At 39.2% G+C, this 72,089-nt stretch overlaps 1 long non-coding RNA gene across 1 annotated transcript; it reads left to right on the top strand.

Annotated features, from left to right (window-relative positions):
• Positions 1-33,567: 33,567 nt before the first annotated feature.
• Positions 33,568-60,413, top strand: LOC121645959. Its single transcript, XR_006011541.1, has 4 exons — positions 33,568-33,634; positions 46,968-46,970; positions 49,150-49,164; positions 60,403-60,413. It is a non-coding gene; the product is annotated as an uncharacterized LOC121645959 (long non-coding RNA).
• Positions 60,414-72,089: the final 11,676 nt, after the last annotated feature.

Genomic DNA, 72,089 nt, shown 5'->3' with positions numbered 1-72,089 from the left:
CTTTTATGACAGCCAATCGGCAGCCATGTTGTAAAACAGACGGTAACGCCCAATGAAGCTCATGCCAGACCACATACTTCAGCGTGAAAACAAATCATAACATTCACCAATCAACATTCAGGAAAGTGGTGTTTGAAATGACTGACTTCCTGGAAAGTGTCAATTGTAGGCTAACTAGCAGAAGTAAGCCCTTAAAATGCTGTCCTCCAGGGCGAGCTTCATTGTGCATTCCTGTGTCATCTACACTGTGGCTACTGATTGGCTGTATTGTAAAAATGGTGCCGGAAGTCAGTCTCATGTTTAACTCTCTACCTGACTGGTCAGCACAGTTGTCTATCATGGAGATTGGGGTTCAAAAGCCAGTCCTGGGACACTGTTTTGCTAATGCAATACATTTACCTAGTCTATGACAAGACATGAAATTTCAGACTTTGTTAGAATCAGCAAAATGAATTGATGAGAGCATTCCAGACACATACATTAAAAATACTTGTTAAAACATGAATATTTGAGGGTGATGATTTTCCAACATCCATACTTTCACTAGGCCTTGAAGAACTTTTTCTCCCAAAAAAGAATTCTCTGCATTAAAGGGGTTTCTATAAGAACCCTCATTCTTACAGAGAACCATTGAAAAACCCTTGATAGACCCTTTCAATGAAAAAGGGATTTTCAGATCAAATGGTTCTGGGTAGAACCTCTGGCCTTCATGGAGAATCCTTTTGGAACCTTTATTTCTAAGAGTGTATTTCTCACCTCTGCAATACGATGTTTAGCTAAAGAGCTGTTCGCCTTCAGCTGGATATAGACCAAAGTGAAGAACAGCTGGGGAAATTCCCTTGGCAAGTAAAAGGCATGAAGCGAGAGCGACAACAACTCCAGGTCTGGGGTGTAGAGATTTCCTCCCGACTTACAAGTGTTACAGTACCTCTCATTTACATAAAAACCCCTCCACTGGTGGTTTTACTTCGTAATGAAAGGTGAACGATTCGTACGGATAGAAGTACAGTACAGAAGTTGTTTAGGGTTAAGTAATAAGTCACATCTAGTTTTTGTTCATAATCATAAACTAGCCTCATGAATCTGGAGTATCCTCTTCCAGTCAGGAATGAAATCTTGGCCCAAGTGGAGAAGTTTAAGTATCTCCGGGTCTTGTTTATGAGTAAGGGAAGAATGGAGCAGTACATCTACAAGTGGATCAGTGCATCATCAACAATGACGTGCGCTCTGCATCGGTCAGTTGAAGAAGGAGCTTCTCCTTTCAGCTCAGCTCTTGATTTACAGGTAGATTTCCCTTCCTACCCTCACCTATGGTCACCAGTTGTGGGTAGTGACTGAAAGAACAATACTGTGAATATTAGCAGTTGAAACGAGTTTCCTCCTCACTGCTGCTCCTCTAAATCCAGAAAGCCAGATGAGGTGGCTCAGGCATCTGGTTGGGGTGCCTCTTGGACACCTTTCTGGTCTGGATTTCCAGACATGTCCCACCAGGAAGAGACCCTTGACATGCTGGAGGGACTACATCTCTTGGCTGGCCTGGGAATGACTTGGGATTCCCTCGGACGAGCTGGAAGAAGTGGCCGGGGAGAGGGAAGTCTGGGCTTAGAATGCTGCCCCACAACCCAAAAAGTGGTAGATAATGGATGGAAGGATGATCGTGGTTTGAGATAAAATACATTGTGATTTTTGGACACAATTTTAGAGGTTCCAAAGCTTGTATGAAAACCCAACATGTCCTGAGGAAGATTTTTCATTTCCTGGTTGGTTTTAGGCTGTTTTAGATGGTTGGGTTAACAAAACAAACAAAAAAAACCTTCTTGGTTAGGTTTAGAAGGGCGGACAGTAAAATCAATGAGCTCAGCTGTAATTATTTTTCCCTTTTCAACTGGTCACCCTTCACAGGCAGTTTCTTTCACAACCACTAGAGGTTGCATATTCTTATACCATTAATTAACGTTAATAATAATGTGAGTCCATCTGCATGCACATTGGCCACATGGGCAGGTTGTGCCAGTGGAGGACAGACTTGATTTCTTTGTCAGTCAGGAGTACCATCTTCACTAACCCTAACCAAGAAGTAAAATGCTCAGTGCAAAATATTTCAAATTGTATTAATGTTGTAATTAACATAAATGAATATTGAATTTCAAAATGAGAAATTTGGGCAGTATTAAACTGCTTTTATCAGTAACTAAACTGGTGACAGTATCATGTTATTTGTAATTTATCAAATAAGAAAATACACTAATTTCTGATATTTTCACATTATGTTAAAATATTGGAAGCTAGGCCTCTTGATTAAATAATCTTTTAACTTACAACCTAAACGCAGCAACATACATTCATTCCTTTGTGTGTTTGTGGGCCAGGCAGGACTGATTTTTATTCCTGAGCAGGAGTCTTGATCAAGGTCTTTTCCCAGGGTGCTCTTGGGGAGCCAGCAGGTCAGCAGGTGACTGATTCTACCAGCTTACAATCTGAGGTGCAAATCTCTTTTTTGTACCACAGTTAGCATTAGCCCCTCCAGTCTTTTCATTATAGCAGCACTAATTACAAATTCTTAAACCAGTGCCAGACATTACAATATGACAGTGCAGTGAGCATATGGCATAATATCCTATTAATGAACACTCTAAATTCAAACTCAGGTCAGGGCTATCACGCCCGAGAACGTGTCACTGATCCAATGGAAGCAAGAGGTGGGAAGGAGGGGGGGTGTTGGGTGGAAGAGGAGGAAGTGACCTTCCTCTAAAATGCACAGACTAATTTGGAGGGGGAAGGCAGTGCCCGGGGCCATCTCATTGTTTTACTTGTTTAATTTTTCGCTAGCAATTATTGATATAATATTTTGATGACAGAGCTGAGGAGAAGTCATTAAAAGAACCAAAGGAAGGAGGGACTTTTTTTTAAAACACATTTTGCTTTGGGACTAGCTTTTTCTACCCTTCCCATTTGTTTGATGTTCATCCTTTTTCTTTCTTTGCATTTTTCTCGCCTGCCACTCTCCATCTCTCGGAGGGGAAAGTCAGGCTATTTGCATTTGCTGTCACAACAGTGTGAGAAACAAGTTGTGGTCGTTTTGCTGGCTCAGTCTTTTAATGGGGACTGTCAAAGCCAGCAGAGACGGACACCACCCTTTCTCCTCCTCTAAAGTCTCTTAGTTTTGGAGAAAAAAATGAGGTGATAGAAATGATTTGTGTGTGAAAGATATATCCTGTGACTTATTTTGTTTGAGTTAATCTGCAGAGAAGACCTCTTTCTGAAGTCATTAAGGGTCGAAAGCAGAAACAAGCAGACTACAAAAGGTGTAGGAGGAAGATACTTCACCTTAGGAAAATGAAACTTAAATAGGGCCATGAAAAGTTCTTACCTTGTCAAATGCTGAGAGGTTATTACGGTTTAAAATGACTCATTCCGGGTTTGCATTTGGCACTGATAGAACGGATTGAACTGTCCCCTTCTTGTACAATCCACACATTTTTTTTTCTCTCTCTGATCTTTTGAGAAGCTTCAGTGGCTCATCAGATTACACAGGGACCCCTTTCTCTATCGCTACCCCAGGGACAGCTCACTCTCAGCAGGCCCAGGGACCGGACCCCTGCCCCCGGCCCCTGCTGAGCGCTGCGGAGCTGTGTGTTTGTTTAAAAACCAGACTTAATCCTCTGCAGCAGCTGTCTCAGATCAGGTCTCAGTTCAGCGGTGGGGGCGTTGGGGGTGTAGAGGGCTACAGCAGGTGCAGACTGCAGAACAGATGTAATGATGAGTGAAATTATGATGATACTCTAAATTCAGGTGTTGAGTGTCCAAGAAGATAAGAATATCTAATAGTAACAGATTTCTTTTAATTCACAATAAAACACTGAAATGTTTGTGTCACAGGTTCACACTGACATACTTCAGCTGACTGCTTGTTTCCATAGATACTGTTTTGATATTAGCAGGACTAAGGTTGGCATCATCACCAAAAAGGTGAATTTGATCAGAATATGAAGAAACTGTCATTAAGAATGAGGTGTAAAATTCCATAAAAAATCCTTTTAGTGGTTCTCAGCTGCTGTTCTGTGGACCTAAAGCTACCACACACACACAAACAATTTTAGCCAATGACTAAATAATAATTAGTTTGTAAAACATGGTGAAAATTACAGTGCAATGAAGCAGCCATCCAGCAGTTCTAGCTACTTGATCAGCTGTGATCAATATGTTTTTTTTCTAGAAACTGAAGTTTCTGATGCTGCAGATTCAAACGGTGAATCTGCTATTTTTTTTTCCAGTCTATTTATTTAATGATGATGGGTAGATAAAAGTATCTCACTGTATATTTGAAAACTTTATATAGACAAACTTAAAACTTTAAAGTACTAAAAAGGAAGAATACATATACTGTTGTCCACCAGTTTAAAAGTTGTCCATGATTTGAAAATGAATGAGAATCTGGATGAAGTTCAGCAGAGGATTAGAAGCCAACAGAAATACTAAAGAAATCCAACGCTATGCAGGTAGAGAGTAAACAAAGAAGATGCATGTGCTTGTGGTGAAACTTCAGGCTGAGAATATACTGGCTGATAAAAGCTGAAAAAAAAAGACGTTAAAACGAAATGATAAACATTTTCCTAAAACTCATTCTGGTTGAAAATAATTTAAATAACCATCAATGTATATGGGAAATGATCCTAAGAAAGTCCTGAAAATGTGATAAAAGGTGATGCTGAGAGAAATGCAGGGAAATTTTTGATGCACCTAAAATTCTTTTATGCATCTTAATTAAAACATTAGATGCACCAGTTCAACCATTGTAGTTAGTCTGGAGTCCTGCCTGAATTATAAGAAGTTCTTAAGTTTTAACTAAATATATGTTTTACTGCTGAGCAACAATTAAAATTTTCATCGCCATTAATCACATGCAATGTTGCAATTAAATGTCATTAATTGCATTGTTATGCATAAATTGTCCTTCTCCTTTAAAAGAAGGCCTAAAATGCAGTAAATATTGGTTTGCAAACACTAAATCAGGTGTGTTGAACCTGCAGCTCCGGAGCAGCAAGTGGCTCTCTGGACCTTCCATGATGGCTCTTAATACATAGCTAAGAATGCTAAAGAGCTAATTCATGTTTTTTAAACTTAAATATAATAAAAAATGCAGGTTTTAAAAAATGTTTCTGTTTAAAGGAGTATTATTTAGCTGGCTGAGGGAAAAATGGCTCTTTGGATTGGAAAGGCTGCAGACCCCTGCACTAAACACATAAACAGGTTTAGCAGCAGTTTTCTCTTTAAACAGCAACAGTTAAAATATTTCTTCATATATATATATATAAAATCACATATTTATGAGAAAGAAGGATGAAATGTTCAGGATTTACTAACTGAAGGTAAAAAGTCAGCAGGATGAGTTTAAAGCTGTGAAGCTGCTTCCTTCTAAACACAGAAGGAACAATATGTGATGAATATCAGCATCAGGTGAACAGACAGAAAGCAGGATGAGAATCTCACAGCTTCGAGATCAGGGTTATTCAATTCGGTCCTACGACGTCGGCAATCCAGCAGTTTTTCCATGTATCTCTGCTTCAACACACCCGAATCAAATTAAATAGCCAATCACAGCCAGTCAAGTTCTGCACAATGACTAATTTATTTCAGTCAGGTGAGTCAGGGATACATGGAAAACCTGCTGGATTGCAGACCTCGTAGGACCGAATTGAGTAACCCTGTTCTAGATGGAGAGAGAAATATCCACAATATGCACAATAACTTCCATCCATGCACCTTCACTGCTTCATTATTCACATTTCTTGCCTATAAATTCTCTAACTTTGCATTCTTAGCTTGACTGTTTAGCTTCACCTCTTGCGCCCACACCCTCCGCTACCAGGAGTTAAGGGGTTAACATCTGGTTTTACTGGTGTGACATCAGGTCTGTAGATGTAACTATAAACATGTGTGGTATCCACAGAAAGTCCTGAATCTCAGCTAACAGCTCAGTAAAATCATGTCCATGACTAACAAACACAGTTAAGACAATAAACAATTAAAACATCAGGTACACAAAGTCCGAAAAAAATATATAAACACAACTTATGTCACCCTGTGTCCACCTCATGGCATGAACATGGACAAACGACTCCTCTACTGAAAGCTCACATCTCACAGATTCCACAGCTGGAAGTTTCATCTCACTATGACCAAAATTCACCGAACCTTGCTTTATTTTTGTAATACATGGTCATAAAACATCTCACCTTTGCTGTCTTGCCTCAAAACATCTATCCACCAGGATAAAACCACATTTAGTTAAAAAAAAGAAAAGAAATCTATGTTTCTCATTGCTTTTGGGAGCAGTTTTTCTTTCTTTTTCTGCCCATTTTCATGGGGTTTGACAGACAAAGAGAAATGTTGGTTCTTTCTCTTCTTTCTTAAGTTCCAGACAGAAAACGTCTCTTCATGTTAATAACGCAGCTCTCTCCTGATTACACCAGACGCACCGCTGCAGCAGGACCGGACATGGAGGAAGAGGCCTGGATGCAGCCTCTGCAGGAGCTTTCTCTGTGTAATAACGCGTTAACGTGCCCAGCCCTAATATGTTTCCTTCTCAGCTTAAACTAAACACCATACCTCATCTGCTCTGAGCTTTCTGACTGGATGTTCCTCATCCACCGTAAGATGTGGAGTTAATTTGTTGTTTGGGAAGTTCATTTCACAAACTTTTAATAATGACTTTACATAAATAAAAATAATAATTTGGACTAATGACAGTCAGACTGATGTTTATCAAAGCTGTCGCAGTTTCCCAGTGAGTTTTTTCAGCATTGCCAGACCAGTTGCTGCAGGCTTTAAACCACTGTAAGACAGGGATGGTAATAATGTTTAGGTGCTCAGAAATACTGGTACACTTCTCAAAATGTTCACAAAAATACTTATCAACAGCATGTGTACAGGTAGAGCTTCTTACAATCTACCTGTAGCCATAAAAAACAGTGATACACCAGCTCACTATGATCAGTGCTTCATCCTTCGTCCAAATAAACAGAGTTGGATTCTTTTCTGAGTGTGGACTCAACCTGGAACAGCTTGATTAAGGAGAGAAAGAAGGTCATCCTTGTCCAGAGGTAAACTGGATTTATTGTTGTAATGTCTGAAATTCAGTGGTGATAAAAATGACCTCAATAAAACAATACATATATAAATAAAAAAGAGACACAGCATAGTTTATGTCATATGCAAATGATTCTCTAAAGGCAAAATGAAGTGTGAGGGTGAGGGTGATCAGCAAGGTGGGAGGGGGGTCAGACAGAGCAAATGAAGGCCAAATTACAGATACAACGAGCTGACCCATCACTCTTTGTGCCAACAGTCTTTTATGTAGCTGTCCAGCAGCCCCTGCACATGCCCCCTCCTCTCCTTCTCTGGCTCACTGATAACACAAAGGTCAGTGCAGTATGAGTTGGATGTCTGTATTACTGCACATTTATTCTCTCAGTGTGTCTGGGAGCTCATCTCTTTTAGCTGTTTTAGGTCAGTTCTTTCATTGTGGACGCATGGAACAATACGACAGCAGTTTAAGTTTGGTAAGCAAGCTAAGTTTAAATTGAATGAACTTGCTTAAGTTTAAAAAAATGTTTAGCATTTCATTAAATAAGGATGAATAAAACCACACATGTTTTCAGCAGCTTTTCATGTCATGTTTGCTGCCATGACACAAAGGCTTCAATTAGAAAACACTTGGTTTGGTCAGAAAAGTTTATCAGGAGGAAGAAGAGGTGATGAAGGTATTCGTCTAATGACTGAACACACGTGCACTTCATCCTCTGTTTTGGATAATGAATGGTGATTTAATGGGAACAAATATGGATGTTTATCACTATGCAATATTTTACACTGTGTGTTACTTCACTTCCAAATAGTTAGGGTCAGGATTAGAATAGACACAGTTGAGTTAAAAACTGCTATTAAACTGTAAAGGTTCAAATTTTTCCAATATGTAAAACTATTTCAACCATTTAAAAAAATACAAAACAAAACAAAAATAATAACTTTTTTTTTCATAAGATGCATGTTTGGACTTGGGGGGGTTCTTCTTCTTCTTCTTCCTCTTCTTCTTCTTCTTTTTATTATTATTATTATTATTATTATTATTATTATTATTATTGTTGGTATTATCATTATCATCAGTCTCGTCCCAGTCTCATTTTAGGCTGGGAAATAGGATTGTTTTTACCACTATGGCGGGGTTCTTCGCCAACCAATAAAACAGGCAAGTCGCTTGTCAGTTTGTGGTGGATTTATTGTGCCCGTGGCTCCCAAACGGTGCTCAGCAGTGCAAGAAATGTCCAAAAACTCCAGTGCCAATTATATTTACATATTTACAAAAAGAAAAAATAAGAAATATAACAAACATACAACTTTTGTCTCTCTCTAGACCAGCCAAAAATAATCCAACCTTTTGTCTCCACTCAATCCTTCCAGTTGCCAGCAATGCAACTCATTGAATGACTCAATGACTCTGACTGCCCCCTTCTTCTCAGGCTGCCCTTTAAATATGCTAAGCCCCTCCCCTTATGCTCAATAATCCTTAATTTCGACAAATAAATCACTTTAGTTAAGTTCTTGTTATGTTTCCACATAAATAAAATAATTAAAAAAATAACACAAATTCTACACATTCGTTTCGAATATTCATATTAATCACAGTAGCAGAAACAGCAAAGTAATAAATGGTTTTTAAAAATAAAAATGTTTGGCGCGAACCGGGGTGCTCACGTGGTCGTGACGTCACTTCCGGATGTCGGCCAGGTCGGCTACTTAACAGTGGGTTGGATATGGCCTTGGGTTTGACCAAAGCCACAGCAGTGACAGGAAGAGGACGGTAAGTAACCAGCAAACGCCATATAATCAATAAGCCTAGCAAAATATTAAGTGTGCACCCTTAATAAGTCGCTACGTGAGGCAGACTGTATTCCTGTGTGGTTTACTGTTTTAATATGACTGTCGGACTTTGGCGGGAGTTTGTCCCCGGGGAACTGACTAGGCGAGTATGTGTGTGTGTGTGTGTGTGTGTGTGTGTCTGTGTCGGTGTGCGCGTTTATGGACTCAGTGGGGACAGCTGTCAGTGACGAGACGGCTTCGTCACAACCACACTTGCTCTGCACTTAAAAATTGTTGAATGACAAAGATTCTGTAAGCAGCAATGGTATAATGGAAAGAGACACAACCAAGAAAAATTCTACTGTGTAATTCACAATGGGGGTGGGGGGGTTGGCACACCAGGATTAGAGAAACACCTTTTACACTTCAAACGATCTGTACTGATGAAGCAGAGTTTTTTTTAACCAAGCAATCCTTGAACTGCTTATTGAACAACTTTTTCATAATGTCTAACAGTTAAGTTAAATTTCTTCTTCTCCTATAGTGACACATCTCTGGCCTTCCTATGCCCTTTTTCAGCAGTTTTTCAGGAACGGTAGTGTGTAAGTCTGTGGGGTAAATTGTGATGGATAGTTTACCCCTTAGGTGATCTACGGATGTTTTCCAGGCATTTCTAGACCATTCTCTGCTTTCGTCACTGATCATGTGACTTGGAAGTTGGCGACACTGGTGGGTGGCAAAAAGATAGAGCAGGCATACTGCATGTCATATATATATAGATATATATATATATATATATATATATATATATATATATATATATATATATAAAACAAAGTAAAGACAATGTGTTACTAAAATGCATCAAACTGCAGTGGTTAACCCCGGGACCAGACACATCACGTTAGTCTGTTGTTAACGGACATGTAATTGAGGCTAAAGTGTGACAGCCCATTGTCCCCAGCCTATAATCCTCCTTCTTTGTATCTGCATTTCTGAGAACAGAAGGCAAAAAAAATGATCTGGAAACGTCTGAAAGATGACAGCAAGCAAAAAAGAGAAGAGAACAAATTACATTAAAGTTTTTAAAAAGGGTCTTGTTTATGTGTTGAATTCTTGAACAAACATTCTTGTTGATACAACAAGAAATGGAAACAAATTGTTTTTCATGTGTAACCAGGAGGACGATCAGATAATAAGTTTATACATAAGTCACATTTTATATCTGACAGCTGCAAAATAATGTCTGGATGATGATTGGTAATGAAAGAGTTCAGCTTCTACATGAATGAATGAATGAATGAATGAATGAATGAATGAATGAATGAATGAAAATAGTTAAAAATAGCTTGGGGTTTAAAGGATTGAACTGCTTCAACCAAAGTGGTATCACTTATATTCTTCATAAGTTTAACTGTTGACATGTGACATTAAAATAAGTGTCAATTTATTCATCTGGTTATTTTTGGGTTGTTTGCTTTCTGTAGGTGGAGGACAGCCGTTCACGAACGATTGCTGAAAGCAGCAGACTGCCTCCAAGTGGAAAAAAGCCTGGAAATGAAATGGAAAATACGTGTGATTAGGGGAATACAATCTCCTTAGTGTCTGTGTGTGCATATGGCTGAGGATGTGTTTATATGAACAAGCAACAGATAGAAATAGAGAGAATGATGCACTCTAAATACATGATTACATCTGCATTTCCACATCCAACATTTGTTTTCATTAAATTGCCATTCCAGCATATTTATCATTGCATTCCTTCATTTCACTGAATTTGCCTCGAATTATGTGGTAAATGAGGCAAAAATGTTTTACTAGACTTAAATGGAAAGGCAGCATGTTCTCTACATACCACAGTTTTACATTTCTAGTTCTTGCTTCTTATATCTAATCACAAGGAAAAAATCTATTTTGTTAACTTCACATTTAAACAGTTTTTCTTTTGGCTTATAGAGTTTATCTTCTCATTTTATAGAACTTGGGGAAATTGTTTTATGTTTCATTTTATTATAGTCATGTAATATTCCAACTTGTACCACAGAAAGCACATTCAGATGCATCTTCACTTTCCTTTCTACTTTCTTCTCTAAAAAAAAACAAAAAACAAAAAAAAACAACTTAGAATCTCTGTTATTTTGATGAAAAATGTTAACAATATATTTGGACTCACAAAAGATGATAGTACTCATCCAACAAATAAACAAAAATTCTCATTCCAAAGGCAATTTTGCACACAGGTAATTTTCTGTGCTTGCAGGCAACCTGCACACATCTGTTTGTCTATTATGGTGGAGAATGGAGGAGGTGGGGTGGAGGCGGAGGGGCTGGCCCTGGTATTTTTTTTGATCATATCAACAATAACGGAGACACGGGGCATCCATCATGACCTGACCACCTCTACCGCCTGCATGTACTTGAACGGGTCCAACAAGTGGTAGCAATTTTCCGTTTTCATTTGTTGACCACTTGACCATGTGCTTTCCTCGGCTCCAGCAGATGAGCTCTCATTCAACTTCTGGTTTTTACACACCTGTGAGCTCTGCACCGATGCTCTGGATGCTGCATAGCCCACAGTATCACAGAGAGAGATCCTGCAGCAATGCTATGACCTAAAGAGATGAGGAATAATGATTTTAAATCATACAAACATTTGGTTATACTCTAAACTTTCAGTTTATCACATTCTTCTAGAAAAAAAAAAAAAACAAAAACATGTAAAGTAAAAGGGAAAATTTGATGAGACGCATACTATTTGCAACACAACATAATACAGTGCAGCTCAGTCATGGATCTTAACACATCTCCATCTACATCACAACATCCTGAGACATCCTCTGCCTCCACCTCTAGCCTGTCTGTCTACTGCAGTCAGGTGAAGACACAACTGGTGAAACTAAACCAGAACAAGGCTGCAGGTCCAGGTGGTTTCAGCTCAGAATAATCAGGTTCTTCAGCACCTTTTCAACATCAGCCTGAATCAGAAAAGAGTCGCTGTGCTGAAGAAAACATCCTTGTTCCAGTACAGTACTACAGACTGGTGGCCCTAACATCTCACATCATGAAAGTCCTGCAGAGACTGTTATTGGCTGACCTCAGTAAGCAAGTCAGCACCTTTTAGGACCCCTTACAGATTGCTTATCATAATGGGAATGGGGTTGAAGATGCCATCATCTACCTGCCTGAGCCTAAGAGAGCCAACCCTCATCTGGAACAATTTGCATAGTGTTTTGTGCTGTGGAGCACACCAGAGATTTTAAAGATCACCAACGAAAGAAGACATTTTTATTTCCCCATGGGAATAATTTGTGTGCAGCAAACAGTAAAAACAAACAGTCAGTGCACAGTCACACAAACTCTAAATCCAAAAAGACAATAATAAATAAAATAGAGAATAGAGAGAAATACAGAAAATAGAGTTACTTGTTCAGCTTGTTCAAGTTGAACAAAGTTAAGTCAGCTATAGATTTAAGTGTTTTGTTATGAAAGATTGAATGTTTTGCATTGATTAAACTTGTTAATTTACTCAAAATGTGACTTTCCGGCTGATGTTTTCTGGAGCATGTTCAGTTTGCCACACTCCTACATCACTCTGAATACCATTTTTCTGACTTTTTTCCCCCAGTAAGGTTAAAAACCACAGCATGATACCAGTATTATCTTAACCAACTACAACACAATGAGGAAACTACAGTGTGTTCAGTCAGAGGCTTCTTCATGGTCTCTATAAGACAGAAACATAGCAGAGATCATTCCTGCCAGCAGCATCCCCCTCTAAAACAAATTATTATTTTTTAAATTAATTATCATTATTACAATTTCCTGTGAAGATAAAAATAAATAAAAACAGACTCTACCACTACGGTGTGCAATTTGCAAGTGTTTTTCATTTAATTTTCATTTCAATTCAGTTTGCAAAATATGAAGTGTTACACCCAGCTGGGTGAGCAATGTTTGGTATTTGTATTTAGTCTTTTATTCGCTGATTTCGGCTCTGCTGATAAAAGTGTGAACTTGTTCTTACTGCTGTGATTTTCTATCTGTCTGATTCATACTTTTCTCAGGTTTACAGTATGTACATTTTCCTAGTGACGATGGCAGGAAATCATTCTTCAGAGGGACAAATGAGTCGTGTTCTAGAACTGACTTCATGTTAATAAATTGCAAGACAGAATGTAACATGAGAAGAGATATGAGTCCATTTTACTTTTTGTAAGTTGTAAGAGGTGACTATCATTATTAAGTTTTCAATTGGGTTCTGCTGGGGCAGTCTCAGCAGCCCTAGCACCTTCCAGTCTGGTGACTACAGTGGAGAAGGTAGGGCCTCAGTTATCCCATTAAAGTTTGTTTCAGACCAGTCATATTTAAAAAAGTTCCAAAAATACTGCAAACAAGCAAAACAAGCAATGCAATAACTGCAAAATAAAGAAAACCCTTGTCGTTATTAAATAATGGTCATAAAGTAGGAAACTGCTGCTGATGTGCCACCACTGCAGCTAAAATTAGCAAGAAAGAGGTGAAGCCTATTCACCTCCCTCTCTTTCCCACAGGGTGTTTCAGTGTAAGCAGAGGTGCCTCTTGTCCACAGGCAAACCAGGTGAGCCAGGAAGGGGCCTCGTTTACATGAGAGTTTTAATTCCACTTTAATTGAGAAAAAAATTAAATCCTCTATAAAATGACCTTGTAAACATCTTATTTCGAAGGAAAATGGCCATTCCAAATTAAAACTAAGTCCGAAGTAAGTAGCTGGTTTATTCTGATTTTGAATCTGAATTGAATAATTCCTCAATCTTGTATACGTTTATTCCACTTTAAATTAATTCCAGTCGTTCTGCGCACGCTCGTTACCTTGTCCTGTCGCAGTGATGGTTCGGTACTCTATCTCCCTTCTCCTCCTCAGCTGACCAAAGTGAAGCAGTCTGCTGGTGTTGAGTTGCTGCTTCAAAACTAGAATCACACTCAAAGCAAAATAGTTCTTATGGCAAATGGTAAATGGACTTGTGCTTATAAAGCACTTTTCCAGTCAGCATGACCACTCAAAGCGCTTTGCTCTGCATGTGGTCTTCCATGTTGTAACCGAAACAAAAAGGAGGAGGAACTGGAGTTTGGTTACTTCAGGTAGACATAAACACATCACGTCCAATCAGAACCCTTCCCAACCCGCAGATCTTAAGCGGAATGGAACAAAGGCGATTAAACATGTTTTCCATGTAAACCTCAATTTGGAATTACTATTTCCATGTAAACGCAAAGGGGGAATACTTTAATTCCAAATTATTTAATTCTGAATAATGCCAGTAGTGGTTCATCTTATGTAAACAAACAGGAGGGAGCAGGTTTATAAAAATTTGAAGTTTTCTATCTGGCACTGACAAAAGAAAGATAAAAAACAGGAGGAGTAAAGAAGAGACCAAGACATTGGTGAGTAGTAGCTTCTGTAAATTATGTATGCACTGTAAATGTATTCCTGAAACGTCATAATGCAAGTATCATGAGATAGTTTAATTTTCTGTATTGGAGCTAGATTAAATCATATTGCCCATGTTTATTTAAATGAAAATAGTAAATAATGAAGTAGAAGTCAGTAGGAGAAGTGAAAGCAATGAACGTTGCAATTGAAGAATTTAATGCTGTAACAGCAGCAAAGATAATGATAATATTATTAACACTTAATACATTTATATACAATATCATAACAAAAGGGTGATGAACATTGATTGGAGGGGCCCCCTGTGTAATTTTACTTGGCCCAAGAATCACCTCTGAGTGTAGGCCCAGCCTCACCTACGGCCTGTGCACCTGTTCCCACAGCAATCGCCTCTCCTTAGCAGCCTCGCTTTGCACCATCAATCGCTCCCTCTGAAACGTGCCGTGGTTTTTAGCTCCGATCACCTCGAGGTTGCTCCCATATTCCCCCCACATGAGCGCTCTTCTCTTTCCTGCCTCCCCCCGAGCTAAAAAAAAAAGGAGAAAATGAAACCTGCCAGCCTTCTCTCCAACTGGTACCAACCCACTCCAGGTGTGATCAATTGTCTTTGTCAGCCCTCAGTACACACGCACCACCCAGTGACATTTTGGTCAAACTTATATGAATTATTGCTCATAAACTTTTTGATAGCTGCGCACGTTGTTGTCAACTCAGTTGAGAGACTTTTCCTGTTTCTTTTTTTTTATTATTATTATTCTCTCTCTTTCATTTTATACACTCCCACTCAGTGATGCTGCAATTCCAACTTTAAAAATAACATCCCTGCAGAAGCCGAAGGGTGGTGCTGGTCAGAGTTATCAAAAATGGATGTCTTCATTCTTCTGGCCTAAAACTCTGACCAGTATAGTGCAGAAACATGCATAGCAAGAACAAACAATATGGGTCCAGACACAGAGTCTGATGGAGAAGAAGAGATATAAATAATATAATATCTCCACTCAATCATCATGGACATTGTGAAATCACTGGATGATGAATGAGGTAATGTTTGCAGTTATGTCTACAGGAATGTGGCTACAGGAATTACCACAGATGCCATTGTTACCATCAGCAGCTGTCAGAAGATGTACGCAAACAGGAATAAATCAGTGGCTAGTAACAACCAAACAATGGTAACCTGGTTACATTTCCACAAAGGGAAGTTGCTGCAGGCCTGATATTCAACTGTTAACCAGGGGGTTACATTGCTACCACATACAGGGAGGTTCATTATTGAATTAAAGGACTACAGACCAGTAGTCCTAACACCTCACATCATGAATGTCCTGCAGAGACTGTTATTGGTTCACCTCAATAAGCAAGTCAACACTTTTCAGTACCCATTACAGTTTGCCTGTCATAATGTTCTTCTACCTGCTCCACCAAGGACAGAGTCCAAGGTGTGTGAGGGCATGCCACAATTAAAATCACCCATACTGGACCATCACAGACAAAAAATCCACATGTTGAACCGAGGCATTGCAAACATAACTGGCATAGAGACAAAAACATAAACAATTAATTAAGGAGACACTAGAAATCAGAAAGAGATCCAAGGACACCATCAGCCAGGATGAGGGAGCGTTCATGCTCTTGGACGCCTGGGACTTCTTACTCCAGAGACCAATCGGACAGTGGTGGGCGTGGCCAACCTGATGGATCTGTCAGGTCCTTCAGTGGACGGATTATTCTTCTGATGACTGCAGACACCGGTCCAAACATGCTAAGGTAAAAACAAATGTGCATGATCTAAACTTTTAATTTGTGTTCATTAACTGAACTAAATCCACTTCCAGTTTAATAGCTAAAATTTTGTCAGATATGATACAATAAGACATTTATTTTTCATGAGTATGTGAACCTGCACAGACAAGAAGAAACAAAGAAGAAATAAGTTTATTAAAAAAAACTTCTCAGAGGTTCCACACATGACAGACATCTGTAGGGTCTGGAGTTCATTTTCTTTTCTTATCACTAGGCAGCGTTTGAGGTCCTAGCATTTGTCGTTGCCTTATGATTAAGAACCACTGCTCTACACGACACTGTGAGGAAACAGCAGTTCAGGCAGCTCTGGGATTGTTGTTTAACTTTAGACAACTGAACAGTGAACAACTGCTAAAATACAATTTCTCTGTGGGGATTTTTAAAGTTGTCCTAAAGTTAAAAGTCTACGTTGCTGAGTTGGTGGATTCCTTCTGGGTCTTCACAGTAGAGCAGCACTCAGAGAGACATGGCTGGCTTCCTCCTCTTCTGTCTCTACATGTTGGCCCTACTCCCTGGAACCACTTGCTGCGCTCCCTCTGGCCTTCTCTGCTTCCTTCTCCTCCCTGTATTGCTCTTGTTTTCCAGCATTCATCCAGCGTTCCCCCTCTCCAGGAGCTCAGACAATGGAACCCTGGCTGCAGCCAGCCATGGGGCCCCTCAAGCCGACTGAGTCTTTTCACAGCAAAGCCCAAGAGCTTCAGGGTAAATCCTACAACTTGGCATGTTGGTGTGCCAGCTGAAGGATGCCAATGTCCGCCAGCATTGCTGCACTCTTCATTTGCAGCCTCCTCTCTGTTGTAGTGTTTGTCTCTGTGACAGCATGTTTCTGTCTATCCTCTTTGTCTCTCTGATTTGCAGAATTTTTCATAGTTTCTTTGTCTGTCTTGGCAAACAGTGGCATGCTGAATGTCTTTACCACATGTCCCACAATGCCTTATATTCACAACTTTCTAGTCAAAAAAGCTTGTTCCAAAACAAAATATGAGTGACGCTGTCTACCTCTTGTATTAAAGTAGACAGTGTCATTAAAAGTTACATAACTTTTCTGATGCTCAGTGCTTCCTCAGGTAACTGACACGTAGCTTAAATATGTTGCTGAAGGGCCAGACTGCAGCAGGATGCACTGAGCGCATCCTCTATTCTCTATGCAGTTGTTATTGCATGCCATTAAATCTTTGTGTTTAATTTAATTGTCTTCATAGTTGTTTTTCCAATTTGTCATCCAACATTCTGTAGAAAACTTGTGGCTATTTCCAGCATTGCAAAAATGTATAATTCTATAAACTGAACTAACTTGAACTGAAGTGGACTTTCTGCCATGTGTCGGAAGAATAAATGTTATTAGAGTATGTATACCTGTGGCGACACAGAGGTTCTGGTTTGTCTAAAAGTTTGCAACGCCACCCTGGAAATTTGACCCAGCGAATTATTATATTAATAACTGATTAAATGAAGGCACTCAGATCCATTAACTAAATGCAGGAGACGTGTTACATAAAAAGTTTATTTTTACATTTAAAATTACTGTTCAATAAAAAGGCTAAAATGGAGTGGGAATGAAATATAAGTTTTATAACTGCGCAGTAGGAAGAGCATGTTAAGGCAAGGGAGGCATCCACATCACAGATGCAACTCACCCTACACTCGCACACAGACACGTAGTGCCGTCCCAACTACCAGGTAAAAGACAGCACAAAACACACAAAAAGGGAGAGGCTGTCACCTGGAGCACCCAACCACCACCACTCTCAGCTCTGTCTTTTGAAAGAAAAGAAAATAAAAAGATCATCAGCTACTATAAAAAAAAGGCTCCTTCAGCGGTGAACTAAAAGGAAATTATAAACAAATTTAAAAAAAGATATCAAAATAAGAACAAAGCAAAAAAATACAGCAGGTTAGCTTCGATTAAAACACTGGCAATGCAGGAGATCGCCAGCAAAATCGTCCTTCCAACTGGACAACAGGGTGGTGCAGGTGGTGCACCGGTGAAATACTTTTTCCCCAAGCAGGATCTGCGGATCCCTTTTTCCAAAAAGAAAAGGAGGGCAAGGCAACAGCAGCATTCCAACGGCCCCCCGCAGACCAGCTGCAGCACAGTTAGCAGTTTGGCAAGCTATGATCAGCAAGCATCCAGACTTCAGTCCCTGTGATGCACGGAGCAGCACGTCAGCAACACAAGATGATTACATAATTAAATGAGCAAATGAGCAATCTAGCAAGCATCTACTGATCAGACTTTTCCCTGGCACCCACGCCAAGCTTGATGCTCTTCTGACGGTTGCGTTAAACCTACTGACACCCACTTAATATCATTCTGACATGATCGATAACCAATGGGAAATTCAGACCTATAATGACCTGATCGGGAAGTGCTGAAGGAGACCCACAATGGGATTTATCTACAACAGCAGCATTTCTAAATCAGTGTGTGTTAGGGGCATTAATAATAATAGAAATGCGAAGACGAATTATACCTACAGGAGCACCGGACATCAGGTAGGGTGGCGCACACTCAGGCGCTTTCAACATGACACTGCTGTGTGTAGCCACTGGCATTATACAAAATTGATCAGCATGGGATGTGTTGGCACTAATTGCTTTCACCTGGAGAGGACATGTCTCACCACACACTTATCAAATATTAATCCTTAATATTTGTGTAAATACTTGTAAAAGAAAGATTACGGTGCATGTAGACACAGCGACCTAGCGCTCTTTTTCAATTAGCAGCGATTTATTGAGAAGAACTTACATTCGAACCAAACTTGTCAGCCTGAAACACAATTGGACTGGCTGGACCCCAGAAGGGTTTGATTCGTTCCCAGAGGCAATACGCAGGAGAGAACAGAGAGAAAACGACAACGGCGCTGCAAAAGTTGGAAGAAAGGTGGCAAGCAAGCCAGCATCAGTGCTAGGCTAACTGCATCCCACATAAACCAATGGTTCTTAGTGTTTTCCTCTCTAATGCCTGCTTCCTCGTAAACAAAATGGATGAGATAAAGCTACCGATTTATAACAAACACATGGATAGCTGTATCATGGTAATAACAGACCTAAGGCCTGTACTACGAAGCTGGATTTTCTTTTATCGGGGTAACTTCAGGGTTAACTCTGGGTTTTCTGTACTACAACGCTGGTTCTTATCAAGCTGTATCACCGCAGCAACAGACGCTGGTGGAAAAATTGATATTCCAACATATAACGCGCTCACATGGGAGCTGATCCTTTAAGAACTGGGAAATATGATGTAAATAAAGCATTCCCAGAAATGTTTGTGCTGTAATACAGTGATCTAAATGATGTCAGTTTATATTGTCCCAATAATTAATATTGGATAATCTGACGAACTTACGCATTAACAGAGTCGAAATTTTCTGCCAGCATTCCTTCCTGGCTTTTGCTGTAGCAACAGTGTTGCTTTTAGCCTGAACTATATTTTTAAATTCTTCGTATTTTTGAAGAATGATAGTCTTCTCCTCCTTGGCAAAATACACTGCTCTGCAGGGTTTGTCCATGTTTTCGATTGGTCAGAACCTCCAAACACCACCCTTTTATGTGAACACGCACTAATCTTAATTGGAAAACCCTGAGTTGAGTTACCAAGTTGATAACCAGCTTCATAGTACAACTTATCCAGATCCTGAATGTCTGGGTAAGTCAACCCAGGTAACAGAGAGAAATCCGGGCTATGTTAATCACGCTTCGTAGTGCAGGCCTGTGGCTGCACTAAAACATCCCAGACCAAGCTGTTCATCTAGAGGGCTGCACAATCTTCCAGTCAGATCCTACTTTGGACTCTGGTAAGACAAGAGGAGGTGTGTGTGTGTGTGTATGTCTATCAATAATAGCTGGTGCACAGACACTGTCGTTATTGAGAGACACTGTTGTGTAGACCTGAGTGTTTACTGTTAAAGTGTAAACCTTTCAATCTGCCCAGGGAAATCACAGATGTGTTTGTAGCTACTGTTTACAGATGTGGTCATCTGTTCCACAGATGATCACATCTCCATTGCCCTCAACACAGCCTTCAGCCATCTGCAAAGCTCCAACACATATGTCAGGAGACAGACACTAGAACTTTTACCCCCCTCTATCTGTGGATCAAATACTTTCTAACAAACTAACCCAACATGTTAGAATGGGTACTTCCACATCCTCAACCATTATCCTCAACACTGGTGTTCCTGAGGCCAATCCTCTTCACGCTGTACACCCACGACTGTGTCGTCACCAACAGTTCCACCACCCTTACCAAATTTGCTAATGATGTAATTGTTGTAGGACTGATCAGTAACAAGGAGGTCCAGATGATGGTGGCCTGGTACAAAGACAACCATCTCAATCTTAATACCAGGAAATCATCATTGATTTCAGGAAGGCGAGGACCACACAGCACTCAGGCTTGAACATCAGTGGGGAGGAGGTGGAGGGTGTCACAGCCGTCAAGGTCCCTAGGCTATACATCTCAGAGGACCTGAGCTGGACCCTGAACACCACCAACATCTTCAAAAAAGCTCAGCAGCATCTTTTCTTGAGAAAGCTGAAGAGAAACAAATTCACCATGACTGGAGAACTTCTACTGCCGCACAATAGAGAGTTCTAACTTACAGCTGCAGTGTGTGGTACTCCAGCTACACCACAGCAGAGAGGAAGCAGCTGCAGCAGGTCATCAAGATGGCTCAGAGGATTGTTGGCACCCTACTCCACACTTGGACAAGATCTTCTTGAGCCATCTCCTCCAGTGGGCCACAAAGATCCGGACTGACCCAGGACACTGTCTGTTCACCACCCTCCTCCCCTCTGGAAGGCTCAGAGTCATAAAATCCAGACCAAACACAGCTTTTTCCCCATGTTTGTGAAGAGACAAACACGGAAAACCTAACCCCCCTCCACAATCACCCAACCACCCTGTGCAATAATAAAGACTGCTGTCTTGGCTACTTTTCACACTTTCAATAATCTTAAGGCCCATTTATGCTCGACACAGAAGACGGAAGTCCGTCAGTCTGCATCGGTTACGTGCTGAATTTGGTCTGTTTCCAGGGAGCTTAGCTACCCGTCACTTGACACAGAAGACGGAGCAACACAATCGGAAATTACAGGGGCAGCTTTGAGCTGACATGCAACCAGCAAAAGGAACAAACCAGAGAAGAAGAAGAGGAACAGGAAGAAAATTATGTGGAACTTCCAAATTAAAAGCACCCACAGAAAAACAAGATACAGACAAAGAAGAAGTTGAGAGAAAATGATGTGGTTCTTTGTGGTTTTCTTCTTCTTCTTTTGGTGTTTTTGGAGAACTTTATGGTGGTGCATTACTGCCACCAACTGGGGTCAAAACGCGGAAATGAACTTGGAACTCGCCACTGCCCACTTGTGGGTGAACTGACTTATTACCCATGAAAACGTAAAAGATGCATGCTAAGAGACCTTTATTTAGACCTGGAAATGATGATGAAGCCACTTCCTGTCAAACTTTCCACCAATCAGAGAGCTTAGATTGATGGTAATGTCCAATCAGGAGCAGCCAAAGATCAACCAGTGAGCAGAAAGTTGTGTGTGTGTGTGTGAAAAGAAGAAAAATAATGGTCCTATATGGCTGGAATAAAGCCAAGAAGACGTTTCTGATGCACGGTGGCGCCACAAAGCAGCTGAGCTGGAGTTGGTTTAGTGAGGATAGCAGGTAAATAGTAGCAGGAATAACTGGAAATGAGGAAAAAGTGGAAACATGGAAATAGTTTCTGTTGCGTGTTTGTTTCAGTTCTAATACATTTTCTCCTGAAAGCTAAGACTTGAGAGAATGATGTGTAGATGAGAAAAGACTTGGTCACTGTTGATCTGTGTGTTATTTCTACAAAGTTCTGTTAGTAATAAATTCTGCTTTCTTCCTCTGGTCGGCCTTAAGGCTGCTATATCTATTCATACATTCATTTTACATCATTTTAACCCGATAATCTGAAAACTGACTGACATTACAAGGCTTTAGCTTCTACAGGCAGTTTCTACAAAAAAAAAAAAAAAAAAAAAAAACCTTTTAAAAAATATAGCAATAAAATTATTTTTGAGGAATAACAGAAACGTTTTTCATTTTACACAAACAGCTATTAAACCTATTATCGAAAGTAGAATTAACATTAGGTATTAATCTGTTTCTCATCTGAGCTTTTGGATCATTATAGAACAGGGGTGGCCAACGTCGATCCTCGAGAGCCACAATCCTGCAGGTTTTCCAAATTTCCCTGCGAGGACCGATGTTTGCCATCCCCGTTATAGAGGAACATTTCTGAAGTAAAACTCTTTACACTTTAAACTTTACATATTAAATCCACAGAAAGTTGCTACTAGTTAAAACATCACATTCTGCATTTTCCCTTCCTCATAATAACCTTGACAAACTCGTCTCAAAGCTGGCTGACATTGTAAAAGTGTAATGTTCAAAACACTTTGAGGACAGGTGAAAAAACACCTTCTAGGACCCATCAAACTGTGGTGTTGCTGCCAATCACACGCCGCATCGTCAGCAGGTTATCACAGCAGGACGATGACTTTCGCCCTCCTGTCATCCCACCAACAGCTTTCAGCATCTCTTTTATTAGAACCTCACTCTCTCTGACAGTCTAATGGTTGGTGTTTTTATTTATTTTATCTCATAGTTCATTTTATATGATCACACACAGCAATGAATGTGTTTGCACCTTCATCCTGTCTTATCCAAGGTTGTTTATTCCAAATAAGCCACAGCAGAAAGAGTCACGCTGAGCTTCTTTCTGCTGATTACATATAACAAGTTGGACACCTTATATAACCCGAACATCCAATTTACATGGACCCACTCCTGCTTGCTTTTACTCAGATGTAATGGACATGTTTTATATTGACACATAAAAGGATTAACAAATAGTCCTGCATCTCTCTGGCAGGATGTCTCTGCATCATGTGTTACTGCTCTTGTTCCTGCAGGATGAAAAGAAGAGGTTAAATTTGACATTACAAGAACACTGAGTTGAATAAATATTACAGTAGGATCCTAAAATCACATTTTTGGTCACAAATTCTTTTTAAAAATTAAAGTGTTTAAGGTAGAGAAGTGTGGTGATGTGCACACTGTCTAAGAAGAAGGTTGACCCGCAGCCATGGTAATCACTGCAGATTTCATCTCCATTTCCCTTTCCACTTCCAACCTCCCAACAGGAATGTCACCATTATAGACTTTTATTACAATCTTTTTCAGGGAAATAATCAGGATTCTTCTGTTAGTTTATTTCCCAACAATATAAATGTACAAATCAAATAAACACTTAGTTTTTGAGTTTTTTATTTTATTTAAGTTTTATTCTTTCTGCAATTGAATTTAATTGAATTGAATTAAATGACATCGACCTCATACCACGTTGGTTAGGGTTGAACAGTAAAAGTATCCGTCATGAAAAATTTGAGTTTTTAATGTAACGTTCAGTAAATCAGTTCATCGTGTTGCTTTAAGTCCGACCATGAGTCGTACATAATTCTAAAAATGACAGGATAACATTTAATGTCAGCGTTACATTAGTTAAACATTAGCATCATTTAACCCATCACTGAATATATAACAAGCGGCTTTGTGATACAAAGCCACTTGTTATCCTGCAGGAGGTGAAACATATTGGATGGATTTTCTTTTTTATGTCCTGCTTTACAGGCCGGTGAGACATTCTTCACATTTACACTTTTTCTAGAAGGAAGAAAATCCCACCAGGATGATTTAATCTGTTAGTTTGCAGGCAATAACTCTTCCTCTGCCATACTTTTCCATGAAAAAACATGGAAAATGATGCAACACAAGCGCAAACACACGGATATTGTTTACCTTTCTTTTTCTTCCTGGTCTGATGACATGGTTCAGACATGATCCCACATGGAAAGTTATGATATTGATTAATAGTGAAATCAAGTAAAATTGGCATCCATACAACATTTTTTCAACTGCTCCACCAGAAAAAAACTAAAATATAGAAATGCTGGCTTTAATTTGTACTTATGTAGAATAACCATAAATATCCTTTGCCCATCCCCAATCAGAAATATGAGACCATTGCCTGATCCTCCTCACCTGCATCTAAAGGCCCACCTGTCATTAAAATGCTTCCAGGATATGGGCTCAGGAAGCAGAAGGAACAAGGAGGGGGTGCTGAGGGAACCCGGTACAATATGCTTTTCAGTCATCTGTAAGCGTAGCATCATCAGAGCTGGTGACTGGTAAAGGATGCTGGCTCTTTGGAGTGGAGATCCTGGAGATGTTTCAGAAAAGACAAATCTTGCAAAAGATTCTCAGCATACTGAACAAAGCTGCAACCCTGAGAGGCTTCTGCAACTCCTCTTCAACAACAAAAGCTGCAGGAAGCCATCCCTATACACATACTGACTTCTATATGACCACAATGTCTAATGAAAAAAAAAAAAATATTTTTGCTGCAAAATTAATTAATTTTAATAGTGTTATTCTATCTCGTTCTACTCTAAATCCCAACTGACTATCAAAACCCCCAACAAAATGTAGCTGCAATTCCTGTTTAAATGCTTTAGTGTGACTATAAATGTGTGATGAAACAAATTCAATTTAGTTCAGTTACATTCAGCTTTATTCATACAACATCATCCCATGCCACTTTTACAAAAACAGTCCAATTCAATACAATTAAAACAAATCTATATTATCCACATTAGTCCAAAATACACTATATCTGTGTTAATTTAAACCAATTCATTAAAATAATTACCTAAGGAAAGGTTTAGAAAAAGCACCCAAGCTGAGATTTAGGCCTGGTCCAGCTGTGTTAAGTATCTATGGTCCCTGCAGCTAGTCTCCACCCTGTGGAATGATTTCTAGATGGTCATAAAACCTTAGCTGGTCTCATTGGTCTCCATGACTCTAGGCTCCAACCTAATATGCCAGTGCAGCATCAGAAAACTGATGCTAGAGACATAACGTTAGCAATAACAGAGAGAGAAGTTAGGTTCTGAACTAGCACTGGAACCACAAGGGCATAAAGCTCCCACTGCGTTTCACTTAGATTGTGTTTCACTTTTTGGCACCAGGGGGGTCAAAGGAGAAGGATTCTAGGGACCCATGAGTGCAACTGTAATACTGACAAAATTATCTGATACTCAGTGATAAACTTAAAACAACACAAATATTTTAGTTACAATGCAATGGAATCACTAAGTTTCTTTGTTTTGGAAACATTATGAACACCTACCCCCCCCTTTCTATTTCCCTTAAATGGTTCAGTCCACCTGCTCCATCAGCTGCAGAGCTCAGCGCTACAGACAGACAGACCCGATGCCTCAAAAATCAGGAAGTTTAAAAAGAAAAGAATAAAAGCTGAGACTGGAGAGAGAACAGAGGGGGCCAGTTCTTTCAGAGGCGAGGTGGTCCGTTAGTTTGTCTGATGGAAAGTTGTGGAACATCAGCTTGTTGTCTCTTCTAAACTTTGTTCATGTAAGCTAGCTCACTTTACTCCCCATGTTAGCTCATATTTCTGAAGAAAACTGTGGATTTTATTCATTTCACTGTTGTTTTAGTCAAAAAACGATTAACAAGCTGCTCTGTTAAAAAAAATCACACATGTTCCGAACAGACACAAGAGCAGCCAAAGCAGACCCCCCACCCCTCCCCACCTGAACATGTCCAGGTGGCCTCTGAGGAAGGAGGTGAGCCGCTGAGTGTTGAATTAATTGATTATTGTGGAGAAAAAAAAAAAAACATTATATAAAAGAAAAAAGTCATTCTGAATTAATATTAATAAATAAAAAATAGTTTGTATTTATTTTAGACGGATGGTTTTTAGCTATCACTGTAAAGTTAGGTTAGGTCAGTAGTTTGGGACTCATCCTTCTGCTTTGCTGTAGGAACAGAGCTGTCAGGATTGTATTTTATTATTATTTTGTCATGTTCTGTTTTTGTTACCTATGGTTCAGAGATCCTACTGGGCATGGTGGTGCTAATTGGAGATTCTCCTCACCTGGTGGTAATTGGGAGATGCCACTCACCTGCTGCAGTTTGACTTTCCCAGCCTACATAAGAGCCAGTTTGCAGTCCACTCGTCGCCAGATCGTTGCCTTACCCTAGTGGTACAACACCGGCCATGAAGAGATTCGTTTGAGTTTTTTGTGTACAGTCTTACACGTAACTTTTGTCCTGTCTACCTACCTTTGCAGAAGAGTGCCACCTTCCCAGTCTGAAGATCCCACCACAAGCTGTCATTCTAGCCTGTTGCCCTGCCACCACCCCTGCCTCAGTTGCTTCCCAAGGACTCTGGACTTACTTTAAATAAACCTGTTACCGCTTTACAGAATCTGCTGTCTGCTCCTTCCTGGTTCCTGCCTGTCTTCCCACAAACCTTAACAAGAGCACATTTCTAGTGCAGCAGACTGGGCGACTGCTTTCAATCCAGTCAGAGAAATGTTTACATTTTCCAGATATCAGAGGATTAACTAGCAACAACCATGTAGCACTCCTTGATATCTTATTACACAAAGTTCTACCTTTTAAAATGTGATTATTTCATTTAAAGACGCTCCCAGCCGTTGTTTGGCTGTAAATCTCCACAGTGGTTTGCTTGTGACTGTACTACATTCAGTTCAAATAAAACAATAAACCATGTTCTACTGTTCTACAGTCATTTAGCAGACGCTTTTATCCAAAGCATCTTACATTTGAGAGTAAGAACAACACCAGCATGAATTCAAAAAAGATGGGACGTCATAATTAAGTGTCAGACCGCTTTAAGTCCAGTTGGACCAGGTGCTGTCATGTAGTGCTAGAGGCAGTGCATCTAATTTTTTTTAAAGTTTTTGTAGTTTTTGTAAGTCATTTTGTTTACAAACATGACGATTTCATCACACAATATTATCTTGGACATAAGTGCAGCAGCTTCTTCAGTACTTGGTTGAGCCAAAGAGCTGAACAAATCTTTCTAACTCATTCTGAGTAGAAGAGTTAAGCTAAGTGTGGAAATGCTCCTTAAACAACTGAGTCTTTAGCTTGCTCTTAAAAGTGGATAAGGACTCTGCGGATCGGATGGAGTTTGGTAGATGGTTCCACCACCGGGGGACAACAGAGGAGAAGAGTCTAGCTACTGATTTTGCATGTGAGGTCCTGCTAGTTTTTGTTTCTGAGCCTGTTTTACCATTTTATTTATTTATTTGTTTTTATTCATTAATTTTTTTTGTTGCTTCCGTTCAGTGATAATTTTCAATGATAACGCTCACAATACAATAAAAAAAAATAAATAAATGAGCAGCCATTTTGTTTTTGATGGCGTTTTAGCTTAGCTTAGATTTGTTTCTCCACAGATTATAAATGTATTTCATTTTCATGGAAGAGGTTATTTTGTATTTAGTTTTGTATTTTAAGTAGTGTTGTCAAAAATAATGCATTAATGGCGTTAATTTATGTAATTAATTATGTTAAAAATCTTAAACACAATTAATGCATGTGCGGCATGACAAGCCCCAAACATCCGTCATTTACCTGTTATGATAGCGGGACGTGGAAAAGAAGGATGGAGAAGATCAGTCGGGTGGATCTATGGATGGAATTGATAACAAACTCCGTGTTAATGGAGCAACCCATGGACGTTGTCTCCTTGGAGAATGAGGGTGTTTTAACACAAGCTCCTTTCCCGATGAGAGGCTTCCACACCAGCACTTTTCCTGCATTTTTTTAAAACTTCCTGCATTTTGCACCAACATGGCTGCTGTAGAGGATCTCTGGTCATCTGTTTGTGCAGCAGCTGATTCCTCCCTCTCATGTTTCATAAATCATAACGGCTGTCGGTGATCAGCTGATCGGCTTTTTTCTTGTTGCGTTTGTTCAGCTGAGAAGGAGGAAACTAGCGGTTGATGGTTCACACTGTCACATATTTACCCCAAGTATTGTTGTTGGCAGGACCTTATCTAACACAGTAGCTGCTTTTGGTGGACAGGGTTTATACTTCAGCTATGCAGGGGCGGGTCTAGAAAAGTTCTGATGGGGGGCCAGGCAGGAGCACTGACCAGGAAAAAAGGGTACGGAAAGTGAAGAAAAACTAGTAAAACAAGCAGCCAATGATGTATTTTATCAGCAGGTGTTTACTTTGGGTGATGCTGCTGTAGGACTTTGGTCACTGCTGCACAAACACTTCGACTCGATGTCAAAAAGAAAAAGCTGTTTTTATTCAGATCATCAGTTTTATCAGAGTTTCTTCATCAATGTTGGCTGTTTAACTTCAGTCATCACATCTGCTGGTTTTACTGATCCTTAGACATTGACGTTTACCCAAGAGAAGGTCATTTAACAGTAAATATTTGTAGCATCGGCTCGTTTTGTTGATACAATACAGTAAAAACGGGCAGATTTCAGGCATATAAAAACTTGTGAATGGTGATTAGTCAATTTGGAAATTATTTGAAATTTTTTATTAATTTTAAAGCAGTGATTAATCATGATTAATTAATTTGAAAGCTGTGATTAATCTGATAAAAAAATTTAATCATTTGACCCTGATTTTAAGTAATTGATCTTGAGATAATTTGTTTAAGTATTTTTAAAAAAGAGAGCTGGATTTTGGAATATAAAGTATGTCTTGCACCAAATAACTGAATCTGAATTAACTTAATATTTTTTTAGTGCTTCCCTTTCCAAGTAGCCTCCCACTAAACATTAGACGTCTGATGGACTTGCAGATCACGTCTACATTACGTCCGTCGGTCCATGACCAATTCTGGATGTGAAAAACAGGTCTGCTATTTTGACGTCTAACCATGACCCCACTTGGACATCAATATGCAGTTTAACATCTGAACGTCAGACTCTGTAACTTTTTTGGAGGTCATATGGACGTCTAACACAGGTGCAGGAAATTAAGATGAATGCCACATTTTTTTCATTTAAGACAAATAATATCAAACTTGTTATCAACCCCATTAACTCATTCAACATTATTTGTTAATTGTTTTCTTTTTTTTCTTTTTTTATTGAGAACATGATATTTTTCATTTTCAGTTTTTTCTGAGATGATTTTATTGGGATTTCGGACCATCTGGCTATAACTAACATCAGCATCCTCTTTTTAAAGATAGTCTGCATCGCAGTCTTATACCATTATGTTTGCACAACCACGCCCTACCCGACTGAAGTTATATGTGCGAAATCAGTGGGCTGAGTTAAACACAACCAGTATCATTTGAACCAGTTAACGCCACTTTAATTGGCTGAGGCAGCACATCATCGTAACTCAACCAATCAAAGCTGGTCGGCCTGCAGTTTAACAGCTGAAGCTTTAGCTGAAGCAGCAACTGTTCTCACATCATTCTGATCTGCTCAGAAGTTGAAGGTGAGTTCAGTCAACTTCATTTTATGTGTAACTGGGTATTTATAATGTCAGGTGTTTTCGCTTTGTTGTCTTAAACCACCTTAAAACCTGCTTTGGCTACAAATGTCATACAGCTCATCCCTTCAGTGTTAAAATGAATTGGAATGGATCTTGAAAACAATTGACCAGAGTCTAAAAATACATTTACATGTATGCATTTAGTAGATGCAAAAAAAGCGACTTGGTCAGTCGGCAGTTACTTCTCAGTCACCCGGCGGTTACGGTCAGGGTCAAAACGTTGGCACCTGAGATTAAAACTACACTTTTAGGCTACTAGCAAGCTAGTCAGTTCATATTTACTGTTGTGCTCCCATGTGTTAGTAAATCTAATGGTTGAGTTCTGAAAAAGTGAACATTGTTGAGACAAGTGTGCAAACGATTGGCAAAAACTGTAAAATACAATGCAAACTGTCTTGCTGCTATGATGCTGGAAAAAAGTAAAAAAAAACAAAACAAAACAAAAAAAACAAAAACAAAAAACAATAACAATACCAAATGTCTACCATAACTATCTTAACATTTGCTGAGATAATTTTGTATTATAGCAGCATTGCTAGTGGATGCCACAGCAACATGTTTTTTCCTTTCCATATTTATAATCATTTTGCTTTTTCTACCCATGTAGATGGAAACATGAAACGTAACCAGTCAGCAATAGAAGACTTTATAAGGATGCACACATCTGAGCATCTGAAGCACCAAGAAGAAGTGGAGGTGGATGATATACACCCATCACTCAGGACTAACACCTGCAAATTTAATCAGTTTGTTTTTTTCCTCCCCATTATAGTTGTTTGAACGAATTTTAAGATAAAACCCAGTTTAGTGCTTTAATTTTTTTTATTTTTTTGTCGATCTACAAACAGGAAAAAGTTGGGATATGTAATTTTTTTCTATTACAACCAGTGTTCACCACCACTTTACCGCCAGTGTCGACTTGTTCTACTGTTTAATTAATAACAATAAGATTGAAATTGAGTGTTGATTGAATTGTGATTTTTCTTTGTTTTTGTCAGTTTGTGTGTAACTGTAGTCCCAGGAGTTTCCAGAGGCTGGAACGCCAGTTTTCCTGTATCTATTTAGCTCAACAGCAGGTTCAAAACAGGAATTACACCTTTGTATGTCTTTACAGATTTGTGCCACTGAGGAGTTTAAATTAATGGATAAATAAAGTTATTTTGTTGTTATTTCTTAGTCATGTTTTTTTGCAAGGGTCCACCCCCTCCACAACACCTGGACAAGTCAGAAGCAGCTGCAGGACACAGGTTCAGGAGATCCTTGTTCTTTCGGCCACTAGACTGTAGAACACTGATTTCGGACATCTTCCTCATAACCTAAAATGGGGAACTAATATTATATCTTAATCTTTAGTGATCTTACTTTTTAATTTTAATTACCTTATGATAGAATTTGTCACTTTGGGATGAATGTCTAAAATAAGTTCAAATATGACGTAGAGAAGACGTACACAATGACCACATTTTGACTACAAGTAGCCCCAATACAAATGATCCATAGACGTCAATACTTGATGTTATTTAGACATCGGAAAAAAGACGTCTGGCGTCACAGTCTTGTGGGGACCAAAACTGGACATCCAATATGACTTGGTAAAGACGTCATTCAGACGTCACCTTACACAGTGGGCAAACTGCTGTGGCAATCCCTGGCAGCGCCCCTGCTTATACCAGAACATAAAAGAAAACTCTCCAACACTTTTACTAGTTTAATTCTGACAGGGCAAAATTTGGTCTAAAATGTTATTGTTTTAGATACTTAACGGTCCTGTTCCCTTAGCCAACCAGCATAGTACCCTATGATTTCAACAACCGCTGAGAACAAAACTGAAAAACGGTAGAGGCTTTAAGTTGTTTTTGAGATTCCGATTCAGATCTCCACCACCACCTCTCCTACCTCCTGTTTGCTGTTCATATTAAATATTGCAGTGGATGCTGCATCATGACTATGACCTGCAGGAACACTGGTTGAATATTACAGAGCTGCTATTGGCTTAGATAAAACCGCAGAATCTGACACCACTGTAATGAAACTGGTTGTAAACACAAACACAGCTCCCATCAACTGCAAGATCAACGGACTATCATAAAAGACAGCTAAAGAAAAATGATGACGCAATTCTTAGAAAATGAGATACATTGAAATACCCACTTGTCATTTCTCATTTATTCCCAGAACTATCCAGCGAGGCCTGCAGCAGGTCAGAGCAGCCTGGTCCATCCCAGCTCAAAAGGCCACTTTGGGAGAGATACTGATGATGGTGGGAGGAAGCTTTGCTAAATGAGCCACAGCAGTGAGCTGGAAAATGAGTAATGTTCCCTGGGTGAGCCCAGATTGGTCAGCCTGCCTTAGCACTGCATGCCCCGCCAGGACAGATGCCATAGACCTGGATGCATGACGCTACTGTTGGGTGCAAACATCCTATGTCCAAAACTGTTATTTTTCAAGAAACTAATAAAACTTTACGGTTTTTGAATAATTAGACATAATGTCATCAAACTTGGTATTGTGTTTTTACATCATAAATCTTTGGTTAAATATTTGTAAAACTACAGACAGACATAAAGGGTGACCAACATTACTGATTTATGAAGAAAAATCACGAATTTTGGAGATAGAAGCTCTGTTTATTATCGGCTAGATATTAAAAGTGAATGGATAAATTTTATCTACAAGGTTTATTAAACATAGTAGGTGAGATAGTCTTTTATTTATGTATAAATGCCAACTGTTGATGCCATGTAGCCAACAGAGCAGGATCATACCACACAAGAGGGGATGCATGGGACAGCACAGGATAAGGACAGCTGTCATATCAATGGTGGGCTGAAAATGGATGGACATGGACAAGGGGAGTAAATCACAAGTTCGATTAAAAAATATATTTACCAATTCAATTACCAATTATAAAGATTTGATGTTTGCTGATGATTCTTTAGATTCAACTGGATCAGACTCATGGATCCAGAGATCAATATGAGACGATATAAACCACATTCTGGATTTTAGACTTTTACATCTTCACATCATGGAAAACAAATCTGAAACATTAAATCAGGGTAAAGTGTAAACCTTCCTCCTATTTAGAGTCTGAGGCCAAATATTTTTACAGCTTGGTTATAATAACCATGTTGGTGCTGTGTGACTTTAGCAGGTTCACACACCTTTAGATTTCCACAATTTCCTCATCAGAATAAAATTCCACGTGTTCTTCCTGAAGAACATCTGATAGACACATGTAGGCAGAGCAGCCATTTATCGTTCCTCATGTTAGAGTAGTGGTTCTTCTTTTCAGATTTACTCAAGAAACCGAATAAAGTTGTTTACATAACTATAACGGAGTCAGTGTAACTTACTTGTGCCTGCAGACAGATGATTACTGTATCCGTAGTTGATCAGTAATCTCAATCTGGATTAATGCTGCTAAGTTATTGATCATTGAATTGATGAGTTGATGCATATTAGCATGTTATTACTTCCCTAATATGGACATCAGTGTTACTTATACATAAGGACCTAATATTGATGTAGTTTGCAGTGAAGTTCAGTATTTTTTGCACATATTTCATGTTTTCTATGCTTTCTATGCACGTTTTCAAACGAACACATTTTAAAATAACTGTTATTATTGTATTTAGTGTATGAAAAATGCCAAGGTATGATTATTCTTGATGATTTTAGTTTTATACATGCATGTGTATCTAAACATAATTATTATATTATTCCAAATTATCCAGATCTGGGAAAGGTGAAAAATTCCCATCATCATTATTAACATGGCCGTTGTGAAAACGTTGCTTGTGTCTCATGTTGTCTGCTGAAAGAAAAGAAGACAAATAATTCAGATCACTTTAAAATTAACCGTAACAAATAACGAGTTGCTTTCTTTTTCTTTTTCCTTTCTGAAATGATGTAAAATTCTAAATATTGACATAGAGGTATATGTAATGTGCTGGGTGATGATCTCCTGTGTCACCCAGCACCATTACCTCTATCATCACCAGTTGCTTAGGAACAGTAGTGTGTAGCTCTGAGGGGTTAATTGTGATGGAGTGTTTACCCTTTAGGCAGTGGTGTAGTCTACGTGATACGCAGGTATACGCCGTATACCCACTAGAAAAGGTGACAAATTTCCGTATAACCACAAAAAAAATGCTCAAAGATGCGTATCAACATGTTTCGTGACATAACTTTCACTTTCCCGATCATAAATTAGCCACGAAGCCGGCCCGTTTAGACCATGAGGAATCCTGTCAAAAGTGACGTTGAGCCGCCGCAGAGAGAAAGCAGCTTGACCGTCTGTCCTGATCCTGACCTGCGGTCCTTAACAGCTGTTGGCTGGTTGCTAGACAACCGTGAATTAAAGAGTGGCGGATGAGAGGAAGAAGATGCAGCAGCAGCAGAAAAAGAAGAGGAAGAAGATGTTTTGGGCGGTACGCGTAGTTAGTGGAGAGGGAACGCAGAGAAAAATCATGAAAAGAAAACAAAGTCAAATCACACTGTTTCAGTGTGTCAGTGAGCGTGTTGCTACTGGTGCTGTTTCCACTGTCGATTCGGGGGACACTGCAGTTACACATACGGGCGGGGAGGAGAGCCTGACGCTGTCGCCCAACCTGGGCCGCGTTTCAGAAAGCGGGTTGAGTTGGTCAACCCAGAGTTGCACTTTAAACTTAGTTTGTTTAACCTGCTTTCTGAAACGGGGCCCCGGTGAGTCTCTCTCACTCTCTCTCTCTCTCTGTGTGTGTGTGTGTGCTCGTAGAAGAGACTTCGACCTGGCCGATCTTGTGGAGTCTGGTAGGGGAATTTAAAAACAGGCATCTTTGATTAGAGTGGATAAATGGAAAGTTAAGTAAATGTTGGACATTTAAAGCTGGTGGAAACTATTTAAATGTACAAAGATAACGCTATATTTGCATGTTATTATGGTTAAATAAAAATTAAGACAATTCATAGTCATCTTAAATGTCCATTAATAAGGACACCTTGTACACCATCAAATAAATTACTTATGTGTGTTACATGAGTGCTATTTTTCAAGCTATTCCAAGAGAGGAATGTTTGCCTCTATATTTTTTCATGAATTTTTATTTATTGAAGATTTGTCTTGTTCTCTCAGTGGCTGTTCAGTGGTTAGTTAAAGTGCAGCTGTTAATCAATTCACATCAAACTTTATTTATTAAGCATTTTTCTTGCCAAAGGCAACACAAAGTGCTTTACACGATGATAAAAATGTATGCATATTAAAGTAAAACAAGCCTTCACACACTATATGACATAGCAAATTAAGAACACACCCATCATTGTCTCTCTCACAGTCACACAGACATCCACATATATGCACAGAGCTGTCCCCCCTCCCTACATTATACACAAACAAGAACTCCACAGTTTCTGTTTATTAGTACAAAAGTAATAAAAGTAATAAACATCTGGCTTGACGCTGCTGTGGGGAAACAATATCTTGGGGATCCGATCACACCGAGAGCCAGCCCACCCATTTCCAAAGAGACCACCACAGCAACCACCCAGATCAGGGCAGCCCAGAGTCCACATCACAGCTGTTGGACTGCAGTGCAGGACCCCCAGCCACTGGGACAAGGTTGATCACCACGGCAACAACCCCACTCCAAGCAGGCAAAGCTCCTGGGGTGAAGGATCCCCATGAGGAAACGAATGGCTGTTATACATCTTGTGTTGTTTACATTTAGATAACACATAACCAGTCTTTCATGATCTCAGTTATGTGTGGATCAGAGTATACCCACTAGAATAAACTAGACTACACCACTGCCTTTAGGTGATCTGCAGAAGTTTTCTAGGTCTTTATATCCCATCCAGTAGGTTTCCAATCCAGCCACTAAATGTAGTGTTTATTCAGAGACTCAAGATCACCATCACTACTATGTTGCTAAGAGACCTCTATTTAGACCTGGACATGATGAAGAAGTCACTTCCTGTCAAACTATCCACAAATCAGAGAGCTTAGATTGACGGTAACGTCCAATCAGGAGCAGCCAAAGATCAACCAGTGAGCAGAAAGTTCTATGTGTGTGTGAAAAGAAGAAAAATAATGGTCCTATATGGCTGGAATAAAGCCAAGAAGACGTTTCTGATGCACGGTGGCGCCACAAAGCAGCTGAGCTGGAGTTGGTTTAGTGAGGATAGCAGGTAAATAGTAGCAGGAATAACTGGAAATGAGGAAAAGTGGAAACATGGAAATAGTTTTTCCAAGGCGTGTTAATCCAAGGCGTGTCCACTAATTAGCATCATACATAAATATATATATATATATATATATATATATATATATATATATATATATATATATATATATATATACATGCAAAAAATGGCTTGGAGTTTTAGGGGTTAATATACTATTCATCCATTTCTTTATGAATAGCAGAGTTAAAAACATGCAGGGGAATTAATCTATGTAAACTGTATTCTTTTTACTTTATTTTCTGAAATCATGTCAGCCTCAGTCGCGAGAGGAAACACTCCCATTAAAGTTCTGCCCTCCTCCTGCTTGCTTTTCTCTCTCCATCTTCCTCACTACTGCACTCTCGCCTCCAATCCACCATTATTAGTGCTTCCAATACTCCAGAGGGCAAACAAACTTTTAAAAAATTCCCCATAACCTGCCAAGCGTAGCCCATTTTCCTCTCCATGCAATTAACTGCGCCAACATTTACAATAATATGATTACAGACACTTTGGCAAAGTCATGGGGGGAACGCAGGGCATATTAGGTATCAGCAAGGGGTTGATCGTAATGGTCGCGTTTCCTGGAGACTCACATTTTCTTTTGCACGCAATAGTGAGAGCCACTAAATTCTCCTCAGGCAGTAAAAACCAATGCACTGGAACCATGATAACAGACACAGACAACCACTTCCTTTCTCATCACTCTCTTATTTTATTTCCTTTACTTTGGGGCCTAGTTTGTTTTTGTTTTCTTCTGTTTTCTTTCCTCTGTAACCGTCTTCTAAACTCCCCACACCCACTCACACCCTGTCTCCAATACAACCCTCAATTAATTAAGTCTTTCACGGCCATGTAATTAGGAACATTAGCAAGTCATAAACTTGCCACGAGTCTTGAAATTATGTGCTGGCCCTCAGCAATTTGTTTGTAATTCCTTTTTCATGAGACAATAGCCCCATAGGGTCCCATAGATCCTCCAAGGGTCCCCACTGTGCTCTGCTAGCAGCCATGGTAGGCTGGATAAGAGGGGTCCTTGTTGGGCTGAGAGGGGAAGCACTCCATGCCCAGGCTGGCTGGCACCCATTCTGTAGCTCTCTAAAGACCATTTAGAGCCGCCAGACAAAGACGGCTGTCACTTCATCACACGGTTCTCAGGTTTTATACCAGTCCACCAAAGATGGAAGTCTGCAAAACATTACTATTATTATTATTATTATTATAAGGAAAATCTGAAAGAAAACAGTCACAGGCTGTTTATGATCAAAGACCAAACATTTACTGTAATATTTTGTTTCAGAGAAAAGCCTTGTGATTGCCACCACCAGGAAATAAAAAATTACACAACAAAGACAAAATTCTACGGTCATTTAGCAGACACTTTTATCCAAAGAATAATTTTATTAATGAATGCAAATATAGAAGATTTTTAATTTCCTTTAATATAAATCAGATGTGGTTGAGAAATTATTTGAGTGTCAAACTGAATCTAAGCATTTATGTTCAGGTTTGATCAAAGTTTGCTGTTTTTGGAAGTCTGATTTTTGGGTTGTTTGTATGTTTGTTTTGTTGTTTTTTTGTTGTTTTTGTTGTTTTAATTAATTTATTTTTTAATACATGTAGATGCTTAACCCTTTTAATCCCAGTCAGCATCAGACATGATGTTTCTCAGCTGTCTGGGGCTAAAATGATGTAAAATGAATGTATGAATAGATAAAGCAGCATAAAGGTCGACCAGAAGAAGAAAGCAGAATTTATTACTAACAGAACTTTGTAGAAATAACACACAGATCAACAGTGACCAAACCTTTTCTCATCTCATCGTTCTCTCAAGTCTTGGCTTTCAGTATTGTTATTGAAACAAACACACAACAGAAACTATTTCCATGTTTCCACTTTTTCCTCATTTCCAGTTATTCCTGCTACTATTTACCTGCTACCCTCACTAAACCAACTCCAGCTCAGCTGCTTTGTGGCGCCACTGTGCATCAGAAACGTCTTCTTGGCTTTATTCCAGCCATAGAGGAGCATTATTTTTCTATCTATCTATCTATCTATCATTCTAAGCTCTGTGATTGGTGAAAAGTTTGACAGGAATTGAACTTTATCATCATTTCTTTGTAAAAATAGAGGTGTCTTAGATATACAGTAGTGATAGGGATCCTTTTTAAGATGAAAATGGAAAACATGGTGGAGTTTTGAGGGTTAAACTGATTCGTGGATGGTTTCGGTAGAAACATATGTCACATAGTAAACCCTAAATAGAAAAAAAATATTTAGTCATGCACTGAATTCACGGATGCTCGAGTTTGGGCTATTTTATATTTTCTGACCTGTTTTCCATCTTTTCTCGGCATTATGACTAAATCAGGAGCTTTTTCAGCCGTTTTTTCCCGACAGTCAAATGTAATCTTCATCAAGCACAAAACATCCAATCAAATGTGATTTTCTCCTTTGTGTAGGTTACATGTTCATGTTTCCCTGGGTGTGTTTGTGTGTGTGAAAGAGAGAGAGGGAGTGCTCTTCCAGTCCTTTTGTCCAAGCCGATTCACAGAGAGGTTAACGGCATTGATGCTTGGGTGATTCCAGCTCAAGCACTCTCATCAGCAGCCTTATTCTCTCTGCCGGCTGCACCCTGACCTCCCAATAACCATACACCATTGTTTCTGTTTACCATTTGCCAGAGATGGAGGGAAAACTGTAGAATGAGTGTGGCTGGAAAAAAAGAAAGTCGGGGTTGCTATTGATCGGCTTCCACATGTATTGAAACCAGATATTGATTTTCTTTCTTTTTTTCAAATGGGAAAAAGTGCATTGTCCAACCGAAGGAGATTTCTGTGGGGATTTGGGGAAAGAGGAGTTGAAATGAGCATCCGGTGCACCGTTGTCTCCTGTGGATTGTGTATAGGGCTGTGGTAATTGAATTGAGCGAACGAGGGCCTTCTCCGATATGTGCTCTGTTAAGGGTTTTAGGTCTTTCGATGTATCTCTGTAATATTTCAGTCCAGGAGACTTCAAGAAGTTGGGAAAGTTGTGGGAGATAGATTTAAAATTGTCGAGCTCTCACTATGAGAATTATTTATTTTGACATTAGTGCTGCAGTAATTCATCCAGAGCCTTGCACTACTTCAGTTTTATTACACATTAAACTTTTTATCTGTGAAAACATTAAAAACATATTTGAGATATTTTGATGAAAAGCCCAGGATTTCTAACAGTTTTCTAAAACTGACATTGAGTTTTTACAGTTAATCACTGCTGCTAGGATAAAGGACATTTCATTTATTTTACTTTCTTTTATGTCTTTTTTGCAGAAAAGTAGGTGCAAATGAACTGAATTCATGACATTGTTATAAACTGAAAAGAAATATTTTATTTATGAGTTGAGAAATCAAAGTGAAGCTCCTTTCCTGCACGGCCTGGACAACTTCGGATGGTGATTGATTCAAAAGTGCTAAATGAGTAGCTGAAGAAGAACAAATTAAAAGGTACAATGCAAGTAGAAATAAAGACTTCACAAATAACAATACGCAGTATCTTAGCAATTTTAATGATTCACACTTTCAAATCATTCCTCTATTTTTATTCCACATTTTATCCAGTGCAGGGTTGCCTAGCAGCTGCCTGAGAGGAAGAGAACGCATGATGGATAAATTAATGTTATATTTCTACCAGAAAGAGTAAAGAAAAATCAAACAAAACAAGAAGTAAGACAGTTGTTCTACTAACTTATCAAAAAAGAAGCTTATAACTTCATCACGATCACCTCCTCTTTATTTTTTTTCCATGTCCTAATTACACATCATGACATTTCTACCAACATGAACACCGTGATGTGGAGATGTGGAGAGAAACATTTCTCTCCACATCTCAAAATGTTGTAGTGTTAGAAATCTTGACTAATATCCCTGACATATTATTTTTCATAGGACAACATCTCAGAAACAGGACAGAAACCTAAGGCATGGAAATAATTTGTCACTTGTAACAATTAATAATAATTAAGCTTTATGTTTTTATAACAGAAAGATCAGATTCAGTTTACGGTTGAGATCCCTAAAGGATAAAAAATGTTCTTTTTTTTTGTTACGGGGATGGGTGTATCGATACTCTGGAATCAATATTTTGATATCTGCCAACAAAAATATCACAACTGATATGTTAAAAACGGGGATACAACTGAGCTGAAAAAATTATGAGATTTCTTTTCCCTTCAGAGTTTTAGACAATAAAATAACACGACAAAACCCAGCTCCTGGTTTCCTTCCTGTCTCCCATGTCACATGAGATGATGGTCACATGATGATAGCAGCCTATCAGATGTCATGATGGTTATGGTGCCAGTGGTTAGTGGTGTTGTGTTTTAATATTATGATAGCTATCATATAACTTATATGATATAATAACAAGTTTAAGAAAATTATTTAATCATCTTAAAAGATTTTTTTTATTTTATTTTATTTTTATTTAATTTACTCATTAATATATTTTACTATCATTTTATGATAATTTCTTTCAAACAATTATGCTTCATATTGCCTTTGCAATAAAGATAGTAATACACACTGTACCATCCTGTGATTTTCCCTTTAGGGGAAAAAATGTATTGGTACCAATATCCATGAAAAAGTACCATAAACTAATGGTACTACAGTAAAGATTTTGCTATCATCCATCCGTAGTAATCAGGCTTCCTGGAGGACAAAGGGATTAGTAAAACAAAGGAACGAGGTTAAGTGGACGTTTCAGAACAGTGGACCACTGCAACAAGTCAAGCCCAAAGAAAAAAAATCTAATTAAAAAAAGTAGAAGAAATTCAGAAGGATTTAGGAAAAGATGCTGCAATGAGAATTTGTTTCATCCAGTTCAGTTGTATCACATTTTTACACAAAGATAAACTGCATGTGCCCCAGGAATGTAATGAGCTGCTTACTGCTGTCATACCCAGAGTCCTCCATTTATCCACATAAATCCCAGCAACAATGATGGCACCGATATAATCATGTTTTACTTTAAAAGTTGCAGCTAGGGATGGGACTTGATAAGATATTATTGATATTAAAGCCATTATCAATTCTGCCGACCGATCCGGTACCTTATTCCCATATCAATTCCTGACCCAATTTTCTATAAGGACACAAGTAAACAACACAGATTTACTAATATTCTAAACAACAACGGATTCAACTATGAGTTCAGGATCTTTGTCAACTCCACACAAACAATGTAAAGATTAATAACATCTTGAAACTGATCTGGATGTCAAAACTACAGATCTGGTCTGAAAAAGGAAAAATAATACATCACTTAATATAAAAACTGTAGAAATTTACATGAAGTCAACCAAGAATGCAGTAAAAATAAACACTGATCACTGGATTCAGATGATTATTAATTCAAAACTGCCACTTAACCGGACACAGATTCACAATGAGCAATGTATGATTCCAGTTTCTGGCTCCTGAATGCTTCTCATAAACAGTGTTTCCCTACAATTGTATTAGAGCAGCACACACCTGTCTTTAGACTTTTCCTTTAGCACAGGTTTGTACCTCCTCCTCTTTTTAAACAACTAAACAATATCTTTCTTATTTACAGCACTCTTCATTTCTGCTCTTCTCTCTGTATTGCATGGCCCAGTTTGCACACAAAAACACAAAATATGTCGCAAAATATAGAGTGGTTGTCCTGTAGCCCAAGGGTTGCCGGTTCGATCCCGGCCTGGAGAGTTCATGTTCGAGGTGTCCCTGAGCAAGACTCCTAACCCCTAGTTGCTCCTGATGGGTCGTGGTTGAGCGTCTTGCATGGCAGCTTTCGCCATCAGTGTGTGAATGTGTGTGTGAATGGGTGAATGTGACGTAGATGTAATGCGCTTTGGATAAAGGTACCATACAAATTTACCATTAATAATCTGGATCATCAAGTGGAAATATTTACAAGTTTAAAAAGGTCTACAGGAAGGTAAGGTGGCTGCTTTGAAGAGCAATATGTGGATCCTGATGTGGTAGTAGGGGGATCATTTCTGGTCTACTGCCTGGTGGTGGTGGTGGTAGGCTGGATCCTTGTGTGGCTAGCTCCACGTTGGGAACTGGGAACTGTGGGGCTGCTGATACTGGGTCTGGGTGCTCCACCTGATCTGTGTTCTTCCTCTTTACTAAAAAGTAATAAAAATGTCTCTTTCTCTGCATTCTTATTTCTTTCTACACTCAATTAAAGTGGTTACAGGATATATTTCTCCACATTTTCATGTTCTGTCAATCATCATGACCTGTCAATCATCTAAGGTGACACTTAGGGTGTCCAATCAGATTTCACGGGGGTCCAACCCTCCAGTTCCGCCTGAATGATCAGTGATTAACTATCAGGGTTCAGTATGAAGTTTTCAGGGTCGATGTAAACAGTGCAGGTCTGATCAGAACTGAAACTTGATTGATTGATTGAAGAAATTTTGCGCATGTAAACAAGTAAACATGTAAACATGTACTGGTACATGGTACTGCTGCAGAAAGCAAACCTTCCATTATTAACATTACTGAGTGTATGATAGTTGACTGACGACTCAGTGGTGGCTTATGAAGAGATTAAACATTTCAACTCACTGACATGACTTTTGCATCAGCATGTACTTTACAGGCTGTTTTTTTTTTTTTTTTTATTATTCTTCCCAAACTTTACCGTGTCCATTCCCACCCATCATCAGCTTACATGTTCCTATCTGAAGCCAGTCATGTGTCTCCTGCCTGTCTCTGTCTCTTCATGGAGGCTTACTTGTCTCAGTGGTCGCAGCCAGAGCTTTGACTACCTGCTTCTCATTCAGCTTGTGTCGGTCTGCTCTCCCACTCAATTTGCAATTAAGACCAAATTTAGAGCACTGAAGCCTGAAGGCAGGTGGGTGTCCGCACAAGAAGCACGTTGCCTAGCAACTGGGGAGGGGAGATGGAGTCAGGAGGATGTACCTGAGCTATAGGGGGCGGTGTAAAGAAGGGATATGTGTGTTTCAATGTGTGTCTACATGTGATTGCCAGGTTAGGATCATGTTAATTTTTGTTGATTTTTATCTAAAATAATTCATCAGTCAGTTCTGTTTCGTCTCGTTTGTCTTTATTCAGTCTCAGTTGGTACAAAAGTTAAAAAACGGTCCATTCAGGATTAATTTTATTTTCATTTTATTGTTTTTATACATGGAAAAAAAAACTGAGGAACCAAAAGAAGTTGCAGTGGAGTGTTTCTAGAATGGCCTAATTATTCACTTTTCAGCCTGAATCACACAGATAAACTGGGGAGGGCTACAGAGTGTGATTGTTAAATGAATGTCATGTCCACATATAGACGAGTTGAAGTGGATGTGCTTAAGGTCTTTAACATTTGGACATTTAGAACCAGTGTTTTGGAAGCCTGAAAACAGACTTTAGGTTTATTAAGGGACAGGTCTTAGACAGAATGGAGAGAAATATTGCTCTCCACATCTCTAAATGTTGTAGTGTTAGCAATCTTGACTGATATCCGTGACATGTTTTTTTATAGCAGAAAAGCAGCTGATGGAAACATAAAGCCAAGGATGGTTTTAGCAAGAGCTTTTTGGGGGAGTCCACGACTTTTTGGTAGCGTGAAAGGGGCCTTTCATAAAGATAGGGCAGTGGTTATTACCCTAAGTGATACATGTCTGTCAGCTTTTGTGTGTGGCCTCTGCTCTGCTTCTTCCTTCCTTCAGTCTGTCATGCTGTCATCATTCACCAGATTACACGTCTTACGCACAGTGAACAAGAAGATCATGTTCTCAAGGATCAATACAAGCAATTCTCTTCTATACACAGAACAGATCGTTGGTCTTAAAGCAGCATCATTTAACTTTCAGGAGCAGTAAATTGATATTTGCTATGTACATTCCTGGAGTTTTCGTTGCCCTACAGTGTCCTGACACTAAATAACCACATTAACTACTTTTACTTCTGGACACTGCATCACTATACAGCCGACTCTCGCTTTACAGCACCATGTTACACACCGGCAGCTCGATATTAACATACAGGCTGGAAAATTAGGAGAAAATTACCTGGGTGTAGTTTTTGAGCTGTCTCTGGAACAGCACTTAAAACATTTCATAAGAAACTACTTTTTTCATATGAGGAACAACTCAAAAACAGAATACTGGTGTCAAAGAAGTCAACTAGAAATTATAGTTCATGCTTTCGTCTCATCACAGTTTGCCTACCGCAGAAGTCTGCTCACCTGTCTCAGTGAAGAACATCTAGCCCGACTTCACGTGGTTCAGAACTCTGCAGCTAGACTTCTGAATCACTCTAACAGAAGGTTTCATATCACCCCTGTTTGAAAGTCACTTTACTGGTTACCGGTTGGTCTTAGAATTCATTTTAAAATCTTGGTCTTAACTTTCAGATCTCTTCATGATCAGGCTCATCTTTATATTGCTGACCTGCATCTGCCACATCCATCCTGACCTGTTCTGAGGTCATCCAACCAGAATTTTTTTAATTGTCCTTTGCACACACTTAAGGACTCAAGGAGACCAATTTTTGTCAAGTAGTTGCCCCAAAACTGTAAATAGGTGGATATTAGCTGAAGACATTTTCGTACCAACAAACCTTCTGTTAGACTTGAGCTCCCATAACTGATTTCACATTTGTTACTTCTATTTTACATAATTTATTTTATGTATTTTATTTGGCTGTGAAATTGATCGACTTACTTTCTTTGTGAAGCACTTTGGGATGACTGTGAAAGGTGCTGTGCAAATAAACTTTACTTACATTATCGGAGGAAGAAAGAAAAGGGAAGAGAGAAGGGACAGAGCAAGAGATGATACAAGACTGACTTTTACTGGCTGGAGAGATCTCAGAGAAGAGACAGGATGCAAGATGGATGCTTGATTAGAGCTCGTTTGAGGGGGGCTCCCTGAGAAAATCTGACAAAGTTCACTAGTGCTTCTCTAATAGTCAAACTATTAGTTGCGTGTCGCTTTTATTTAAAAAAAAAAAGATGTACACTAAACTTTTAAACAAACAGCAAGCCAAAAAGAAAAGACAATGAAAGGTCTTTCCTTCTTAATGAACACAGATGGCTGTCTCCAAGGTTAAACTAATTGGAAATAAAGAAAAACCAGTAGCACATGGAAATCTCTTTCCATCATTAGTCCTTGTACCTTAACGTCACTTCTTCATCAGACAGTTTCGCTCCTGGCATCAATTACCAGCTCTACAGATCCGGCACTGCACAGATTGCTACTCTAGCAAAGGTAAAGCTGACACAGTGGGAATACAAATATGTGTTATATGCATAACATGCAATCTCTTCAGGATTTTTTCATTCTATCTAACCAGTAATAAATTATTTGTCCCCCACACAGGAAACAAATTCACAGTATTACCAGTATACCTGCTGAACAACAGTCCGGACTTAAATAGTTGCCATGCATTTTATGGGCGAACACTATTCCCCAATCAGTATCATCTTCCCTATTTGCATGTGCTCGGATGCTGAGAGTAGCAAATTGACTGAGAAAATAGCCATATTACCACACAGTGGGAGAGGGAGTGTGTCATGTGCAGCAAACAAAGGAAGATGACAGAAATGGCCCTCACACCGAGCAAATGCCTGCTCTCAACTCAGCCGAATCACATGCATACACTCTGTGTGTGAATGTGTGTGTGCAACAGAAGACATGGAAGACAATAGCAGAGATAATGTCAAAGATTTCTGATGATTTGTGGACTCTGAAGCACATCACGGGCGAGGAGAAAATGGAGCTCTTTAAGGCCTGACACTTGATTATAATGCCACACGTTGTGTTCAGCTGTTAGACAAGGTTGTTCAGACCTTCATGACATGGTGCGGTCACGTTTCAGATAATATTTTACAGGCAAGGAAACTAAATTTGAAAGAAGTCTTTGATGTTGTTAGACATTTTTTTTACATATTATGAGATAAACAGTGGATTTTGAAACCATTTTACTTTAATGTTTAGCAGCAAAAACATTGCACATATAATAATATAACAATGAAGTATATCAAATCTGGTCTATAATAGATAGATTTGCTGAGAGGTTTTCTATTAGGGATCAGTGAGATTTACTTTTGATACAATAACAATCATTTATTGAACTTTTTTTTTTTTTTATCAGTATCAATACTAACACCTTGCCCCTTAATAATAATAATAATAATAATAATAATAATAATAATAATAAATTTTATTTCTTGGCACATTTCAACACCCAAGGTCACCATACACAAAAGGAAAAATAAATAAAAAGTAAATAAAAATAAACTACATAAGAGTTAAAAGCAGATAAAGGACATTGATATAAAAATGACACAAAACAGTCAGTTTACACAACATATGGGCAGTAGGCATTTAGTGTGTATTAATATATTTATTGCAATAATAAAATAAAACAATGAGTAAATAAATATCCTTAAAATGAGAAGGAAATAGAAGAAAAAAGAAAAAAAAAAAAAAGAAAAAAACTCAAGAAGTTGTATAAATCGAGTAAAATACGTCACCATCATCGCTATGACATGTGATAGGCTACCGTTATCATGTGACATGGAAGACAGGCAGGAAGACGCCGTGGCTGGTTTTCATGTGTACTTTATGGCCAAAAACTCTCTGGAGTGAAAACAAATGTCTTGGTCTGTATCGACACAGTGCTATCTCAATATTTACAAAAATACTGAATCCAATATTTTGACTACCAGATATTGAAGTACTGATTCCAAAATATTGATACATCCATCCCTGTTTTCTACTTGATGTATTAAAACGCTAGGTAATTGTAATTGCTTAAGCCAGATCCTGCATTGCTTAAGCAACTGGAAATTTATGCATTGTTGTTTACTAAACATTTTGCATGGAATCAGCTGCAAACTTCACAGTGCTGCTGTCTTACCAGGACAAGATTATTATTATTACTATTATTATTATTATTATTATTAGTAGTAGTAGTAGTAGTAGTAGTAGTAATAGTAGTAGTAGAAGTAGTAATATTAACAAAGGACAACTGGAAACACACAATTTCCAGTTAAATTAAGTTTAGTAAGTAGTGGGGTAGAGAAATACACTGGGTTCTCCTGCCAGACAACAATATCACCACCACCATATCAAACACCACTATCAAGCCCCTCTAACAATCAAATAATCATTTGAGTGTCTTGTTTACTTCATTTCCAAAGTAAAGCTGAACTAAACCAATCTTTAAACTATCTTTTAAGTATCACCTGAAAAAAAGATTAGATATGTCCAACAGACTGTTTAAAAAAGACTACATTCAGCTGCATAGTGTCAGAAGAGAAAAGGAGGAAGCAGTTTTCTTTACCCCTTAATTAATTTACAAATATATAAAAGAATAAATAAACACAGGACAAAAATCAAGAAATAAATCACAAAAAAGGTTAGAATAAAAATGAAAATAAAATATTAAATAAAGTAATAATGATAAATACATTCAAATGAGGACAGAAATAAAAGTAAATAAAAAAGTCAATAAATTAATTAAGACATAAAAAGACATTTTTAAATAAGATCAAAAGTGGCTTGTTGCAAACTTCTGATGATAGTCAAGGATGTCAAAACTGGACATCTACAAGAAAATGACTTTAATCTATTTCATACTAAAATATTACTAATATTAGCCACATGATCAGGTCACATGACCAAGTTTTCCAGCTTGGACCAGAAACAGCTGATCAGTCATGTCAGTATAATCTTATTTATAAAGATGTTTCCATTTTTTAGGCTAACATATCCGTCAATTCTTCACCCATTCGAACAAAACCCATATCAAGCAAGCATTTAATGTACCAGTGATACATTTTTTTATTTATATAATTTCCATTTAGCTTATTAAGATGCATCTTTTACCCTCGCATAATGATGTCTATTTATTCTACCTCCTGTCTGAAATGACATACATAAAATAAATCAACCCTTTAGGCGCCACTCTGGCTTCCTTCCACCATCCAAAGACATGCATGTCAGGTTAACTGGTCTCTCTAAATTCTCCCTAGGAGTGAGTGTGGGTGGTTGTTTGTCTCCATGTGCTGGCCCTGTGTTGGACTAGCGACCTGTCCAGGGTGCACCTGCCTCTCACCCATTGGGATAGGCTCCAGCTTCCCTGCGACCCTGAAAATTGGACTAAACAATATAGAAAGTGGATGAATGGATATATATTTAGATGGGTTTAATATTTATAAAATCTTAGTTTCCAAATTACCCAGTGGTTTCATCAAACTCTGATCACCCCGTGATGCACTTCCTCATTTTTCAAATCCACCCAGCTGTCATCATGGATATTTACAGTGCTATTTAGATAAATACTGCTCCCACAGATTTTTAAGTGCTACGTTTTCCACCCCTGCTGCCTTGACCTTGGTTAAGTAAAGCTTGAGAGTTGTCATCTCCCACACGTGCTGCTTCAGGTACGTTATTATAAACGAATGTGCTGTGATGAAGCATCACTTTTACTGTTGCTAGATGACCAATCGTCTTCCAGAGGACAAATATTCCCCTTCAGAATATTTTTTTTTATATGTTGCATGTTTTCCTCTGTAATCGACTTTGTATCTTTGACTCATCGGCTCTGTGTTGTGTTTTTCAAATGTGATTTCTTAAACTTTGTATAGACTCCATCTAACCCCCTCTTCTTTTTACATTGAAGATCCACCTGTCTGCCCTCTAGTGGTGGAAAGTGATAACAGGTTTAAGCTCTTTCTGGAGATTTGGCCTGGTGCCTGGTGTCACAATTTTGTGACTTTGGTGCCTAAACAGTTAACTATATCTGCACAACAGCAACGGGTGCATGTATAATCCTGGTCTCAAAGTAAAGCAGAGACATGTGAAATTACCACAGAAGTATCAGAATAGTGTTACTGTGTCAGAATAAATTCACCTGGAGCACAGAAGAAAATGTAAATGTCCTCCTAAAAGAAAACCACAATAGTTTTAGTGCAAACCCGAGGATAGCAACCCAATATCTAGGAATTATTGAAGAAGTAAAAGGAATGAGCTAAGTAGTCCTAGCAATAAGCATCTTAGTCTTAGGCATTACTAAAGTAGTCTTAGTGAAGTCATCCTAAGATTTAGTAGTTTTAGGAATAAGTAGTGTCACCTTATGAATCAGTAGCGTAGTCCAAGGAATTATATAAGTAGTCCTAAGAATGAATAAAGAAATCTTAGGAACTGAAATTTGCAACAGCATCCCAGCTGATTTCAGAGCTTGGGCCACTTTCAAATTTTTTCAAACAAAACTCAAATGTTCGCTAATGAGAAACCACACACGCAACCCTCAATGACTGTTCTTTTACTTGTCTTATGTCTCTAGATGTTACTAGTAACGCGTTACTGTAACACTGTTACTTTTGTCAGTAACTAATACTCTAATACATTACTCTTTAAATAAAATAACTCAGTTATTGTTGCCCTATGGTAAGAAAATAGTGATTAAAGTTGGGCAGGTCCACCTCTGTCTTTAGTCTGTTGTAAAGTGTTTAGACTAATAATGTGATGGCTTTCTTTTCCATAGAAATTTAAATATATGTAAGTCCAGTGACTTAAACCAGATGGAGGATGGTTTTGTGGGTATCATTGAAAAAAGGCAGTTGACTTTAGGTAGAACCAACATTTTAATTGTGGCAACCCTCCCCATCAATGATATGGGTAAGTGCCTCCACTGTGAGAGATCATCCTCTATTATTTTAAGGAGCTGGACATAATTTAGCTTTATTAGTTCGGATAACCTGGGAGAAATGTTTATGCCTAAATATCTAATGTTTCCAGATCGTATTCTATTATTTTGCATGTTTTGTAATCACTGTTAATTGGCATAACTATAGTCTTAGACCAGTTAATAGAGTAGTCAGATATTGATGAGAATTTGTTAATGAGTGTGATTGTCTGGGGGAGAGATGTCGGTGAGTTCTGGAGGAAAAGTAATACATCATCAGCATAAAGACTTATCTTATGTTCGATATTTTTGGCATGAATTCCTTTATTTATTTTGTCTTATGGCAGCAGCTATGGGTTCAATAAAAATAGCAAAAATTGGTGGAGAAAGTGAGCAGCCCTGCCTGGTGCCTCTCTGCAAACAGAAGCTTGGAGAAGTTTGATCATTGGTCTTCACACATGCATTTGGGTTTGTTATATATTTTATCCAATCTATAAAAGATGACCCAAACCCAAATTTCTTTAATGTTGTAAATAAAAATTTCCAGTTTCCTCGGTCAGATACTTTTTCTGCATCTAAAGAAATGACAATGGATTCCAGATTATGTAGGGTAGAATAATTGGCACATATTAGTGTGTAACAGAGTGTACCTTTTTTTTTTTTTTAACTTGTCCTGTCCAGCATCATAGCAGCAAAATGATAATCTGGTTGCTGTATCGTGCTGAACAAATTTGCTCTGCCAAGGGGAGGCCTATGGGTAAGGCTCCTCTTGGTAATCTGATTCATTTATTTATTTATTTACTTTGAATCAAAGAATCAAAGTAATCTTGCTGGACCTGACTGGAGGGGACAGAAAAAGATGGAAAATAGCAAAAAGAGCAAAAGGGAAAGAAGAAAGGAGACAAAAAGATCACAGAAAGAAGGAAACGACCCTTCGATCCACACCATCACCAGACAACAAACTGGTACACCTGTACATGAACACAAAAGAAAATTTCCTACAACTTTTACAAAAACAAAAACAGAAACACACACACAGAAAAAACAGAGCTGCTAGTCATTAAGAGGTTTTAAATAATAACTAAATCAAAAAGACATAACAGCGACCAGATACTAACTCACAGGAAAAATAAAAAAAAGAATTATCGCTTAGTATAAAAACCCACTGGACGACTCAGTGACTGTGTCAGCATGCAGAGCATGAGCAATAAGGAGTGATTAGTGATGAAGATTGGTGAGTGAGATCGTGCAAATGCGACCACGGCTCTACGGAGGTCAGAGGCAGACCAGGGCCAGAGACCCGGGCCCTCAGCAGCAGCCCCGGAGCACCAACCCAAGCTACCCCACCACGAAGACGACTCCAGCCCCACCCGAAGGGCGGCAGAGGAGAGCCCCAGCAAGAGCACCCTATGGTCTTGGGGCACAGGTCCCAGTGGGCCAAGATCAGCAGCCGCCGGCCCTGCCAGGGACCTGCTACCCAGGGCCCAAGCGAAGGGCCCAGGGCTCCAGGAGCCCAGAGGCGGCCGCCCCACCCCCCAAAGGCAGAGGGCCCACAACATGCCTAGGCGGACCAGGCCCCCCCAGACAGCCTCCTGGCGTAGGCCAGCAAACACCCCGATGTTCCAGCCGCACACCCCGAGAACCAGGGTGCCATCGACCCCCTCCCCCCACTCCCCACCTACTTCAGTCTGCACCCCATATAACCCCACACTCACACCCTCCCCTGTGCCGTACCCACAAGCACTCACCATCACACAGTCACGTCACACATAACCCACCCACCATGCCCCGTGGGGGACACCCCAGGCAGACCAGAGGACAGCGAGCCCCAAGCACCCCCCCTTGACCCAACACCCACAGAGCCAGCAGCCCACCAGCGCAGCCACCCCGGGACCCGGCCCCGGGGCAATCACCAGTGGCCTCACCCCCCCGCCACGAGGCAACTCCAACCGCTGGTCCCCACAGCCCCCGACAGGGCCAGACCCAGAGCCACCCCCACCGCAGAGCAGCCCGGCCCCGCACCATGGGAAACCACAAAGAACCCGCAACCACCAGTCACTCCCGGCCATTTCCCAACCCCCATAGCAACGAGATCACAGTCCTCCACCTACACTAAGTGATGGAACTAAGCACAGGGGACCAGAGGGAATGAGATTCAGCTAAATAGTTCTTTGAGGAGGCAGACATTGCCTCACTACTCATGTGAGAGTGTACCTTAAAGACAATATTTTTCCTACTTTCAAGAATATTTTGATTAGACTGGCAAAAAATACAACTGAATGAATGCAGAAATGTTTGCGCACGCCTGGTTTGAATCTACCGTCTCAGCATTAGCGTCACTTACCTCCCACCAGTGTCACCCACCTGCATAGCTTACAGGCTGGGGCGCCGAAAAGGGGGGGTAAAGGGGAAGGATCCATGGGGCCCATGAGTGACAGGGGGCCCAGAAGGGCCCTCAATGCAATTGTAATACTGACAAAATGATCTGATACTTAATGATAAACTTACAATCATGCAAACAATTTAGTCACAATGCAACGGTATCATTAAGTTTTTTTGTTTTGGAAACATTTCTGAACACTCAACCCCCCTCTATATTTCCCTTAAATGGTTCAGTCCACCTGCTCCTACAGCTGCGAAACAGCGCAACAGACAGACAGCGAGTGGATGGATGCATAGACGGCAGCATCCCTCAAAAGTTAGGAAGCTTAAAACGAAAAGAAAAAAAAGCTGAGGCTGGAGAGAGAACAGAGGAGTGGACAGTACGTCACCCAGTTCTTCCAGAGGTGAGGTGGTCAGTCAGTTTGTCTGATGGAAAGTTGAGGAACTTCAGCTTGTTGTCTCTTCTAAACTTTGTTCATATAAGCTAGCTCACTTTGCTCCCCATATTGGCTCATATTTCTGAATAAAACTCTGGATTTTATTCATTTCACAATTTTAGTCAAATAATTAATGCAGACAAACAATTAGCAAGCATCTCTGCTAGAAAAAATAAAAAAATGAAATCACGCATGTTCCGAACAGAAACTAGAGCAGAAGAAGCAGATGCTGCCAGACATTCCCTCCCGCCCCTCCCCACCTGAACATGTCCAGGTGGCCCCCGAGGAAGGAGGTGGGCAGCTGAGTGTTGAATTAATTGATTATTGTTAAGAAAAAAAGGTATAATAGAAAAATAGTTTAGAATTAATAATAATATATATATTTTATTTATTTATTTAGACCGATTTGAATCGTTTAGAAAATGCTCAGCTATCACTGTAATGTTAGGTCAGGTCAGTAGTTTGGACTCATCCTCCTGCTTTGCAGTAGGAACAGAGACATTTCTAGTGCAGCAGACTGGGTGACTGCTTTCAATCCAATCAGAGAAATATTTACATTTTCTAGATATCAGAAGATTAACTAGCAATAACCATATAGCATCATATGTTTCCCCACTAATCTAATGCTTCACTTGTGAGTCTACAGATCTGGAGATAAATAAGACTTCATGTGCTGCTACATGAGAGAAACAATGACGTGGAGGATTGGTAGTCAAATCAGTTTCCCTTCACATTGTTGGTGAAATCACTGAAAACACCTTTAAAACAAAATAGTGGGAGGCCACCAGAAATAATGGTTGTGATACTATTATAAATTACATTACATCATTGGAGATACTATATAATTTTGTATGCCATGTACACTACAGAGCCAGGTCCAGGATCATCTTCAAGTTTGTCAGAGAGGAGAGTGGAAATGGAGGAAGACATCAAAGAGGGTACAGATTCAGATGATGAGGATACACCACGAGAGAGTGTAGGAAGACTCAGAGAGACAGCAGAGAGTGAGAACACTGAAAATCAAGCTGAAGATGTTGAAAGTGATTCAGATGAGGGGGGCCCACTTCAGTTTCTTTTCATTGGGCCCAAAATCACTAGCAGCGCCCCTGCTTACAGGAGAACACATTAGCAGAGGTTTTAGAGCTGGAATCAAACTTTTCACCACAACACAGCAACAGTGAGCCATGATTTCTGATTCTGGCTGCTAGCTCCAGAGTTTTTGTCTCACAGTGATGAAATAGACATCTTTGTAACCAGCAGAGTCTCTGCTTTCATGTGACTCCTTGTTTGTGTGGTTTGCTTGAAAAGGAGAAATTAGCAGAAGCTCTAAAGTGGACAGAGCTGTTCTCAGGGTTTTGTTTCTCCCCGTCATTTAGCTGTGCTACATGTTAGGATGCTGCTGAGTAGTGTGTGCAAACATCTTCTGGGATCTCATGCAACCTCCTCTACAGGGTGGATCCCATCTGGAAGAGTTAAAAGTTGCAGTAAATACAACACTGGAAAACCAGCTGCTGATAACACTGTGGAACAGTATTCCATTGTCAATTAGATGTGCTACTTCTACTACTTCTAGTAAGGCTTTCAAGAAACTGTTGAAGACTTATTTGTTTTTATTGGCTTTTAACTGTAGTTAATTCCTCCTCATTTCACTCATTTTAATTGGATGTTTTGTGTTGCTTTTAATTTTCACTTTTATTGTGAGTCATGCTATGCATTTTGGTCAACTGTGGTTGTTTTAAATGTGCTGTATAAAAAAACTTGAGTTGATATGATGACATGAGGGTTAAAGCATTAATAAATAAGACGTGTTAGGTTTTTGATACACAGAGCATTAAAACAAGATTTCAAAACAAAATTTCACACAAGTTACTTTAATACACACACACATGTTAAAAATCAGAGCATATTTTATATATTAACTACTTGAGATGTGATGTAACCTAAACTGTCATCCAGTAAAACAAGGTCCTGTTGTTTTGATAAAAATAATTAATTTCTTGATGATCACAGCCACTATATAAGGCTTGATATTACACTATAAATCCACCACAACACAGGATCAGACTTTTTCTAACCCCATAACTTTTATATGAGTCAGTAAAACAGGCTCTGATGATCAAAGTGGATCCATTATGACCATACTGGATGTTTAGATCCTGACCAGTAACTGCTAATTACAGTTCACATTAGAATTCCTCCTTCACTTCCTCTCTGTGGGTTGCTCATTTAAAACTATCCTACTCACTACTTACTTTTCCTCTGAAAGGACGTGTGTTTGAGTGTGGGGGTCGAGGGGGTGTATGTGTGTATGAGAAAGTCTTCAATTTCACACATGCTTAATCTTGAGTGAGTTTGGTGTGAAGGGATTTGTGGAGGAGTGTGTGTATGTAGGGGTGTTTCTCAGGGTGGGGCTTTGGTCTGCTGTCCACGTTATTTCTTTCTGATCTGTGTCCCTTCTTTCAGAACTCTGTTACCAGGTTCAAACATCTGCGTCAAATATGATGAAATACGTCAAAGTGAGTCTCCAGTTAGCAGGGCATACGTTTCTCATGCGAGACCTGAGTTTGAATTCCACAGTGGACGAATAATAACACCTACCAGTCTGGTCCTCTGGAAAGACCTTACTGCCTAACCACCTTCAGATGCAAGTCGCTTTGGAGAAAAGCATCTGCTAAATGACTGTAGAACACTGAGTACATTCACATTCAAAGTACAGCCAGAGTTCAACAATTTGTTTGGACCACTGCTTTGTCCCAGTATACATTAGAGAGGATTTGCATTATTAACCTAAGCTTGTCCTGTCAACACCGTAGACTGGATGAAAAGACATTGTCTCAGTCAGCAATTCAGAAAGAGTCTTTTTATCCAGATCTGATTTCTTTCTTTCTTTCTTTCTTTCTTTCTTTCTTTCTTTCTTTCTTTCTTTCTTTCTTTCTTTCTTTCTTTCTTTCTTTCTTTCTTTCATTCTTTCTTTCTTTCTTTCTTTCTTTCTTTCTTTCTTTCTTTTTTGACTGAACAGCATAATATAATATTTAATATAAATAATGTATAATATAAAGCGCCTTGGGTATCATTCCAGGTACAGTAAAGCGCTATATAAATACAGACCATTTACCATTTACTTTGACTTCTCTCCAGCCAGTAAAAGTCATACTAATGTCTAATCTCCCCTTTCTTTCTTTTCCTCTCTTTCTTCATTAATGTCCTCTTATGTTTCTTAGATGAATCAGCCATGGCACACGTTAAAAATGGCCAGTATATTGATATCCAGTTGCTGTGTGACGCTGTGCCATAAAGCAAAATGCTACTGTAAAATGATGCAGCAGCCCAGAAAAGATCCGACTCAGAACTTTTTACTGTCATTGAGTCAAAGACATCAGATGTATTTGTGGAACGAAATTCCTTTCACATTATTCACATTAAAAAAAATAACTATAAAAACTTGAAACAGGTTAGAAATATAATCGTAATAAAATATGAATCAAAGCATCATTATAGAAGATAAAGAATAATATTAAACAAAAAGTAGAGAAGTGTGGTGTCTCAGGTTCAGGATGCTGCAGAACAATGACGGATCCATGAATCCACATAGAGAAGGTCAGTGTGTTCCAAAAACAAGTCAGAGACAGTTCAAAGACAATTTGCAACCCCTACAGTGAGACAGTGAGACTTCCATGCGTCTTTTATGTTACCATTGCTATAAAGTCAGTTTACTAGTGGGCAGTGCTGAGTTCAGAGTTCACTCTTACGATCGGAAGTCAGTTCAGACACGGGTTGGCGACGGTAATGCACCGCATAGCCTTTCTGTCCTCATATTCATTCTTCTTCTGCTTTTTTTTCTTCCTGTTCCTCTTTTTCTTCTCTGGTTAATTTCTTTTGCTGGTCCCATGTCAGCTATTTTGCTCAGCACTGCCCCCACAATTTTCAGTGGTATTGCTGACTTTATGGTGTCAAGCGACAGATAGATAAGCACATCCAGAAGAGCCATTTCAGGTGGCTCGAGCATCTGGTTAGGATGCTTCCCAGACGCCTCCATGGTGAGGTGGAGAACTGAAGGAGACTCTGGGGAAGACCCAGGATACTGGGTGGGGGCGACATAACATCTCTTGGCTGGCCTGGACACGCCTCAGAATCCCCCTGCATGAGTTGGCAAATGTGGCTGGGGAGAGGGAAGTCTGGGTTTCCCTGCTTAAAGCTGCCCCTGCAACCCGACCCCGGATAAGCGGCAAGAAAATGGATGGATGGGAGTTTTGTTCACATGAGCTCTGTCTGCATGTGTGTGGGCACTTATCTAACTGATAACTTGTGGGAGCAGAAGAAAAGGTCAGTCAGGAGTGTGAGAGAGGAAGTGTTTAGGTAGATCAGTAAGCAGCCCGAGGTACAGGGCCATGAAACGCTCAGTGTGGGAAACACACCGTAAACCCTCAAGACACACATACGCCTGCTCGCTGACCTGCCTCTGTACAGCATGCTGGACCCTGAGTGTGGGGGCTGAGTCCTGGGAACTGCTGGGAATCAAAGTATTTACATGATGTTTGTGCATGTGCTCACGCATGTGTTTGTGTAAGTGTACTTATGTGTGTGTGTGTGTGAGTGTGAAGCACCATCTTCTCTAAATGCCATTTAAAGTAGACAAACAGAGATGTATTGGATTTAATCTTCAGTATTTAAAATTTTGCCTCACATACATTAATAGACATGTTAACCCTGAAAACTCCAAGTCTTTTTTCTTTCTATTTTTGGTTCACCTGTTTTTGTTTTACTTTTTTTTATTTCTTTTTCAAAAATGCTTGTAGAAGCTCAACCCTTTTAATCTCAGTCGACATGCTGACATTATTTCATAGGGCAGTTTCAATTGTCAGATTATGAGGCTAAAATGACGTAAAATGAATGTATGAATAGATGTAGCAGCATAAAGGCCGACCAGAAGAAGAAAGCAGAATTTATTACTAACAGAACTTTGTAGAAATAACACACAGATCAACAGTGACCAAGCCTTTTCTCATCTCATCGTACTCTCAAGTCTTGGCTTTCAGGAGGAAAAATATTGGCCTTGAAACAAACACACAACAGAAACTATTTCCATGTTTCCACTTTTTCCTTATTTCCAGTTATTCCTGCTACTATTTACCTGCTATCCTCACTAAACCAACTCCAGCTCAGCTGCTTTGTGGCGCCACCGTGCATCAGAAACGTCTTCTTGGCTTTATTCCAGCCATAGAGGAGCATTATTTTTCTTCTTTTCACACACACATAGAACTTTCTGCTCACTGGTTGATCTTTGGCTGCTCCTGATTGGACATTACTGTCAATCTAAGCTCTCTGATTGGTGGAAAGTCTGACAGGAAGTGGCTTCATCATCATGTCCAGGTCTAAATAGAGGTCTCTTAGCAACATAGTAGTGATCTTTTTAAATTATGAAAATGTGATAAATACTCACTTATTATGGATTTGCCACATAAACTCTCAGAATAATCACTACATTTAGATTACATACAGCTGGATTATATTATATGTGGTAGGGCTCAAGGGAGCAGAGATTTAAGCGTTAGCATCTGCTACATCACTGCATTCTATGTCGTTCATTTGGCCTCTTATACCTTGTCTCCTCGCAAAATGATTTTAACATCAGTATTTATTATTTTTACAGGACGGCCTCCCAGCAGTTTCATTATTTGTTAGTTGATTTAATTTGTGATATAATCTAATGAATGTGGGCATTTCACTACCTAGCATCATGATATCAGCTCTAACTCCATTCAATTCTAGTTCTGTTCTAATGGCAACAAAAACACCACCTTATAGAGGCCATCTTAAAAGGGTAATATGCAGTTAACAGTTACAGTTACAGTTAATTATTATCATTTATTACACTACTAACTATAAAACGCAGATAACTAATGCAGAAAAAATATATACTCATTTTCTTTTCTTTCTACGAACATGGCTATATGACAAATAAAGAACCCTGTCTTTGAAAGAAGACAAAAACAAACAAAACTTTCCATCCACCACAAGAGACATGACTAAGAACAGAACATGCACCGAGAGGAAGAGCCCAAATGATGCATAGCAGATTGTTTTCTATGGATTAATTATGAATAAAAATCTGAAAAGTAGGCCATTTCGTGCAACTGAACAATGTCGCTGTAGAGGATGTTTCAGGTTCACGTTGAACTGGACTAGAGACTTGCTTGCCCTCTTTTATTAAATAATGTGGAGAATAAAAATCTAGGCTAAATAATTATCTAAAGTCATAAACATAGCATTTTTTTTTCTCTGCACTTTTGCTCATTTTTTTAAGACTACATTTATTGTTTAATTGATTTATACAAAAATTCTGAGATCTGCTTCTCAAGTCAATTTCAAGACTTGAATATTCATGCCCATTTTCTTTAGATGATTCTGTGATTAGTGCAGATAAACATACATAATCATGATTTATGATGTAAATCTGTCCTGTGAACATTTATAACCATGCAGTAAATTCAAATAAGATAAAGATTAAAATTCTCCCTCAGTTTAAAGCTTTTTATGATTCATAAATTAAAGAAAAAAAAACGATGAAAACATCTGATCCACACAATCCACTTTTTCCAAATGTCCAAAACAAAGGAAAAAGAAATTCTAATGAAGCAGTTTATAAATATTTCTATAAACTACTGGCTTTGCCATGCCCACCCCAGATAACGTTAAACTGGGACCAATAAACCATCAGAAATACTGGAAACAACTGGTTTTACTGGGTCTGTTTATTAGAAAAACAGGTTACAGCTGTTGCTGCTTTAGAGATGTTTGATATATTTATTGGACCTGAAAGATTTTATTCAATTTTTTAAAAGTTTAATATTTATATTATCTAAACTCACAAAGTCATTTCAGGTTTTTATTTATGTATTTATTTATTTTTTATCATTATTATCATAATGTTTCTGCTGCACAAGCTCAGAGATCACCAACTCTGGACTTCTTGTGCTGCAGGTTTTAGATTATGATAAAATAAAATGTTTACCCAATAGCTTGTTGTTAAGTTATGCACTAACCATAGCCATTAATTTCAGTCGGATTTGTTGCATAAGGAAACATCTAAAAACCTACAGGACACTGGACTTAGAGGTCTGGAGTCGGTCATCCCTGAGCTTGTGTGTAGTTTTTTGTTCATCCTCTGCATATTCAGACAAACATAGTTTATAAACTTCAGTACTAGATTAGAAAGTAAAATGTATCTGTGCATCCAGGGGGTTTTTGGTTCACATGAAAATCTCTTATTTTATATATTAGGAGCATATGTACCAATCTGAATAAATTCCAAAATGACTTGTGAACTCTGCTGGCAACACTGGAAATAACCTGCTTGTCATTTAGTCCTAAATCGATTCGATTTGTGTCTGCTTTGGGATTGTGTTGCTGACTACAAAAAAAAAACAGAAAATGTAAATGAAAATAGTGTTTAGGGTAATTCAATCCATGTAACACTGCAATCTATTTACCAGCAGGGGGGCATTGCTTAACTCATCTGAAGGTCACAGGTGGCTGCAAAGTTGAGGGACACATTTAGAGTCAGACCTTCTTATCTATGGAGAAAAGAAAGATTTTTTTTTGTTAAAACAAAATCTGAAGGTACAAGAGAGACCTCAAGGATAAAACTAGATGCCTACAAATAATGAACATGTCTCCATCAAGATGTCTTGAGTTGAGACTTGCTCTGACCACATCCAGATTTATTTCAGATTCACCTCTGAAAAGGTCTGAACAGTGATGGTTTCCTGTTCATCGCCATCAGATTCTGTCAGTAAACTCCTAAATGTCATTTACTATTTATAAATTTTCTAAAGAAAACAGTTATTTTTAAGCAATTTTCCAAATAGTCTACCTCGTATGTCTTCTACATGGTAACTGAAACCCTTAATCTGATCATTTCACTTAATTAAAATGTTTTTACTTCATAGATATCAATTAACACCAAGCAGAGGTTCAGTTTAAAGGCATTTTAGGCAGCTCTGGAAAACACAATGCATAAAAGTCTTATGATAGGACAATAAAACATCCCTCAACAGAGCCTTCTACATGTTGATGGCTCCTCTGGCTTAGTAGAAGGAGAGATGCCTGGGATAAGATAGGAGCTTGTGATAAGATAAGGCAAGTCTTTTCAGAAAGATTTCCCACACAAGTAACGTGTTGTATTCAATTTAGATGGGAAGATATGCATAAAATAAATTGGATTTGGAGGGTGAAGATAATACATTTCTATATTCACAGTTGTTATTTTGAGAGCAATTTCCACACTTGAAATTGGTTCGATTTGTTTATTCAAGCTTTGTTACTTGCAAAATGACAGGGTGGGAATTTGGATGCAGAGTTTGGACTGCTGGATAATGGAACGAGGTTCTTCTAGAGCTGAACCCAACATTTGTGAGACCTGAGCAGAATCTTCCTGCATCTCTCTCCTCAGCCAACACCATTTACTGAATACTATCACTGACTACGGAAACATCATGTGAATCAGAAAATATTCCTTGTTTGCCAGATACATTCTTTAAAAGAAGAAAAAAAATCAACAATTTAACAAATTTGTTAAATAACAAACAAATTTTTAAAAAAAGTTTTCAAAGTCTCACCAAGAGGCAGTGAGGGAATTAGTTAGCTTTAGCCTGCCTACCTCCGTTAGCTGGTTAGCTAACGTTAGCTCTGGGTTAGCCCGGTTAGCTCTTAGCTAAAGGCAGCTTGGAGTTTCATGGGTGTCAATCATCCACCCCCACCTTCACAGTCCCCTTCTCAGCTCCACCTCTTTGCCCATTTGTGGATTTACCGGGAATGACAACACTCGTGACGCTGACAGGACGGCGACGGTAGGAACTGCCCAGTGAGCTTCAATTCAGCTCTTCAGAAACCTACGGGTGACGTTATGGAGGCTCCGTCCATCTTTTATAAACAGTCTATGTTCAAGGTCTACACACTTCGAAGTCTGCTTAATGTTCATGAAATGGGACAGCCTACCTAGCCAACAAGAATTTCCCATAGCAACAACCCTGGATGTTGAATCACTTAAACCTATGAAATTACTCATAGGATCAGGGAACGTTAACACCAATGAAAAAAAAGAAAAATGGCCTGACGCTTTTTTGTTTTCCAGCTGGTACACACTTCATTAACCCCTTAAAAATCCTCAAATCAAATATTACCGAATTTTACTGTCACTATTTAACAAACATGCTTTTAATGTATTTGGTTTTGTAATGTTTCTACTAAAGCATACTTTAAAAAAAAACATACTTTTTTTTAAAAACAAAACTTTATTGAAACCTAAAACATACTCTTCTGAGCTCGGTGGCTGATTCACCACTGTCTTGTGCGCAATGAATTCTGGGAGAAAAGAGGCCACGACGGATGCATCACCATCAGCTTTGGACCTCAGCTAGTTTGAGGCCAAACAAAGTGTAGATTTGAAGGGTGGATTCAGAGGCTCCATCAAATTAGATAATGTGATTATAATAGACAGATGATATTTATTATTTTTAATTTTGTATTCCATCATAGAACATAACTGCTAGTGATTATACTAAATATATTTTAAAAAAAATTATAATACTAAAATAATTTAAAAAAACTTTTTTTTTTTTTTTTCTAGACTTTATAAAGACTCTACCTCACACTCTATGTGTGTGTTGCCAGGCCTAATGAAGAATTCCACTTGCCAGGCTGGGCGGGCAGTGTTCGGACAGGGGGGATTTTTCATCCTGTAATGTTGGCACGGGTCATTAATTGTACCTTGCCATGAGACCAGTGGGCTTGTCATTTGGGTATAGCACCTCTATACATCTCCTAAACACTATACCACTCCACTCACACACAAAAAAACACTTTTCCCTGCTCATCCTCTGGGTGTGTCGGGGCTGGGGTGGTCTCGACGCCCACTCTTGCAACCTGCAGAATGGTCTGACCCACATACTGTCACTAACTGATGACCCCTCCTCCAGGGTTTTATGCGTTCAGTTGACATGTTCATGTAGGAGATGGGAAGATAATTACTTATACCCAGCCAGGTGGACACTAATATTTGGCTGGATGAACTGAATCCTTGGTGCCATTAAAAAAGGTGGAAAGTTTATGTAGCTTTAAACGCATATTTTAAACTTATAACCCTGATCATTTTTAATGGCATGGCTAGCCTGCACATGTTATCTTTTTGCTCTCAAGTCTTCTTGTTTGAACAGGTCTTTAGAAATGGCATCGAAGTCCACCACTTGTTCAAAGAGGGCAAAAACCTACATTTCTAATTTTGTCTTTCTGAGATGCAGCCATATGTTCAGAGTTTATTCAGAGCTGATTTAGACATTTTAACTGACTTCACAGATTAAATCCAAAGATTCAATGTTGTCAGATCTCGCTGTGTTGAATAACTTTTTTTAGTGAAATAAAAAGATTTTTCATTTGTTTGTTTATTTTGGAAACATGCGGTTAAAGCAACAAAGAATCAACAATTTTATTAAGTGTCTATGATAATCTTCGTATATGAATAAATACAAACCATACTGACCTCCAGTGTTTTGGAGATGATAGTCTGTCAAATCGGATTCAGGAGGAAGTGTGATTTTTGTCCTGTTTGTGGACCAGTGGACTAGTTCTATGCCCTCTGCAAGGCCTTAGAGGGAACATGAGGGTTTACCTAACCTGTCTACATGTGGTATGTGGACTGGAAGAAGGCTTTCAACCGTGTACCCTGGGGAGTTCTTCAGAAGAATAGTGTACCAGATGTACTGGTATGAGCTGTGTGGCCCCGGTACAACCAGTGCCAGAGCTTGGTGAGGTTTGGACTCCGCCAAGGCTGCCCTTTGTCACTGATTCCATTCATAATTTTTATGGACAGAATTTCTGGAATCAGCCGAGATGTTAAGGGGGTCCAGTTTGGTAGACTCGGGATTGGATCTCTGCTTTTTGCAGACAATGTGAATGCGTTGGTTTCATCAGGCCGTGATCTCCAACTCTCACTGGAACGATTCACAACTGAGTGTTAAGTGGCTAGGATGAGAATCAGGACCTCCAAATCCAATACCATGGTCTTCAGCTGGAAAAAGGGTGGAAGTTCAGCTATCTTGGGGTCTTGTTCAGAATTTGGGGAAGGATGAAGCAGGAGATGGAAAGGTGGATTGATGCAGCGTTGTAACGCAGGTGCTTCTGACCAACCAGTAGGAGGTGGACAAAAATGTACAGAATCAGAGCCAAGTTCATTACAAAACAGGGTTCAGGAAACAATAAAAAAAAAAAAGGAGGGGGGGGGGGGGGCAACTCAATGGGGGAAATTGGGCCAATTACTCCCTGTCATTGGTCTATGGCAATGCACTTCATTCAGCCAAGCGATGCTTTTGTTTGTGTTGTGTTTGGGGTCAGACAGCCCGCACTGCCGACTCAGACCCATCCAGTTCCTCATTCTAGGCAAAACCTGGACACAGAGTTCACCATGCCACAGAGTCAGAGCATTGTGTCGGTTGCTTAAATGGAGTAGTGCTCCCCTGAGCAGATTGAAAACACCTGGTTTACCACACCCACACAAACACTCCCACAGCAAACCACACCAAAGAGCAGCGTAGGCTGGATGCAGCTCTACCAGGTTACACAGTGTCAGCAGTGATGTGGTCTCTGCATTGGTCAATCGTAGTGAAGAAAGAATTGAGCTGAAAGGAGAAGCTGTTGAAACTGGTGGATCTACATTTCTACCATCACCTCTGATCATCAGTGAACATTGAGTAGGAATGTGCGCCTGCCGAAGCGGCGCACAAAGTTCACAGCATTTTTTTTAAGTTGACTGTTTTTGTTTGGATGCGACTTATGTCTCATTGCGCAGAGACACAGTGCTGTTTACCGGCTGTGTTAAAAGAACAGTGTGGCCCCCTTAAGGTCGAGCTAGAGAGAAAGAAAGATGCACAGCACAAGTCTTCCTGTTTAGCGGTGAATATTTTGATATAAGCTTTAGCAATAAACACCACACAGCTCTTCTAGTTGCTGCAGAGTCCCGTGTCTGCTTCACCACTGCTGGGTGCTAAGCCGGAAGCTAGCTGCAGCTTCACCCAGGAGTAATCACCTAACCTCTGCCTCACGAGTTTGGTTTAGAGGTGGAAGCAGCAAAGTTTACCAGCTTTTTCTGTCTGAGTTTTCACCAACAGTGGAGGCAACAGACCAGAGCAGCAGGGTTATGAAACCCTCAGAGAAATGTTGTTTCAAGAGCAAACAGACCATATGGAAAGATGAGAAAATAAGTGGTTGATGCTGAACATTCCTGTCGGCATGGCCTTAAGTTAATCTAGCATAGAAGCCACCAGATAAAAACAGCCAGACCAGTTACAATCCCAACGTCTCCCTTACCAGCTTAATCATCAATTTGTCACATTACCTGCTGAACAATAAAGGACACTAGAGCCCACACAATGGTCGTGTATGGAACACACACGTTTTCCAGTTTCCATTTGGAGATTAAGTATTTAAAATTTCATTGTAGATGATGACGTCACTGCTGATCATATCAAATCAATTTTATTCATAAAACACTTTTCCTACCAAAGACAACACAAAGTACTTTACATGGTAAAATCAATGCATGCATATTAAACTAAAAGGAGCCTTCACACACCAAAGTAACATAGCAATTCAAAAAAAGAATAAATTCAAAACACATTTGTATTTATTCCGTTTTTTTATAATACACAATCATGGACTTCCTAATTTCTGTCTCTTAGAATAAAAATATTAAAAAATAATAAATATCTGCTTGATGCTGCTATAAGGAAACATTGTCTTGGGGATCGACAGACGCCTGACACTGCAACCACCCAGACAAGAGCAGGCCTGAGTCCACACCACAGCTGTAGGGCTGCAGTGCAGGAACCCCAGCCACCTGGTCAAGGGTGATCACAGTGGCAACAACCCCCAGACCGAGTGAGTAGAGCAAAGCTCCCAGCGCAAAGGATCCCCATGAGGAAAACACTGCTAAATATATAAATGAATAAAAACACATAAAGGACTTAATAAAATAATGTTCTAAAAATAGTAATAACTTTTGATAAAATAAATTAAAATAGAACAAATAATTAGATAAAGATCAAATAAAATTCAGTTAAAAGCTAAGCTAAAAAGGTGGGTCTTGAGCCTCTTTTTAAAAACATCAACAGTCTCTGCAGCCCAAAGGTCCTCTGGCAGACTGTTCAACAGATGAGGGCTGTAATAATGGAACAAGGCCCCGCCATAGGTTTTAACTACAAGACCGGTACCAAAGGACCTCAGGGTCCATGAGGGTTCATAATTTAAAATCAAGTCAGATAAATAAGAAGGCCCCAAACCATTGAGACATTTATAAATGGTTAAGTGCCTTAAAAATAATCCTGAAACACATGGGGAGCCAATGCTGCCAAGTTGTAGGTTTGAAACACACTTTTTGGGAAGACCAGAGAGGAGGGCATTGAAGTAATCTATTCTACTAGAAATTAAAGCATATATCAGCACCACCGTGCTGGCAAGGGAGAGAAATGGGCAAACTCTGGCGATGTTTTTAAGATAAAAAATACCTATATATCCTAACTTTTTGACACTTCTGATGTGTGGAATAAAACCCATCTCAGAAACAAAAAGAACACCCAGTTTTCTCACACACTGGGAAGGATTCAAATTATGTAATTTTGTCATCATTTTATCATCAGCATAGCTGTGAAAATCAGTGCCATGTCTCCTGATGACATCCCCGAGAGGCAACATGTACAAATTAAAAATGATAAAATTATAAAATTGATCACTGGATTTCATGGATTCTTGAGGAGCAGGTATCCATACTTACAAAAAATTTTCTGATCTGTGAGGTAGAAGTAAAACAATTTAAGAACAGGACATGAGAGGCCCACCAGACTTTTGAGTCTAATAGGCAGCACTAAGATCTAGAAGAACCAGGACAGAAAGTTTCTGCAAGTCTAAGTTATGTCTAAGATCATTAACAATCTTTAAGAGGGCCATCTCAGTACTGTGGCTAATCAATATTCTTTGTCCTGACTAGCCGACTTCAAAAAATCATCTAAAATGCCCAAATGAGTAGTGATCGTAAATACAAGCTGCTAGCATGAGGTTCCTTCTCAGGGTGTCTAGACTCTCCTTTAGAGATAGGGCAAGACCTTCGGTCATCCAGGTGTAGCTCAGAGTAGAGTTTCTGCTCCTCTGTGTCCAGAGGAGCCGGATGAGGTGGCCCGGGCATCTGGTTAGGAGGCCTCCATGGTGAGGCATTCCTGGCAGGTTCAACTGGGAGGAAACCCTGTGGAAGACCCAGGACAGGCTGGAGGGAAGTCTTTCGGCTGGACTGGGAATGATTTGGGATTGCCCTGGATGAGCTGGAAGATGTGCTCGAGGAGTGGGGAGTCTGGGTTTTTGTGTTCAGGCTGCCACCACCCCTGGCCCTGGATAAGCTGTAGAATATGGATGGATGCTGATCAGCCTGGTTAAGTTTGGTGAAAACCTGTTGTGTTACATTAATTTTCATGACATTTAACTGTGCAGAAACTGCCAAGTTCAGAAACTTCCTTTTTATTTAACATTTTATGACATTTTCTCTGTTTCATACACTTTGTCTTTTATCCTGCTCTGATTAATCTGAGAAATTTGGTTGAATATTCCTTTTCAACATGTTAATTTCACTGTGCTCGTACAATGAATAGCTTGGTTGATATTTGCAACGAATGCTTTTTACTCATTCTGGCATCAATACTGACAGCTTATCTCTACCTCACAGCACGACCTAAACAAAGCCGTTATTTGTCTCTTTTTTTAAAGGATGGAAAGGATTCCCTTATAAAGGAAACAGCCTCTTAGTTTCTTCAGCATTAGGGAGAAGAACAAAGAAAGTGAGCAACACAATCACAGAGACCCCGATGAACACTTCCAGCTTTATTTATTGGTTTTTGGGATTTCCACGGCTAATTTGCTGTGAAATGCTGCTATGGACATGGAGATAATTTCCTGAACAAAACCATCAGTAATTAGTGTGCAGCCAGATTCTGGAGAGCATCCCCTGGTAGAACTTCACTGGCTTCAGCTCAGGACTGGCACGGTGACAGGAGCCGAAGCATCAGCTACATTTATCCCATCCTTTCCTCCTTAAGATCCTACTTCACCTCTCATTCCACCTATTCTTTGTTTTATCATTTCATTTTGTTCCATGTCTTCCCAGATTGAGTCATATCTGCCAACTTGCTAATGAAAGATTTGTGAGCCAGATGGAGCATTTAATTTGCAGACACTGTTTGTTCTGTGCTTGTAGACTAAAAACACTGTGACATAAAATTATGGAGATGACCACATGAACCATTTTGACAAGGAAAAGAAAGAAAGTAAAACAATGGCTGTTATAAAATAAATAAAATAAAAAAAAAAAAAAAAAGAATAATAATAAATGGAACCATGGGTCTAGAACAGTTTCTGGTCTGACTGTGGTCATAGCAACACCTGCTAGGACTACAGCCACTACAGCTCAATAGGTTCAAATTTACAACTAACAGCTAGCAACATGAAACATTCTTGGTTTATTCCTCACATTAATATTGTTATTTTTTGTATAGCATGTTTTCTGAAACTTTATGTTTAAAAATCCAAGTATTATATTGCCAAGCGTGCTAATTTACATACATTTCTAGGAAAAAAAATCTGAACACTGGATAAAGTCAGGTTTAAAGTTTTTGCATATTGTTGACATATCAGAGTACGAGCATTTTACTGATGAAATTTTGGATATCTCTGTTTCAGGGGCTAAAGTACCATTTCATTTTTTGGGGGAACAATAAACAGTAAAATTTCAGAGTAATTCATGGGGCGGACATGAAGAATTGCTCTCTTTTTCTCTCTCCTGCTCATTTGCAACTTGCCTTGCAGGGTTGGGCCCTCAGCTTGTTAAATAATGTTATCACAACTAATGATTTGTAGTTCTAGCATTGTTCTGTATTAGTTTATATTCTATAATCTGTTTTGAAGTTTTTCTATGTTCAACGAGCAATATCAACAATGTATTGGGTGGAAGGGGGCATCCAGAGACATGCATGTTAGGTTAGGTAAACAGGTCTCACTTGTAAATGAGACTGCATATCACAATAATAATAACAAAGCTAATGCACCTTTATGACCACATCCAACAGAATTTCTTTGCACCCTGCTCTAATTTCCACTATAGTCCATCAAATTAGTTTTACATGAAATTGAAACTTGAGAAAAGTTCCAAAACTGTAAATACCTTTTAGAACAATCCAATAACATAAAACTACTCTCCAAAATATTCATTTATTGTAGTGTCAAAAAAAAAAAAAAAAAAAAAATACAAGATATTACAACTATGCCATAGTTAGTTATAACTTGTAACTGTAGGTCTATAAATAAAATGTTTTAACCATCTATTTATCAATTTATCTACCGTATGCTGTCTTATCCACTTGTCTGTCCTGCCCTGAAAAATGGGCATCCTCAGTGAAATCGTTACTCGATTGCATAGAGGAAATTAAGGCTCAGATGTCATTTAATTTTCTTCATTTCAAAAGAAGAAATGTCCCTTTTCATGTTTCAAAGCTGATCGCTCTGCTAACAGATCAGTTGTCACCACGCTTCTCTTCAGAGTGATAGCTTCATACCGATGGACTAGCAGATATTCCGTCAACTGATCTTGTTTGTTGTGTCGTCCTGTCGTCTTTGACATAAGGAATTTGACGTAGTGTGTCACATGACCAAAATGAACCAGTAGCAATGGCTGAGAGATCAGCCAAAGAGATTTTAAGCTTAGCAAAAATCATGCTGTTTTACTTTCATGTTTAGTTGCTAATACAGAGGAAAATGTCAAGTTTTGATAAAATCAGAGTTTTTAAACAATACCTGACATGACGGGGTGTCTAAAAAAAGACATACTAAGAAAGAAAAAAAACAAAAAAATTGAAGAGGTGATAAAAAAAACAGGGTTTTTGCCTGGCATTTTTAATCTTCAGTAAAAGCAGGTCTTTCATAAAGCGGTTCATTTTAAATAATCTACACGTACACCCGTCTACATTTTATCCATTTCAGAATCTATTAACTCTTTTTAACTGCATTTTGTCTGTTGTGTGTGTCTGAGTAGTATCTTTCCTTGTAGGGTTTGTTAGTATGTTTGTAGAGGGTGTGTTTGCAAACTGCCTGGGCAGAAGCCAGCTCTCCTCTTCCTCCTCAAGCCTGTTTCCACTGTGGCCAATTAAGTGAATTTCAGCATTTTATTAGTATTAGCCCACAGCCATAAAAGCATGGTGATAAATTCTTCCTTTGAACGTACTGGAAAACAAATTGGCACATTAACCAGTGAATTGCTGGAAGAGGCACTCTCCTGCCCATGCCCCCAGGGCTGGCCAGGGGATTCGCAAGTGTGCCGTTTCAGGGGGTGATCTCTCAGCTTTATCACTCAGGGTGACAGTATGAGGCTGGAGCATCCGACTCAGATGGGGGAAGCCAATGCCAGATGTCAGCCATTAGATATGTCTCTCTGTTTCTCCTCTCTCAACATGCACAAAATACATATGCACTCCCTACAACATTGACTCCCTCTGTTCCCTTTGGCAAGCCCAGTCTGTTTGATTTTGTGGCTTGATGAGCCCTCTCTATTTATCTGTTATTACACTGAAATCATCACATCCAAAAAACCAAAAGGGATCCTGAGATGTGTGCCAGGAGCATTGGCTGAAAGTTGGTGAATGATGCACCTCTTCTTCTCGTTAAACTCTACCTCTCATTAACAACCAGTCTGTCGATTGATCAAGTTCAATCTGACATGAAGAAAACAGAAAAACCAAGAGTGCAACCATACATGTGTGTATGTGTGTGCGTGTGTATTTACACAGCCTAGATTCAAACTCCATTTGCATTAGTAGCTAACCGAATGCCACCATCCTTCCTGGCTACATGCCCCTCCACCTCCCCTGCACTGCATCAGAGGGACTTTCAACAGTGCTAATGAGGATTAGCATGTTTGTGTTGTTTATATGTGTGTCACTCTAATCCTTTTAGCAATAAGCTGTATTGCAGGAAGTAGGGGTAATTTATGCATAGCACATGTTTCATTGGATTGTACACTGGAAGCATGGACACTCTACATAAGTGTGTAAATGTGCATGTGTGTAGTTTGGCAGTTAAACATACCTTTAGTTGATGGATATCCAAATTGGACCTGTGCCTGATGCCAAACATATGTCTCTGAGGGCTTGGTAAAATAATATAGAATCAAAGCCCCTTAATGATTGTTTAAAGACCTTTAGCTTTGTCATTAGCATAAAATTGATCATTTCTAAAAAGTGTGCAAACCAGTCAAGTCTCATGTACTTCTGTTTTGTAAGAAACCCTGCATAAATCCACACATCATTTTTAGAATGTTGGGTGAATGCATGGAGGTGTTTTGGTTCTGCATCATTATTCATCACCCTGGAATAATTATATGATGTATTTTAAACCAAACCCTGATCCTTTCCTAATCCTAACTAGGCGCTTTCAGGGTTTTAACGATTGAGTAACTAAGATCTGGAACAACACAGTAATTACAGAGAGGTTATGTATTTTTTACCAGCCCATGACAGTGTGGCTACTATTGTTGCCTACTCCATGCTGAATAATGGTGCAGTAATAAGCCCAACACATTAGGTATATAAGAAGAATAAGAGGTTATATACCCTCATCTAGTACATAAATAATATTTTCAATATGCAGTTTGGCCCAATAAGTCATTGGCATGGTTACTGGTTTGATCCCATTGCAAGATGGCCTCTAGTTTTTATATTGGCACACGGATTGTTGAACAGCTCATTAGAAAGTGTTTCTTACACTGAGCCCTGGAAAACACTGGGTTATGGGGCCTAGCTCTGGCTGATCTATGCAGCCTGATGTTTGCTAGAAGAGGGGTGCCAGGTCTGGGCTGCAGGCTCTTCCAGTGTCAAGCCCTGTCAGTCAGTGCATGCTGGTAGTCCTGTGGCTTTCATCCTCTCCACAACACTGGCCGTCCCCTCCTCCAGTCCCCAAAGATCCAACAAAGGCTGATTTTCCACGCTGAAGGCCCAGCCAGAGGAACTCTTAAGCCAAGGACAGGTGGGAGGCAGGGAAAGGAGAGGGAAGCTGAGGAGGCTGGTGAGCCGGCATCTGAGCATGGGGAGGGTGCTGGGTTTTGGCCAGTAAGTGAACTGAAAATAGTTCTGTCATGACACACAGGCTGGGGAGTGGTTTCAACCGTCCTCCGAAACTCACCAGCGATCACACAGACCACTGACCTATGCGGTACCATGACACTACTTCATTAATACAAAATTAACAAGGCTGAATCAGTTTAACCCATAAAACTCCAAGTACTTGGTTGCCTTTTTTTGGTTCGCCTGTTTTTTTTTTTTGTTTGTTTGTTTGTTTGTTTGTCTGTTTGTTTGTTTGGTTGTTTTTTTTTTTATTTATGAAAAATGAATTTAGAAGCTCAACCCATTTAATACAAGTCAGCATCAGACATGATGTTTCCAGCCTCAGCTGTCAGATTATGAGGCTAAAATAATGTAAAATGAATGTATGAATTCATATAGCAGCATAAAGGCAGACCAAAACAAGAAAACAGAATTTATTACTAACAGAACTTTGTAGAAATAACACACAGATCAACAGTGACCAAACCTTTTCTCATCTGCACATCATTCTCTCAAGTCTTGGCTTCCAGGAGAAAAAATATTGGCATTAAAACAAACACACAACAGAAACTATTTCCATGTTTCCACTTTTTCCTCATTTCCAGTTATTCCTGCTACTATTTACCTGCTATCCTCACTAAACCAACTCCAGCTCAGCTGCTTTGTGGCGCCACCGTGCATCAGAAACGTCTTCTTGGCTTTATTCC

Source organism: Melanotaenia boesemani, chromosome 9 (assembly GCF_017639745.1).
Source record: "Melanotaenia boesemani isolate fMelBoe1 chromosome 9, fMelBoe1.pri, whole genome shotgun sequence".
NCBI classification, from domain to species: Eukaryota; Metazoa; Chordata; class Actinopteri; order Atheriniformes; family Melanotaeniidae; genus Melanotaenia; species Melanotaenia boesemani.
The sequence above is the reverse complement of the archived record's forward strand: the minus strand, read 5'-3'. Positions and strand labels throughout refer to the sequence as shown.